Source organism: Equus przewalskii, chromosome 14 (genome assembly GCF_037783145.1).
Source record: "Equus przewalskii isolate Varuska chromosome 14, EquPr2, whole genome shotgun sequence".
Taxonomy (NCBI): Eukaryota; Metazoa; Chordata; class Mammalia; order Perissodactyla; family Equidae; genus Equus; species Equus przewalskii.
In genome coordinates, this window is record NC_091844.1 from 18,152,928 (window position 1) to 18,222,547 (window position 69,620).

At 53.5% G+C, this 69,620-nt stretch overlaps 1 protein-coding gene across 5 annotated transcripts; it reads right to left on the reverse strand.

Annotated features, from left to right (window-relative positions):
- Positions 1-27,517: 27,517 nt before the first annotated feature.
- On the reverse strand, positions 27,518-59,582 carry ATOH8 (atonal bHLH transcription factor 8). 5 transcript variants are annotated; one of them, XR_011526410.1, is made up of 4 exons: positions 58,687-59,582; positions 49,745-49,936; positions 48,244-48,534; positions 27,518-28,587 (listed from the first exon to the last, which is right to left on the reverse strand). XR_011526410.1 is itself a non-coding variant. In XM_070573706.1 (4 exons), the coding sequence occupies exons 1-4, from the start codon at positions 59,440-59,442 to the stop codon at positions 28,582-28,584; spliced, it is 1,065 nt and encodes a 354-aa protein (XP_070429807.1). In that variant the 5' UTR covers positions 59,443-59,582; the 3' UTR covers positions 27,518-28,581. The 5 variants fall into 5 exon arrangements, 3 of the variants coding, with proteins under 3 accessions (XP_070429807.1, XP_070429805.1, XP_008527484.2); XR_011526409.1 differs by having other exon boundaries at positions 48,244-48,571; XM_070573706.1 differs by having other exon boundaries at positions 48,424-48,534.
- Positions 59,583-69,620: the final 10,038 nt, after the last annotated feature.

The window sequence follows — 69,620 nt, forward strand, 5'->3', positions numbered from 1 at the left end:
CTACAGATTCCTACTTGCTGGAAGCAAAAGGGAAAGAGTGTCACAAGAGCCCACACTCCCCAGCTGCCACTGTTGTCACTGCTCCCACCACGGCTACCTTTGGGACTGGGAGAGCTGCTCCAGGTGCCCCACCCCCAAAAAGGCTTCTCCATCTCCCCTTTCCAGTTTCCCACCATTGCCCCTCATTGGCAGAACCTAATGAGCAGAAAGACAAGACAGTCTGGGAATATAGTTTTCAGACTTCCAACGCCTGCAGTAGAGAGGATGGCAGAGATGGGCAAGTGGGAGACAACAGACGCCACCCAACACAGCCCACCCCTTTGGCTCCTCAGCATCCATACAATTCATGTTTAAGCTTCCAAAGGACAACAATCACCAGGCCCCCAGGCTTCTGCCTTGCAGGATGCAACCATTACTCATAGAAAGAAAGACACGCTCACCCTCTCCACAAAATATTAGACACAAAGTCCCACTAGTCGCTGCCTCCATCTCTGGGCAACGCTAACTCCTCTTCTAGTTCAGTTAACAATCCCGCCTGAATTTTCTGTTACCTGGAACTATATTGTAATGTTACACACCATCAACATTTCTTATGCAAATTATTAAAGGAAAGGCAGCAAGGGAAAATGACTAATGTATACAACAAGGAAGAAAATATGCATAGCTCCTGTAGTTCACACCTGTAACTGGTCACACGGTCTTAGCTGATATCAAAATTCCTGTGTTTGTAGGACACAAATATGTGGCAGTTCTACAAACGGTACTTTGGGGGTTCAGAGCTGGGCACTCAGGAGCCCTCCTTCTCTGTTGAGAACCAAAGTGGTTGGGCAGGAGAGGGTGCTAACACAAGAGCATTCACTGGTATAAGTTACAGAAGCCTGAGTCCATTCCCCAGGGACCCCCATGCTGACCCTAGAAACCCAGTCCCCAGGGATCATCCAACACAGGTTAAGAGTGTAGCCGCTGGCATCAGAGAGCCAACTCAAGTCCAACTTGTACTACTACCTAGATTTGTAGCCTTGAACAAGTTCCGACTTTCCAGCGTCTCTCATCTGTGATGGAAGACTAAAAGAGATTATCAGTGTAAAGCACTCCATAAATGTTAGCTATTAGTATTAATAGCTGTCACTGTGAATTATTTTTTTATATCTGAGGCCAGTCCAGAAAGGACTACTTACAGTTACTTAGGTCTTAAATTAATGTTCCTTTCATTAAAATAGAAATAACCTAGTTATCCCTAAGCCGTTATGTTCAGTTTACAAATCTTGTTATTCTGTTTACAAATATGGCGAAATAAAAACAGTGACCTTCAATTTTCTTTGACTAATGATCTATTAACTCAACATAAAGACCCTAAGCTCCCTTTAAAAATCATTTGCAAGTTTAATTAATTAAATTCCCCTAAACACTTTGAACTGAATTTATAAATTTAATATACTGCATTTCCTTTGTAAGGATTTCTGTTGCCTAACAAAGCAAACTTATGACTCTAACAAGCCAAATGTCTCCAAGTAATAAATTCTCATAAGCCTAAGAAATAAAATGTATTAATATAACGAAGCGCCAGTTTGCTTTAACATCCTATTAACATTTGCAAAAATGGAGTCAATTTGTCTTTCCCCTTCCCACTTAAAATCACAAGTCTGAATTCTATTACTCGTTTAAAACTGGAGGCATCAGGCTAAACTGTCGGTCTTCAATATGTTAGATTCTCTTGACTATTACAATATTTTAAAGATATAAATATACACATGTCACTCCTGAACTGAGCATGAAAGTTTGATCCTAAGGGCTTAATTTGTTTTATCATCTTCATGTTTCAACCTCAACTTTCCCAGGTTAGGAAGGGGCCCTTGAAGAAGCAGACGCACCACGTTGAGCAGGCTGAGGGCACCACCCTCAGGGAACTGGTGACACCAGGCTGGCAGTTTATGGCCACAAAGCGGATGTTTTTGGGTTGGAGCTTCAGGACTGAGGATTGCGGCTCTGGGAGCTGCAGAGTCCAGAGGGCCACAGCGGGACCCACCAGGCCCTTTCTGTCCTTGGGATGACAGCAGGGGGCCCCAAGTCCATTCCTTTTAGAGAGGATTGGCTTTGCAACCCAGGCTCCCAGGGTATGGAGCTCCTTGCCCAACTTTCCACAACCTCTTTAATTTTTATTGACTTAGTTGAGGAATCGGCAAGCCCACTCCTCACGACCATCCCCTTCCCCCAGGTTTCTTCAGTTCGATTCACCCAACCCACTCACTGTCTGGGCCACGTCTTATTGGCTTCAGCTGTGGCAAGAAGGTCACTCCAAGGACACGGCATTTTCCCACAGGCGCACGTTGCTGCCCGGCACAGAGTTTAGAGGGTGCAGGAGCTTTTCCGGAGATAATCATTTGCTGTTTGTTCTTGATATATTTTCCTCCCCCTATTCAACCTACCTTTCCTGCTTTTATTTTCAGGATCCTGAGCAATTTAAGGAGATTAGGCTGGGGGTTGGGGAGAGAGAAAGAGGTGGTTTGGGGGGAACTCAGTGGCCAGGAGTAGCAGTGTCCACCAGGGAGGGGACAGACCTCAGGTGGCAGGGCTGGGCTGTGTGGGCTTCAGGGGAGGGGGGGCCTGGGCCCAGGCCCCAGGGCTACAATCCTGGCAAGGAAGCAGCGGGTCCTCCCTGGGGCCGGGACATGGAGCTCTCGCCGTGGCCCTGACACACAGAGAGGGTTTAAACGTCCTCATCCTCCTGCCATTTCTGGCATCACGTTGGAAGTCAGGCCTAGGGAAGCACAGCCCCACTCCCACCTCCTAAAGCAAGTGAGAGTGAATTTTTCTGCAGCCCCGGCAGAGGTGGCGTCAGATCGAATTTGATTTTAACGAAATAAGGAAGAATGCTATTTCCAGGTAAGGACTGAGTTCTGTTATATTCGCATAAAATGATTCTATGTGGTGTAGGAGGAAGAGCATAAGGGGGGTCTGGCTCAGCCATTCAAGAGCTGTGGGACCCTGAGCAACTTACTTCACTTCTCTCGGCCTCAGTTTTCTCATTTGTAAAATGGGAATGAGCCTTCCACCTACCAGAGTCCCTCCTAGTGCACGACTGGGGCGGCCCTGCGGGAGCGTGGTGAGGGTCAGAGTCATCCTCACCTTTAATCAAGGAGCGGCCAGTACTGGCCCAGCCTGGCCAGCAGAGGGCGCTGCCCTGCCATGCAGACGGTTCCTGCCTCCTCCTGAGGGATGGGCCGCTCAAGGAGGCCGCCGTTATCTCAGGGCTGTATGGAGCAGGATGTGGTATCCAGCATCCATCCCCCTTACAGTGGAGTGGTCCAGACGCTGGGACTCTCAGGTCTTACCAGCCTATAGGCATAAGGTGGCATGTGTCCAGGTCCTCTGTCCCCTGAGCCTCCCACTCACAGATCCTCGGCCCCCTTAGCACTGTGCCCTGTTTGGAAACCCCTGGGGTGGCTCACGTGTGGTCACAGACCAGTCTGCACCCACAGGGAAGCACTGCGCTCTGTCAGACATCTGGGGTATCCCACATGGTACCCATGGTACCCCAGACTCACAGCGGCTTCCGCTTGTACACGGACCCCTGCCCCAAGGGTCAAAGCTGAGAAGTGGTCAGGACAGAACACACACACACACACATACACACATGCACACACACTGTCTCCCCCGTGAGAGGAGTGAGGACTCAGCTCTAAGTCCTGCAGGGGCCAGACCATGGGACACTGGCCTCCCCATCATCAATTCCTCCCTTCTCACAGGTGGGGCCCGGTCACTGGGTGATCCCCTCAGCTGAGCTCCCAGACTACCTGGGAGGTCCAGATCACCCCAACTGTGTGGCTCCCCCTTAAACCAACTCTTTAGCTCCCACAGTGTTCCAGGCCCTCTCATACCTCTCATGTCACTTAATCTCGAGGAAATGAGATAGACAGTATCACTCCCATGGGGAAACTGAGGCTCCGGAGAGGTGAAGTGACTTGCCCAAGACTTCACGGAACTGCAGTGCTAGGAGACAAACCCAGACCTCCAGATTGTAAAGGCCACGTGATTTCCGCAACACCATGAAGCCTCTTCGGTGTGGGCAGTGGGAGTTCTGGCTGTTCGGGGGAAGCAATATAGAGGCTCCAGCTGCCCAGCGGGGGGCTGGAAGACCTACTATGCAGTATAGACTGTCACGGCTCAAGCTGAATTTGGCATCACGTGGAGCACAAGCAGGCCTGGTGAACAGATGCCGTTGCAGGCTGCTGGCTTGGGCCAGCCCAGCCAGAAGGAGCTCAGACCCCTGTGAGGTGTGTCTGTCCTCACCTGAGACTGAGCAGGGCTCCTGGGAGGCCCTGATGACAGGACCATTAAGGGGGAGGTGGAGGCAGGGTGGGGTCCCACAAGTACCCATGGGCAGGGGACCTGAGGCCACACTCTCACTGTCCTGGCTGCTTCCTGGGCTGGCAGCAGATATCAGGAACATGGGGCTGATGGCTACCTTGTCCCCCACCTCCTCAAAGCAAGCTGGCTTGGGTCCTTCTTCCGCTTCCCTCACACAGGGATGTCACCCATCACCCTAGATTTGCCATCAGCGAAAACTCATTTCCCACAGGGAGAGACCCTGCTCTGCACAAAAGACTGGGCCAGCCCTGCAGGGGTCTTGATGAGGGACCAGCATGAGGAAGACAAACACATCCACAGACCCGGGTGGCCCAGGCCAAGCACACGGCAGACCTGAAGTTGCAGGGGGCAGTTCTGGGGCAGCTCAGATAGGGAGTCAGCCTCTCGCTAAGGACCTTGTGAGCAGCTAATGTGAGGACAGAACTTAGCGCATAGTCAGCAGACAGACCTTTGTGCCAGGGGAAGGGGCTGAGCCAAGGTGGGAGGGGGTTGGGGGCGGCGGCAGGTTCAGGACCAGGGAGACGCCTGATGGGCTGCAGCAGGATGTGCTCCAGGACACTTGGCAGGAATGACACTCAGAAGGCAGGCTGGGGCCCAGGGGTGGGGAGCTTCATGGCAGGCTGAGGGACACCACGGGCATAGACAGCTGACCAGCAGTTCACAGGGGAAGCCAAGCACCTAAGACTCTGAAACAGACTGCCCGGCTTCCAATCCTGACCCAGCCAATCACTAGCAGTGTGACCTTGGGTAAGTCACTCGTTTCTGCGGTTTTCCAGTTTCTCACCCAGAAAATGTGGTTAAAGTATTACCTCACGGGGCTGCTGTGAGGATTAAATGAATTGAACGGTATGCAGCGCTCTGGTATGCAGCGCTCTGCGTGTGCCTGGCTCATGATACCATCACTGCTACCTCGTGTAAATAATAACAAGGCTACCATTTAGCGAGCACCTACGATGTGCCAGACTCTGAGCTGATTTCCTATTTACATCATCTCTCTAATCTTCCCAGGAAACCTTTGAGGTAGCTTACCATCATCCCTCCCATTTTACAGATGCAGAAAGGCAGGCCCTTGCCCTCAGTCACAGAGCTGCCAAGCGCTGAGCCCGGTTCCCACCCAGGCCTGCCTGACTCCGGAGGCCAGTCTCCTCCCGCTGCATCTTTGGGGGGAGCGGGAGGGGGGGGCGGGGGGGCGGGAGCTGGCGGGGTGGGGGCGGGGAGGAGCGGTCTGGGCCATGCAAAGTGTGGTTTCCGGATCACAGGGATTCTGAGTCCAGCTTTGTGCGCCTGGGAGGTGGGGGTAGGAGAAAAGTTCAGGTCCCCACCCCCCTCCTCAGCTCACCGGCTCTGCAGACCCCTCCCCGCGCCCACACCCCGGGGTCCTGATTTTAGGCGACACAGCGGTGCTGCCTGTTAAAAACTGAGCAGGGGGAAAGGAGGGGAGCGCTCCACCAGCACAAATGTGTCCCTGGCCGCGCCTGATTCTCCGGAGCCCGGCGCGCACAGACAGAAGTTGTGTACACAGGATTTTAGTATTTCCTCTCCGGCTCCAGCCCCAATTTGAGGGCCTGTAAAAGCTTGAATGGCGTCCAGTGCGGCGTGGTTTGCTAAGCTCGGCTCCCGGCGCGGAGTCAAAGCAGCCCACACAGGGACCCGGGCGCCTGCGGGGGGCGCCTGGGGCGCAGGGGGCGCCCACACCCACGGCCGGGCCGCCGCCCGGGCTGGCCACGCCGCCGCGCAGCAGCCCTGGGGACCGGGTGCCCTGATGGGGAGGGAGGCGTGACTGCGTGACCCCTTTCTTCCCCTGCGCCTGTTGGAAAAAACGGTGAGCTGGAAACCTCGAGCGCTTCGTTGAAGGGGGCGCTCCCCGCGGAGGGGGAGCTGGTCCAGGCGTCTCTTCTAAGCTCTGTACCCCATGGCGGGGAGGGCGAGGGGGCGCTTTTCTAGTCCCCACTTTGAAACTTGCCCCTGGCACCTCTCCCTCGCCAGAAATCACCCAGTCAAGCTTCCCTGACTAGCTGTGTGCGACCACACCACTCACTCGCCCTCTCTGGGCCTCAATTCCCTCATCTGTGAAAAGAGGCTGTGGGGCTCCGTCTCAGGTCTCTTCAGCTCCAGCTCCTGCATCCTGGAGTCTGGGGGAGATTAGGAGCAGCCTGGGCTGCAGGTAAGGTGCTCTCTGAGGGAGGGAGGCCGGCGCTCCTCTCTGGGACTGTGACCGCCCCCCCCTCCCCCACCAAGTAGTTAGTAAGGGGAGGAGTGTGTTTCAGGGCCAGGAGGAGACCCGAAGACCCCCACACACTCCAGAGACTGGTCACGGGAGTTCCAGGGGTCACTCGCACCCTGAGCACAGCGGCCTCTGTGGCCAGGTCTCAGTTCACACGGCGCCTGGACCTCCCACGTGGAGTCCCGGTAGCCACAGTCAGCCTGCGCTCCGCAGTCTGTGCTCTGCGATTCCCGAATCCGAGGCTCTGATGGCCAAATGCGAGTGTGTGGTGCCGGCACGCTGTGTAATGTTTGGCGCTAAGTCTGACGGGAACAGAACTCATTTGGTGACTTGAACTGCCACCAGTTTTAGTCTGTTTGTCTCACTTATTGGGAATATTCATACAATGCATTAATGAGTATTAATATTAATGTGTTTGATTACAGGAGGCTGCCGCTGACCCTGCTGGCGGGGACAGAGTTATATAATAAACACCACAGCACCATGTTAACTTTTCTAACCCCTCTCAAAAAAAAGCTTAAAAACTTCCTGGCCCCAACGGTTTCAGATAAAAAGCTGTGGACCAGTAAAAACCATAAAACAAAGAGACAGCACAAGAAAGAAATGGCCATGGCAGTGATTCAGGCGGCTTTGCCATGCATTCCACACAATGACGTGCCAGAAGATGGGGTCTGCTGGCCCCTCAGGCCCTCTGGCTCCTGGGGGCCATGGTGTTGGGAGCATCTTGTAGATGGAAGAGTGACTTTGATGTTTAAATATACAGATACTTATGTATAATATGGCCCCGAAAGCACATTTCTTTATGGGTGGCCAAAGAGATTTTTTTAAAAAGTCTTATTTTGAAGTAATTATAGATTCACAAGAAGGTGTAAAGAAAGGTACAGAGACGTCCCAAGCACCGGTCACCCACCTCCCCCAGTGTTAACGTCTTACATTAATTAATTAATTAATTAATACGACAGTGCAATATCAAAACCAGGAAACCGACCTTGGTACCATCTTTAGAATGTATTCAGATTTTCCTAGATATACATGTGTTTGTTGTGTGTGTAGCTCTTTGCAATTTTATCACACGTGTAGCGTTGTGTAATTTGTCTTTGATACTCTTAACAGGGGCTTTTGCAGAGCAAAATTTTTCATTTTAATGAGGTCCAGTTTGCCAGTTTTTCCTTTTGTGGATCATGCCTAGGTCTAGATCCCAAAGGTTTTCTCCTTTTTTTTCAAGTTTTATAGTTTTGTGTTTGTATCCATTTAAGTCCGTGATCCATTTTGGGTCAATTTTTGTATTAAGTGTGGGGTTAAGTTGAGCCTCATTTTTTTGCCAATGGCTAGCCAATGGCTGAAGGGTTTATAAGAGCCTCTTGACCATCTCCAGTATTTGCCTTAGGAGCACCTCTTTCAGATGAAGTAAAGGCGGCCTGAAGGAATTAGACAACTTCCCCAGAATTACTCTGGTCACCGTGAGTGCTGCTCACCAACCATTTCCTGCGCTCTCTCCTCAGGCACGTGGCAGACTCACACCTCCAGGCCCCTCTGTGGTCGGATGGGGCCACATCCATGACTGGTCCTCGCCAGTGAGTTGTGAGCAGAAATTATATGTGTCTCTCCCAAATCAGAGCATTTAAATGCCATTTCCAGACCCTCCAGATCTTTTCTTTCCCTCCATCCTGGTAGCCAGCAAGTTCAAAATGGTGGTCATTCCATCAGCCTGCATCCCCGAGTGGGGAAAAATGGAACAGAGCCCCTAGTGGACTCATGATGGACAGTTAGAATGAATAAAAGATAAACTTTATGTTTAAGCCATTACCCTGTTAAGGCCATTTGTTACCACAACATGACCCAGCCTATGCTGACTGCTACAGCCACCAAGGTGGACTTTGGAAGAATCCGGGTCCTCTCTCTCCAGAGTAAGAGCACTATGCACTTGCCATGAGAGGAGAGCAGCAAGAGAGTTTAGATGGCTCCGTGTGAGCCCTCTCTGCTACGGGAACGCCAGACTCCAACAGCAGCTGTCCCCAGGCCACCTGCTGTAGCTCAGCTCAGAAAAGGGCCACAGGGAACTTGGCAATAGTGCTTGTGTCCAGTGACCCAGAGAGACCTCCCCTCTGCTTAGCACTGGCCACTCCCCCTGAGCCAGGGCTGGATCTTCTTCTAAGGGTCCCTCTGAAGTGGACAGGGACAAACTGGGACCCACTGAGACAAGGGCCTGGAACAGGCGTGGGGAGACACAGTGGACTTCACAATGTCAAGTTCAGAAGGCAGGATTTCTGAATCCTTACCGTATCACCAGGAGCTCCGTTTCGGAAAAAAAATAAAATGAAACAAAAACATTTCAGGCTATGTCTGCAGGATGTGCGAGTCCCTTTGCCTCTCAGTATCCATTTCCCTTCTTCCTTTTATCAAATCCAATTTGTTTGGGAGGAAAATGTACCTAGGTCCGAGCAGAGGATCAATGGCTGATCTACAGCAAGCATGACAAGCCTGTTCTTCCATTCCAGCCCTCTTGTTTCCAGGTTGGTCTATAGGATAAGGGTGGAAGTCTGCAGAGTGTGTGTGTGTGTGTGTGTGTACATCAAGTAAAGCTTCAGCTTTCCTGATAAAAGGGGACAGATTCAGCTGATATGGCCCCTCTCTTTCCATCTTTCTGTCTGTTTTCTTTTGAATGTGAGTGTGATACATCGAGTTGTACCAACCATCTAAGACCATGAGGAAGAGGCCAAGAGAATCTCAGAGGTGTTGAGTTATGATAGTAGTGTTACAATGCCGCCTCCTGATTTCTTGTTATGAGAAAAAACTCCCCTGTGTGTTTAATCCTCTGTAGCCACGTTTCCTGCTACCTGCAGCCAAATGCCCTCCCCACTGGTACAGTTCCTAGCAGGGGAGTTGGAAGAAAAGACTTTTTTCTGGTTACCAACCCCTGTATTCTCCTCTTTCCTCAGCTGGGGCCATATGGTCCCCAGGGCAATCCTGTCCCCAGAACTTGTCCCCAGATCAATCCTGGCCTGCAGCAGGAGGCATCATTTAGACAGCCCTGCATCCTGGGCTCTGCAGCAGGAGCCTTTTGCATCTTTCACATCAACTCCAGCGTTATCTCCTGGAAACATAGACCTAAACATGGCACACCTCTGCCAAAAAATTCTACCAGCTTCCCTGAGGCCCTAAGAATGGCGTGCAGATTCCTTTCTCTAGCCCTTAAGGCCCTTCCTGTCCTGAATTCAGCTTACCTTTGCAGCTTAAGTCCGCTTCCTCCTCACCAGGCACCACTCCCTTCCGGGACTTAACCCATCCCCCTCTTCCTGCGTCCTCCAGGGACTGATATGGTTGTTCTCTCCTTTACATTCTTTCTGCAAACCTGTACCACTGCAAGTGGCACCACACCTTGTAATTATTGGTTGCTGATCTTTCTGTCCAGAGATTATGAGCTCTGAGGACAGGGGCCAGTCCTTATTCTATTTGTATGTACTTCAGCTTCCAGCATGGCCAGTACTCAAAAAACAGCCTGTTGAATAAACAAAACGCCACTGCTTTGGTCATACTTTGGATATTAACCCTGAGCTTCCTCTTTGGGCTCTATATGGAGCCACTCTTTAGGTAGGCTGTGAAGTTCCCCGCTATAAGGAAAGAGTTTCTCAGTTTCCTATTAAGCAATATTTATTGAGCACCTACTATGTGCTTGTATCCATTAGCTACCACCACATCATGCTGTGTAACAAATATCCACAAAATCCCAGAGGCATATAACTGTGAGCATTTATTTCTCACTTGTCTTTGGGTTGGCTGGGAGTATTACAAGGTGTTATTACAAGCCTCACTTTTCACAGGTATAGAGAGCTAAAGTACTCGTCCAAATTTGCACAGTTGATAAGCAGCAGAGCCAGAATGAAAAGCCAGCGAGCCTGGCTCAAGTCTGGATACTTAACCATTATGTCACACTGCCTCTCTGTTTTAGACTGAACGTTTGTGTCCCCCCCAGATTCGTATGTTGAAACTTAATCCCCAATGTGATGGTGTTTGGAGGTGGGGACTTTGGGAAGCGGTTAGATCATGAGTGGGGAGCCCTCATGAATGGAGTTAGTACCCTGATAAAAGAAGCCCCAGAGAGCTGTCTTATCCCTTCTTCCATGTGAGAAAACAGGGGAAAGACTGTCCTCTGTGAACCAGTAAGCGGGCTCTCACCTGACAGTGAATTTGCCAGCATCTTGGTCTTAAACTTCTCAGCCTCTATAACCATGAGAAACAAATTTTTGTTGTTTATAAACCACCCAGTTTCTGGTATCTTGTGATAGCAGCCCGAATGGACTAAAACCCTCTCCATCTTGGAGAGCATCCCACTTCTGTGCATAAAGAGTTTGCTCATTTTTTAAAATCACAGCCTAATATTCCTATGAATGGACGTTATATACCATCATTATTTAGCCAGTCCCTATGGATGTGCATTTAAATTGTTTCCAAACACTTGCTATTCCAGACAATATGGCATGACTAATTTGTGCCCAAGTCATTCAGCATCCATGAAGTATGTCTGCACGGGAAATGTCTAGAAGTGGAATTGCTGGGTCAAAGTTACGAGCCGTTATAATTTTGATAGATGCTGCTAAATTGCTTGCCAACAACCTATGGAGTATCAGATTCCCCACACCCTTTCCCACACAGTGTGTTAGCAAGCTTTCTCATCTTTAGCAGTACGATAGATAAAAAATAGTATCTTGTTGTGTTAATTTGCAAGGTTCTTATTACAAATAGGGTTGAAAAAAATCATAATGTTACCTTACGGGGTTATTGTGAGGATTAAATGAATTAAGACAATTAATACATGTCAAGTTCCTAAAACAGTACCCAGTACATAGTAAGCCCTGAATAAATGTTGATTGTCGTTACCATTGTATATTAAGTGGGAATAAGGAGAAGAGCAAGGCCTGGAGCAGTATGTATAATATGCTACTATTTGCAGAAAAAAACAGGAAGCAAGGACATAGGAAATATCCTATATATAGGATATCCTATATAAATATATATATATATATCTCCTATATATGCACACACACATATATATGTGTGTATATATGTACTTGCATGTATATATAACATCTCTCAGAAAAGATATGCAAAAGTAGAAAACACCGGTGCCTCTAAGGAAGGAACTGGATGCTGGTGGCAGGAGCGAGAGGAGATGTTTCGCGGCATTCCCTTTGTATCCCATAGTTTCTGAACCATGTGTGGGAATCACTTGTTCTTACATAGGCAGTAGTTACTGGATCTTCCTGTAGAAAGGCTACACAGGCAAGGCGAAGGCTTCATCCCCACGACTTTAGCCTCTACTCCCCGGGAGGCGGCAGAGCCGGGTATGCCACTTTCCCACCCTTGCCTCCGGAGGGCGCCAGACTCAGCCCTAACAGTAGCTCAGAAGAAGGCTGGGTTTGCACCAAGCCGAGGAATGGAAAGGGCTGGTGTTCATTCTTGCCCATTTCTCCATACTTTCCAAACCCCATCACTCCATCCAGCTCCCTCAAGGCAAAAGGCGGCAGGACGATGCAATAAAAAGGGCACCTTTGCTACCGTCGAGACGCCCCATGAGGTAATAGAAAGAATTCCTGGACTTGGCCGCCCTCATGCAGTCTCAACAGTGCGGCTGACCTCCTGAAGAGGCAAGACCCATACCCTCCCTGAACCTTAGTTTCCTCCAAGTGGAAAGGGGTTACTGACAGCCAGCGTACGTTCATGGGCTTGGATTACATCAAATAAGAAACGTGAAACCACACTGAAAAAATCAAAGCATGATGTTAACCAGCTTACAGAACATGAGAGTGGAGAGTAACAGCCAGTGCTCCTGAGCCGTCACCAAAGAGAGACTTCTCACGTGCTCTTGGTGCCCCTCCAAGGGGCATCTGTTTCCAGCATGGACCTCCAACCCGGGAGCACCTTTTCTCATCCAAGAGAACGGAATGAAACACCTTGGCCAGGTGCCACCAGATGTCAGACGCCAGGCAGAAGATAAAGAGAACAAAGGTGTAGGAAAGAGAGAGGCCAATTCCAGGTTTAATAAGTGTCCGCGGGAATTTTGCGGAATGTATTCGAAACATCAACGTTTGGTGAAAATCCGTTGATTAAAAACTTAATCCTCAGCCGTAAGAAGGAATGAAACTCTGACACGTGCTACAACATGGATGAACCTTGAAGATGTTATGTTCAGTGAAACAAGCCAGACACAAGAGGACAAATATTGTATGATTCCACTGATGTGAGGTACCTAGAATAGGCAAAGTTACAGAGATAGAAAGTAGAATAGAGTTACCAGGGGCCGAGGGAGGGGGAAATGGGGAGTTGGTGTTTAATGAGCTCTGAGTCTCAATTTGGGGTGATAAAGTTCTGGAGATGGATAGTGGTAATGGTTGCACGACACTGTGAATACACTTAATGCCACTGAATTGTAATTAAAAATGGTAAATTTTTATATTATGTATATTTTGCTACAATAAAAATCCCCCATGAAAGGAAGGGGGAAAAACCCCTTTAATGCTCAAAGCAAACTTTGTGCAATCACCTTAGCAGATACTGAAACTAATTTGAAAATAAGGGCCCTGCAACAAGAAAATACCCAACCCCAAGTGTGGGGATAGGAAGGTGTGGAGGGTGGAGGGGAGCAGCAGAGTTGGCAGGAGAGGGGCCCACCAGGTCCAAGCCGGCACCATCTCTTGGCCACATTGCTTGGGATTCCCTCTAGTTATTAGTAAGGAACCCCTGGGCAGTGAGACTAGAATGCCACTGTAGGGTATTAATGGTCATGTAGATTTGAGTCTGTGTTTGTGTAAGCAGTATCATAAAATGTACATGGTTCTCTTGTCATAATGTAAGGTCATTCATGCTAAAATAAGTCTTTCTGTTGACTTCATATAGTCCCGAGTTTAAACAAAGGGGAGGATCTCTTCGCCTGGTTACCTGGGTCAGGTAGACCTTACCACACTATTAAAATTGAGATTCTTCTGTTTCAAGGGGAGGAAATCAGGAAAGCCCCATCCCATCCCTCTTATTAGAATTCTTATTAGAATTAGAATTAGAAGCCCAGTGAGGCTTGCTTCTGTCTGGATGTGTGACCCATGACCGTCATCAGGGAGAAAGGACATTATTAAACAGCGCATGAGAAGATGAAGTTCATCCACCTCCGCTCTGTTGCCACCCTCTGTTCCTGAGGTGGGCAGACCCTGAGGAGAGAAGGGAGGTTGGGGTATGGACACAGCTCAGGAGGAGGAGAGAGGGAGCCGAAGGCGGACAGAAAGCAGTTCTGGTTCTCTGAGGCTGAGCAGGAGAGGTTGTCCCTGTCGTTGGCAGAGTCGGCCCCTTAGCACAGGCAGAGTGAGTGACAACCAACACAGTGGGGCCTCTTGGACCTGGGGAAAGCCTGACCACCTGTAACACCTGCTAGCCTCACCTCCCAGGATCTGACAAACCCCTTCAGCACATGACTACCAAGGGATCTTTTTAAGGAGAGTAGCACATGTTAAATGTACTAAACAACAACTCATTTTGCAGAGTGTATTGTTAGGACAAAATTTGGCTATTGTGACAGAGATCAAAAGCTTACCAAACTTTATTCCTATGGCACACAGAGAAAATTATAACAATTATATAGCTCATGAGATAAAAGAATAAGGCCACTTGTGTGCAGAGGCCACTGGCCCAGGGATGGAGCTGATCAATAGCTCCACACAATTGTAACCCATTTACAGCATGCCAGGGAGGCCCAACATTGATTGGGAAGCTCTGGCTCAATTAATATAGATTCCCACAATTCCCCTCATATAGCAGAGTGAGTTGTTATGCTGCTCTGCTCTATGAAGCCATCGAGGGCCCAGACCCCGTCTATGTTGTTGCTCCTCCATCCCTAGCACGTTGCCATCATCTGCCAGATCCAAGATGGCACATCCAGAGAGAGGGGAAAGGGGAAATGAAGGCCTGCCCATCCTCTTAAGGGCATGTATTCTTTGTCTGTTGCTGCATAACAAATTACCCCAAAACTTAGTTGCTTAAAACAATGAACATCTATTATCTCAGTTTCTGTGAGTCAGGAATCAGAGGTTGCAGTCAAGATGTCAGTCAGGACTGCAGTCATGTAAGGCTAGACTGGGGCTTAAGGATTTGCTTCCAAAATGGCTCACTCACATGGTTGTTGGCATGAAGTCTCACTTCCATGTCACATGGGCCTCTCCAGATGGCTTCATTTTTTTTAAAGGTTTTATTTTTTTCCTTTTTCTCCCGAAAGCCCCCCAGTACATAGTTGTATATTCTTCGTTGTGGGTCCTTCTAGTTGTGGCATGTGGGACGCTGCCTCAGCGTGGTTTGACGAGCAGTGCCATGTCCGCACCCAGGATTCGAACCAACGAAACACTGGGCCGCCTGCAGTGGAGCACGCAAACTTAACCACTCGGCCACGGGGCCAGCCCCCTCTAGAGGGCTTCTTGATTGTCCTCATGGACATGGCAGCTGGCTTCCCCCAGAGTGGGTGATGCAAGAGAGAGAGCAAGGAGGAAGTAAATTGCTTCTTCTGTCCTAATCTTGGATGTCACACACAATGACTCCTGCCACATTCTATCCATTAGAAGCAAGTTATTAACATGGTGTACACTTAAGGGTCAAGGGGGAATTAGGCTCCACCTCAGTGAAAGAAGGAGTATCAAAGAATTCGCGACATGTATACAACCACCACAGGTCATATCCAGGAAGTTGTACACATACTTCTTCTGCTTGCACCTCACTGGCTAGAACTCAGTCACATGACCACACATAGGTACACGGCGGGCTGGGATAGCCTGTCCTTGTTGTAGTGGCTGTACAACCAACTGAAAATTGTTGGTCTATTACTACGGGAGAGAAATGGGGAATGAATAAAGTTTCTCCCTCAGAAGCAGCAAAAATGCAAATATACTAGGAGAAAAAAAAAGAGTCCTATGGAATATAATTTACATTCTAGGAGAGGTAAAACGTGAGTTTTTGTTTGTCTATTATTATTATTTTATTGAGGTCATTATAGCTTATAATATTGTGAAATTTCAGTTGTACGTTATTGTCAGTCACCATATATATATGCCCCTTCACCCCTTATGCCCACCCTTTAACCCCTTCCCTCTGGTAACCACTAACCTGTTCTCTTTGTCCATAAAAGATGTTTTAGATCGCTGGCATCCTTTAAGATGTTCGCGACATATGGATGAGTGAAAAACGCACGTTGAGTAGCAGCATGATCCCATTTAAGACAATTTATATACTCATATCTCAATGGGCATGGAGGCAGAGAGGTGACCAGAACGATATCTCCAGGTGGTTGGATTACTGGCAATTTTTTCCGTATATTTCTGTGTCATTTTTCTGTATCACTTACTGTTTTTCCAAAAGCAGAAAAATCTATGCAAAAATGTCTTCCCATCCTTTCTTATCAAGCCACCTCCCCAGGGTGCTCTAGAGGAGGAAGGCTACTGAGGAATTCTTGGGCATCCTGCAGCGAGTCTTGCTGGTGAATCTGTCAGCTCTGAGGCAAGCCAAGCACAGGGCAGGCAGGAGCGGCAGGGCCGGGGGCCTGCTTAGGCAGTCAGGCTAAACAGTGGACACAGCATCATGGCACCAAATCACAGCTGGGACCAGGGGTGGGGGCCATGCCAGGAACCTTGAGAATAGAAGTCAGAGGCTGGAGAGTCAGGCCAAAAGCCAGAGCAGCCAAGGTATGATGCCCAGTGGAAAATGCCGGGGTCTGGGCAAAATCACAGTCCAAGCATCCAGGCTGAGGACAGCATTCCCAGTTCCAACAAGCCTCAAGTTCTGGGAGGAAAAGAGATTCCACAAAGTGCTGCTTGGTACGAGTGATGGGAGCCAGGACAGGTTGAAAAGTCCTCTGGTGCCCCAGCCAGGGCACTGCTGGGCAGGAGCAGCCAACTGGATTGCAGCCATGAGCATCCAATGCAACCACGAGGCCATGGGGGAGCATGTCACTGCCCAGCAAGAGAGGCCTCTGTAGGCTGGTGCTGACTGCACTGCCTTCTGCCTGCAGAGGTGGGTGAATGAGTTTCATCTCGCCTGCCAGCTCTGATCTGCGACTAGTAGCTCCCCAGACCACTGGTTTGAGAAAGATTCTAAGGTCGAGTCTGGCTCTCTTAAGAGGAACTACTGGTGTGATTGATTAGTGATGACCGCCAAGGCACAGAAGCGAGTGTTGGTCACAGCCCCGGTGCCGTCACTCCAACAGCTCCTCTTTTCCCACTACGGGTTCATCCTCACCTTCCTCGCCTGCCTTCCCTCGTGAGGGAAAATTACCCACAATCCCGCCCTTTTCATTCTGGCTGATTCACTGCTGGAGTTTCTATACACAGAGAGCCTCTGTTTAGCTGTCATTAAAAAGTACATCCTAATTTTAAATGCTTTTTCCACTTGGCATTACAGCACAAGGATTTTCCTATGATTGTTTTTTAATATCTTTTTTTTTTTTTTTGGTAACCCCAGTTCATCGTAGAAAATACAGAGAACCAACAGGAAAAAACTTTAAAACATCTTTAGTTCTAAAACCCCTGGGGGACCCCAGAGCGTGTCAGGCAGAGGCAAACCAGGAGGTGCTCGCTCCAGAGCAATAACCCCAGAACCTCCAGAAATATCAGAACTATCTGGGATATTTTTTTAAGAAGTGAAGATTGCCTCTACAAAGTCATAAAAAAAGGTCAGCCCTCCTTCCCCAAAAAGGACCAAAAACAAACAAAGGCTACGAACAAGACAATTCACAGAAATAGAAATTCAAGTGGTCCATAAACAAGAAAGATGTTCTTCTCTAATTAGTCAGGAAAATGAAAATTAAAACAATGAGATGCCTTCCTCCTCCCCCAGCCCACTGGCAAGAACTCAAGTGTGATAACATCCAGCACAGGCAGGGAAACGGGCATGGATTGTACAACCTCTTGGAAAAATAATCTAAAGTTGTTTATTAAAATTAAAAATAATCTGCATGTACATTTGACAGAACAACTCGCTGCCAGGATCTACTCTACAAAAGTAAAAACGCCAGAACATGAAAATACATGTACAAGGCCCTCTATTGAAGCACCTGCTCATTTGTTCAACAAATATTTATTGATCAACTACTATGTGCCAGGCACTGTTCTAGACACTGGGGAGAAAATGGACAAAACAAACAAAAATCCCTGATCCCATGGAGTTCACCTTTCACAAGGAGGAGATAATTGGTAAACAAATAGATTTTTTTAAAAGACATGGCATGAATGATGAGTACTATGGAGAAAAATAAAGCAAGGAAAAAAGAGAGAGAGAACGCCTGGGGGAAGTGGGGTGGGGGTGGGGGTTTGCAATTTAAAACAGAGCAATAAGGGAAGGCCTCTCTGAGAAAGTGGCACTTGATCAAAGAACTGAAGAAGGTGAGGGAACAAGTCGTGGGGATGTGCATGGTTGGAGCATTCCAGGTGGGGGCAACAGCCAATGCCAAGGCCTAGAGCCAGGCTGGGTCTGTTGTGTCAAAGAGCCACACAGAGGACAGTAGGAGGCAGTGAGGTCAGGGAGTAACAGGGCAGGGGGTGCAGGCCTTGGAGGTCAATGTAAGGACTTGGCTTTACTCTGAGTGGGAACTAGCCATCTCTGGGATGCAGATATGCATTTGGAAATCAACAGCCTATAAGGGGTGTGACGCCTGAGTGAGGGAGGAGACAGAGGAACAGAGACTGGAGGACTGGGCCCCAGGGCATGCCAACAAGCAAAGGAGGCTGAGAAGGAGCAGCCAGAGGTAGGAGGCGGCCCAGAAAGGCTGAGCTCTATGTCAGGGGAGGAGAATGGAATGTATCCAGTGTACTGACAGGTCAAGTCTGATGAGGACTAAGGATCCACCATGGACTTAGCATCATGGACAAACTGAAGGGGAATGGCTGGGAGATGCCAGCCCTGGGGAAAGACTTCAATCACTGAGGCTGGGCATTTGTACAAGCCCCCAGGGGAGAGAAGTAGAAAGAACCACTCAGAGCAAAGAGGAGCAAGAAGGCAGCAGCTGACAGACCCTGACAGCAGTTGCAGAGGGCAGCTGGGGTTCTCCAGAGAACAATGGAGTACCCTGTGTCCTTGAGCTCCCAGACGGGTGCCTCTTGCCAGGGCCCGGAGGAAGGCGGATCCTTGCGTTAATTAAGTCTCATCAACAGCAAGTCAGTGCTGGCCAAGCTGCTGGGCGGGGCCTGATCCAGACCCCACCTCTGAGGAAGCCTGCAAGCAGCAGGGACAGGCGCTGGCTCCTTGGGAAAGTGCTCAGGCCTGGAGGAGGAAATGAGCCCTTGATCAAGGGCCCGGCCAGAGGAAGGCCACAGCCCTGGGAGGGGCCCAGAGGGCCTGGGGAGAGGACAGGCCAGCTGAGGCCAGTCCTGAGTGAGAAAAGCAGATGGAATGAAATGCCTTTTCCTTCCCACTGTGAATGATGCTCGGTGGGGCAGGACAGGCTTAAAATGGTGCATTTAGAGTAGAAATTAAGCAGATTGTTAACTCAGCCTGGTGTTGAGTGATATTTTCCAGAGAGAGAGAGAATTCTGTAGCTGGAAGATGCTTTAGTCATTGTGTCCTCCTACCTTGTATTTTACAAATGGAGAAACTGAGGCTCAGAGAGGAGAGTGAGTCATCCTGGGTCACACAGCCAGGGAAGGGCAGGGCTGAGAACCAGCATCAGGACCCCTGGCACCTGTGACAACCTGCGTGCCAGGGCATGCCTTGGAAATGTTGCTGCCACCTGAATCCATACACTGAGGAAAGCAGGCCGGGGAGGGGAAAGCAGGAGCCTAGACAGGCAAAATGGGCTCCGACAGAGAAGGGAGGAGAACAGAGAGAGGCCTGGCTCCGAGCAGGGGTGGGCTCTGTGAGCAGCAAAGAAGAGGTCCTGAGGACAGACGGGCCCAGTGCGAGAGGGAGGTGGGGCTCTGTGAGAAGGCAGGTCTCAAGTGGGCTCAGGACCTGGAGGGAGGTGCACACAGGTGCTGGGAGGGACAAACTCCCTCCACCTGTCCTGCAGGTGAGGCAAATCCATTTCAATCCTCTGAACATCTTCGGGCTGGAGGAGCTCCATACTCACAGGGTCCCCTCTCTGTGTGTTCCATCTGGCTCCCACTCCTGATTCATTTCATGCTGAGGACACTCATCCTACTCAGTACTTTTCTCCCTCACCCGAACCTCTGCCGGGCTCTGCAGGACAACCTGCAGGCTGCAGAGAGATGGGCAGGACCCTCTGGGCTCACCTGCAGCCCCTCACCAGGGCAGAGAATCCCAAGGGCTCCTCCTGGCCCAAGCCAGCAGCACTGAGCATTGATGCCGCAGGTCCTGAGGGCTGTCCCTGCACTGGAGAGAGAGCCAGACACGCTCTGGAAGTGCACAACTGAGCCAGGGAGGCGGATGAGAGGCAATAGCAGTGCCAGGAGGGGGAAAGTGTCCTGGGAGGCCCAAGGCAAATGGAGTTTGGACAAAGGTTAAAGGACCTTTAGTTGAGGGGGCAGGTCTGGGGTCTGCAGAGGTGACCTGTACCCAGATTAGAAGGATGAACACTCATTTATTTGTAATTTCTCTAAAGATGCTCTGTTGTTTTTTGTTTGGTTTAACAACTCCGGAAGGTCTTTGCTCCTTCAAATAATTCTCTGGCTCCAAAGATAATCCCTCAGGAGAAGAAATATAGCTGTTCTAGCAAGAACAAGGCAGGACCTCGGGCTCCAAGTGGTGGTAGAGCCGAGTGGGGAGTTGTAATCTGAGCCCTGAACTCCGGCAGGCAGGCAGGACAAGACAGTTTGGGGCCCAGGTTGGAAATCTCTGTGAGGGACCTTAGAGGTCACAGAGCCACCGTCTGCTTGTACTCAAGAGGGATCACACACAGAGTTGAAGGTCGGGTCAAGCTGAACCCCAGGCCTCCAGATTCCCAGAGGGGCCTCTGATCTACCCCAGTCACGGGAGGCTCACTCTGGGCGTTTCCTCACTGGTCTTTCCCAGATCCCTCCATTTGGGAGAAGAGCTGCTGCAGAAGGCCCTCTGAAAAGGAGATGGAGCCCAGAGAGCACTCATCTTTGCCCATCTTTCCCGGCAACTCTGCCTGCTAGAAAGGGGTCTCTGTGGGAGGAGCTGGCACAGAAGGGCAGGGAGGGTCAGTGGTTCGGAACAGCCTGTCCAGCTCCCTGGAGGACCAGGACAGGGTGCACCTGTGAGGCTGCCAAAAGGGGGCCGGGGCCTCTCAGCAACTGCTCCCCTCCAGCTTGGCTCCTGTCCAGTCCCGTCATCAAAGCCAGGAAAGGCAGCCCTGACAGATGTCACCAACGCTGAGCTGTCAGTCATCACAGCAGGTCCCCACGGCACAGCAGGGCCACATGTCCTGTGAGGGTTAGAGGACAAGGCTGTCCCTCGCTTTCCCCCAGTGCTGACCACTCATCACCCCAATCGGGGACTTTCTGGATGACTTCGCATCTTGGGACTTTAGCCTCTGCCTTGAATCGGGGAAACTGAGCCGACCAGAGCCCTCTGGCAGTGCCCGGGGCAACGGTGCCAGTAAGAAAATCCCAGCCTTCCCAAAATCCAAACATTCTAGTGGCTCCGTACACCAGCAGTCCCCAAACTGTCTTCCAGGGACCACCCCCCCGACTTGGTGTCCCATGAGAGATGGGGGCATGAAATAAAGAATAAGTGCCCTCCATCAACAGATAGATGAACAGACCAAAGGCAGCGTATACGTACAAGGGAACATTATCTGGCCATAAAACGGAATGAAGCTCTGATGCGTGCGACAACATGGATAGACCTCGAAAACATTATGTTTGGTAAAATAAGCCCATCAGAGAAGAACAAACATGTATGACTCCACTTATCTGAGGTCCCTAGAATAGGCAAATTCATATGGACAGAAGGTAGAAGAGAGGTGACCAGGGGCTGGGGGCAGACGGGAAGGGAGGAGTCATTGTGTAATGGGTATAGAATTTTTGCTGGGGATGATGAAAAAGTTTGGGGTCTAGATAGTGGTGATTGTTACACAACATTGTGAATGTATTTAATGCCACTGAGTTACGCACTTGAAAACGGTTAAAATGATAACTATTATGTACCGTATATTTTACTACAATAAAACAATTTTTTTAAAGAATAAGCACACAAATAAGTTTGGGACACACACAGTTCTCAAACTTAAGTGAGTTTTCTTACTGCGGGACTTTTCAGAGCCTTTGAGCAGGGGCTATGTTGTGCTGTGATCCCCAGAGGAGAGGATCACTGAAGCCTTGGTTCTTCGAAGGCCTAGTCCTGTTCATCTTAGGCCTGTTCCCCAAATTACAATATTTGGCTGCCTAGGATGCCTCTCACACCCAGAAGAGGCACTAAAATCTTTGTCAAACCCTTTGCTCTGATTTTTGTTTAGAATATAAGGTCAGCATAGCTATCCCAAAGTGTACCCAAAATCTTGGGGGGTTTTTTGTTCTATTTTCTTCTCCAAAAATGGAGATTTGTTTCCTGGGACTTGGAAGCATTTTGAGTTCTTTGTTAAAAAAAAAAAAAAGTGTTTGTTGCATGCATGTGTGTGCGTGCAAGAGGGGAATTCTCTAGAAACTTCTGGTCGCAGAGCTGGAAATGAAATTCCAGAGGGTGAATGCATGTTGTCTGCGGGCCAGATGGCTTTGAAGATGGTTTGAGGTATGGGCTGGGCAGAGGACGGGGCTAAGTTCAGGGCTCTGCCTGCCTCTAGGGGGAGGGGGCAGGTTCTGTCCCGTCCTCTGTTCCCGCGCTGTTGCTATTCCATTGCGTGACCCTGGATACCCGCTCAGCTGAGGCTGGGTGAGCGCCCCTGGCCAGCTGCCATATTTGCTCGTGACCTTTCCATTGGGCACCATATTTTATAGTCTCATGTTTTCAGGCGTGGGTTTGGTGGTGACCTGGGGTCAGGTGGGGGAAGTTAGATTGAAGAGAAAAGACTGGATTCAAGCCCCAGCTGTGGGACCATGTCGAGTGAGTCACAGCCCAGAAATGTGGTGTCAGGGAGTGAAGCCAGAGGGGAAAATATTTATAACTGCCGGAAACATGATGAACCTGTCAAAAATACATGAAATCAGCTAAATAAATTGAGAAGGAAAAGGCAAGGTCTTGTTTGTTTTTTTTGCGAGTGTCGACGTTAAAAGAAAATCGTCAAGAATGAGAAACGTGATTTCTCTACATACCACTGCCTTGTGTGAGTGATGTTTTGGGGAAACTGAGGAAAGGAGGCTGTGTTCCCTTAGCTGAAGCAGGGCAGGGAGAAGGGATCAGCCCTAGGAAGCAACTAAGCGAGATCACGACTTCAGTGGACCCAAGAGATCAAAGCCAGAGATACCCATGAGACATAAGCCCCCGGGAATTCTCAGAGACCTGGGGCGGTGCTGGCCTTCCCACTGAAGATGGGGAGGAGGGGAGCTGTCTTCTCTCCAATATGTACAGGAGAGCTGAGTCCTAGGAGGGCAGGAGATGCCCCTGAGCTGCTGGGCGAAGCAGGGCCTCTGTCTGCCCCGGGTTCTGGGACGGAGCCCCAGAGAAGCAGGGAGCCTGAGTGGATGCTGTACAGAGGAAAGTTAGGTGAAAAAGGAGCTGTTTCCACCGCAGCAAACACGAGGGCCAGAAAGAATCCTGTTTCGTGGGCAGCCAGAGAAAAGGAAACTGGGACAAAATTGAGAAAGAGGGGTCGTGAACATCTTGGAACCGGATTCAGCCAGTACCCCCGGCCGGTCAACCTGGGGGTCACAGAGACTGGGGAGAGTTGGAGACAGCGGAGGAGAGGATGGGACCGTCCCTGACAGGTCCAATGGGCAGTTAAGGAGCCTGAACTTTGACCCAGAGGAGGGACTTCAGAAATAAACCTGTATCTATCAGCCAAAGGGGAGGAAGGGGACCAGATCAGAGACAGGGAGGCCAGCCAGGAGGCGGCCACACAGCCCCATGAGCTACAATATAGGTGACCTCCTAACATATATTCAGTCACATCATCCTGCTGGTGCCCAGGAGGCTGGCCTGAGAGTGTTCCCGCCTGTAACTTACTCCAGGGAGGCCAGGGGACCAGAATGCAAAGAGAGCGCATCTCTTCAATTGATTAATAGTGACTGCCTAGAGCACTATCATGAACTCAGGCAACTTCGGGGCCCAGGACAAAGGGAGCCAGCATTGATTAGTGATGTCTGAGCGGGGCATAAGGGGATGTGGCAGTGTTCATTCACTTATGCAAACACACATACTCAAACAAATGTTTATTCAGCATTTACTACAGTTAGGCACATGCATACGAAGCTATCCTCTTTGCAGGAGCTCAGTTCTCGAAGGTTCAGCCACAGAAAGAGGGAAAAGCCCCGAGCCCAGGCTCCATTCTGCTCTGGACCGGCTCCCTTGGAGCCTCTTCAAGGCCTTGGAAAGGCCTGTGTCCTCTTCTCTTGGGGTCTTGAACAAATTAGCTGCTTGGTAGTTATTTGTGGAAGAAGGAAAATAAGTAGATTACCATATTTTCCAATTTTTATTCATTTACTCAACAAAGAAACCCACATAAACATTTTGAAGGCCTTTTCAAGGTTTTGGAGATGAATTAGACCCAAGCTTTGCCTTCTAGGAATTCATAGCTCCACCTGGAGATTAGATAGGTGCCAGAAATCTGTAAAACAAAGTTGTTATTTATAAATCCAAGTTCCTTGGGGTGCCTGGCTTCAGGAGGCAGACGTAGCTTGTCTGGCGTCCAGGGGACCAGAGGGGAAGTAGATGGGAAGGTGAAAACCCGTGGGGCAAAGGGTGAGGCATGCGCCCCTCCTGCACCCCACCCCCGTGCCCCACAGGCAGGGCCCCATCCGCACCTCCCTGTCCTCCTGGAGCCTAGAAACAAAGCAGCTGTTCAGGTGAGGTGGCCGCAAAGGTCGGAGTGAGACAGGCAATACGAATCCACTTGAAGGAAACACTTGGAGATGTCGGAATCTTGCTCTGAAAAGGCCAGCCCTTTGTCACCTGGGCTGCTGGCAACGACCCCTTTGTAGTTCAGGAGGCCCCATGGAAGGAAGGAGGCAAGTGCAGCCCCTGCTCAGGGCCCCGCAGGCCTCCCGTGCTGCCCACAGCATGGCGCCTGTCTCAGCTAATCAGCTGCACCCTCGCCTCTGCCCTGGGTTGCAGGCATACAGGGACTCTGTCTGCACCTCCAGCTCCCTACAGCGTCCCTGCTCCTGGCTGTGCTGCCTAGCTCCCCACCCCTGGGACCTGCCCACTCCTGCTCCCCACTGGCTTGTGAGAAAGGTGAGATGGGGGTGGAGAGGGATAATTGGGAAAAGAAATAGGACAGCACAGGGCCTTGGAGGACATGGTGAGGTGGAGAGAGCAAAGGAGGAGGTCCCAGAGACAGGAGAGACTATGCTGTGGGGAGACAGAATCCAACGGGGCCCGGGCCGAGCTGTGAGCCCAGAAAGGGGCCCAGGGACTTGTGGAAGCCCCTCCCAGAACTTAAGCCTCTCTTCTGGGAGGGTCCGATGCCAGGAGCAGGAGGCAGTGCAGCCCGTGTGCAGTGTTGGGAGAGTCTTAGGCTGGGCCTGCACGCTGAGAGAGCTCCGGCTCCTGGGGCCCTCCGTTGTCCTTCTGTCCTGTGGAAAGCAGGAAGCGTGCATGCTGCAGGAACCAGACGCACATGGAGGGACACACACCGACAGAGTGTACACACTCACACAGGTCCCCTGCATCTCTAGAGAGGGGTCCCTCATACCTCTGTGTCTGGTGGCTGATGAGCCATCACCGACACACGGGGCCAAGACCCAGAGCAAACAGCGAAGTAAAGAGGGTGTGCCACAGACAAGTCTGCCGGCAGCTCTGGACCACAGACTCTCGAGGGACGGGGACGTCCTCCCAAGGCCCCCAAAGGGGGGCTCCTCAGCAGGGTGACATTGGTGAGGGTCTTCCTGCTTACATAAAACTGTCTGGAAGACTGCCGATGAAATGTGAATCTATCTGAAATGGAGTTCCCTTACCTGGGAATGTACGCGAGTGTGAATCTGGGTGTGCATGTGCACACAAGAAGGAGTGTATGTGTGTATGTGTGTGTGCACAAGAACACAAGCTGCTGTACTGGGAAAGAAGCTGGAAAAGGAAAGAAAAGCATGGACTTTTAATCATTCACACACCCACACACACGCATCCATCCACATTTTTGGCACAGACTGCACCCCCTATCAGTGAGTGTAAATCACTTTTTTGGTCAGAGAGCTGAGCCCACTTAAACCAGTGGCTCTCAAACTTGCTGCACGTTAGAATCATTTGGGGAGCTTTCAAAAGTCCCAATGCCCAGGCTACACTCCAGACCAGCACATCAGAATTTCTGGAGATGGGACTCCGGCATTAATACTTGATATCAATATTTAATAATCTCCTCAGAGATTCCAACGTCCTTGCCAGGGCTAAGTGTCCGTGTGCGTAGAAAGCTGTTCTTCCATTCCTCTGCACAGAAAGCTTCTATTCATCCCTCAAGACCCAAGTCACACGGCTTCTTTCTAGGAAAACCCTGATACCTCTTCAGGTGAGCTAGTTGTCTCTTTCCTGAAGCTTTCAACAACATGTTAGTCATCTGACTGTATAACAATTATTTGCTTGTCTGTTGGTCTGTCCCACCTACTGTTCAGAACTATGAGCTCTGTGAAGACAGCTGCTCCGTGGGCTCCATCTCTCTAGTCCCAATACCCAGCCGGTGTCTGACATGCAGCTGATGATCAATAGATGCTTCAGAATGAAAGGGAATCTGTAGTGAAGGCCATGAGCAGAAAGGGGCGGGAAGTGAGGGCCTGCATTGTTTCTGGGTGGTGAGGGCATTGGTCTGGTCCCCTGGCAGCAGGATGGGGGTACTCCCCCGACCCTTTAGTGACAGAAAGGGTCCTCTTATGTCAACAAGTTTGATTGATGCGGGTTGGTCCACATTTCCTGCTTCCTCAGGAAGTGCCACCAAAGTCACTCAAAAGTCCAGAGGGACAACTGAGTGGGGCTGTGACCTGTGCCCGGACTCCCTGGGTGACTGACCCTTCCTACCTGTCCCCTCTCAGCCCCCATTCCAAGCCCACTCGGTCCGTCCTGCTTCCAGACAGCTTTGCTCTGAGGAGCGCTCGGAGCAGTCTGGGTCCCCTGCCTTTCTGCTGATCCAGGACCAGCCCACACACCTTGGTCCTTGGCAAGGGCCATGCCTGGGAAGCCCCAGTGCAGGAGGAGGAGGCTCCTACAGCCAGCTCAGCCTTCAGACACTCCAGCCTCCGCCCAGGAGCCAGAGCAGCAGACAACAAGGCGACCAGGGGCAGAACCAAGGGATGGATGTCCATCCTGCACGGGTGCAGCCTTCTTTCCTCATCACCTCCTCTCTCCGTGGGCAGCCCTGCCTCTCCTACGCAGCCCTTCCCCACTGACATTCCTTTCCTAGTTCTTATTGCCCCTCCCCATCCCCAACGGGCCTCTACTGTCCCCATCTTAGGCCCCCCGAGGTGAAGTGATGTGAAAAGGCCACACAAACGTCCGGCTGGGACTGGACTACGGGGTTAGAAAGGGGTTAAGAGCAGAGGATTTAAAGTGAGGCCGTGTGATTTGAGAACTGGCTCTGTCACTGACTGGCTCTGTCTTCTTGGGGCCTCAGTTTCCTCATCTGTAAACTGGGATCACAAATATAGCCCCTCACCTCATAAACTCGTGGTGCAGATTAAGTGAGGTACCAAGTGGAAGAGCTCCTCACAGGCCTCCTGGTCACTAGTCCAGCCTGAGGCCATGGTGGGGCCCCCTCACCCACCCCACACAGACACACGCACTCCCACAGCCCACTTCTTGGAGGGCTCTCAGCCTCCAGGCAGAGCCCAACCTCTCCCCTCCCCCACAACCCCCTCAGTGACCGGCCCAAGTCCTGGTCACCCACAGAGTCCACTCAACACAGGCAAGTGATTTCTTTACACGTTGGGGCTTTTACTTCAATTTGAAGCAGATGGTTGAGCACAGATGTGAACAGCTTTGGCCTTTTGAGCACAAGGAAGGAGCAGGCCTTGGCTTTGAACATGTCCCCCTTCCCCACAGACTGGCCCATTCCCCTGGTCCCTTCCCCACCTCTGTCCCCATGCACAACCTGTAACAGACCACTGGTCCCCAGGCCGGGCACCATCTCGTTTGCCCAGCCAGGAGGGCAGGCCCCCGGCAAGGAGTGGCTGGTTGGGCTGGCTAAGCGAGCAAAGACCCTTAGGCAGGTCACCCTGGGGCAAGTCCTGGGGGTGGGGTACAGGTGGTCAATATTGCTTCTTTCCCTCCTTACTCCCTTCCCATGATGCTCAGGGCCCAAGAAGGAGCCTGGGCCCAGGGGACACTGAGAATCAGGGTCAGAGGCCTGGGCAGCCAGTGGGAGGGACAGAATGGGCTGGGATCTCAGATCCACTCCCTCCAGGCACCCCCACCCTGCCCCTCACAGCCTCCAGAAGGCTTATCTTGCACCCAGCGGGCTCAGGGCCCAGTGTAGAAAGAGAGTTTCGGGTCAGAGGGTCAAGCGCTTCCAATGGTCGCCAAGTGTCCATCCCTTCCATGAGTCCCTAGTGGAACCGCTGACTCGTCTTTGGCTTGAGATGGGACTCGGGCAACAGGAGAAGCAAAAGTCACAGAGCAACCGTGTGGCTTTTCACTGTGGGGTTTTCTCACCACATTTTGTTCAGTGTCTGTCGAATCTTTGGCAATGAATCTCTGCAGCCAGACGGTGGGCCTCAGGCCCCGGGCGGGGGGAAGGCTGAGCTCTCCCCTCCCCACCAGGTAGAGGGCAAAGTGCGAGGTCACCGCAGAGAGGCCGGGGGAGGGCAGAGGGTGAGAGGGAGGCGGGCGTGCTCCTGTTCGACCCTGAGAGGCGGCGGTCTGAGCGTCTCATGGCATCTTGGAGAGGAAGGTGAGGCTGGACTGGTGAGCTCACCTCCTCAGGCTTGACTGGAAAGAGGGCCCACAGCAGTGTCCTTGGTCTAGCCCAGGGCCAGTCACTCCTGAAAGAAATAATCAACCATCAGAATCAGCCCCTCCTCATCCTAGCTCCTGTTTCTGGAAGGCCCGAACTGTACAAGTGCTTGCATCCCCAGCACCTCCTCTCATGTAATGCTCGCAGCTGCCCTGGGAGGGACTTGCATGGCCCAGGCAGGGAACAGCATCTTGAGGGGTTCAGTAAGTGGCAGAGCCAGCATTTGGACCCAAGACTGACTGCCTCCTGAGCTCACATCATCTGGTTCCTCTCCCCTCTGCATTTCAGAGCTACTGCTGATTTTGTTGGTTTGGGGGATGGGCTGGACCACAGGGGGTGGGGGGAGGGGCACTCAGGGACAGCCAGTGCTGATACCACAATCCCCTGTCACCCCTCTGAGGGATGTCAGAGTTAGTCCTGCGCTCTACGGGAACAGCCAACCACAGCTCCCTTTCCCCTACACTGTTTAGACAAGAGTACTACACCAGGAGTCAGGAGACCAACTCTAGTTGCAGCCCATCCACCCGCCAGCTGGGTGACCTGAGACAAGTCATTTAACTTCCTGTCCTCCATGTCCTCATCTGTAAAATGACACAGCTGGAGTGGGTTAATAATTTTAAAACTTTCCTTTGAGCAGTAGAAATGAAGTCTGACCTGTGGAATCCTAAAACAGAAAACAGATAAACATAGGATCTTTTTGGACACCATGTCTTCGCGGACAAGGGAAACAATAGAAAGAATAAACAAGTGGGATTTTATCAGACTAAAGAGCTTCTACACGGCAAGGAAAAACAGGATTGAAATGAAAAGACAACCCACCAACTGGGAAAAAACATTTGCAAATCATATATCCAACAAAGGGTTAATCTCCATAATATATAAAGAACTCACACAACTCAACAACAAAAAATCAAACAACCCGATCAAAAACTGGGCAGGGGATATAAACAGACACTCCTCCAAAGAAGATATACAGATGGCCAACAGGCACATGAAAAGATGCTCATCATCACTAATTATCAGGGAAATGCAAATCAAAACTACACTAACATATCACCTTATACCTGTTAGAATGGCTAAAATAACCAAGACAAAAAATTACAAATGTTGGAGAGGTTGTGGAGAAAAAGGAACCCTCATACACTGCTGGTGGGAATGCAGACTGGTGCAGCCACTATAGAAAACAATATGGAGGTTTCTCAAAAAATTAAAAATAGAAATACCATATGACCCCACTATTGCACTACTGGGTATCTATCTAAAGAACTTGAAATTAGCAATTCAAAGAGACCCATGCACCCCTATGTTCATTACAGCAGCATTATTTACAATAGCCAAGACTTGGAAGCAATCCAAGTGCCCATAGATTGATGAATGGATAAAGAAGATGTGGTATATATATACAATGGAATACTACTCAGCCATAAAAAAGACAAAATTGTCCCATTCACAACCACATGGATGGACCTGGAGGGTATTATGTTAAGTGAAATAAGCCAGACAGAGAAACATAAACTCTGTATGATTCCACTCACATGTGGAAGATAAACAAACACACAGACAAAGAGAACAGATTAGTGGTTACTGGGGGAAGGGGGTCGGGGTGGGCACAAAGGTGAAGGGGCGTCCCTATAAGATGACTGACAAATAATAACGTGCAACTGAAATTTCACAATGCTGTAAACTACCATAACCTCAATTAAAAAAAAACAGATAAACATAGTTCTGGTCTATGTGGAGCAGCGGGGCAGGGGGGACATGGTGGGGGAGACCCCGAGTCCTATTGCATCCCCTCCAGCACGGAGCCTGGGGCACCTCTGAGAACCCAGGGTGCCAAGGAGCACAGTGTGAAAACCACTAGGTTAGACCATCTTTACGCTCCTCACAGTCCTGACCTTCAGATCGTCCTCTGGCAGCTGAACTTGGTGTTGCTCGAGAGAGAAACTGACCGGAGCGGGTGACTTGCTACCGGGAAGGGACAGGAGAGGGGAGCGGTCATGGGGGCTGCTGGGACTTTAGCTTTAGGGGGAGGTCAGGGCTGGTGGGGAGGCTCTGAGAAGGTTCCCAGTCTACCCAGAAACACGCAAAAGAATAACAGCGATCCCTTAACCCCGCACAGCACTCTCCTAAAAATGCAGCTCTGCATACTTCTCTTTCTCTTCTTACAACAACCTGAACAAACAGCTAAGTACTTATTTTTGAGGCAAAACATCTGTCAGGCATCTCCACATGCCAGGCAGCTTTCTCACAGCCCTGTCTCAGAGGTGAGCGATCCCCTGCCCAGAGAAGGAAGCGCCACAAGTTGGCAGCACCAGGATTTGAATCCAGACCGGCAATGTTGCTTCTACCACACAGAGGCTGCTCCTGCTGAAATGGAGGCTCAGGGAGCTGGGACGGAGCCAAACCACGAGGCTGGAGGGCCCGCTAACCACAGGCCCTGGTGAGCTTCTAGGCCTTGGGGCGGCAGCTGGGCAGGCAGCCAAGGTGAGAGGCTGGGGCAAGGCTGGAGGTGGGGTCCAAGGAGGGCGAGGGAGCCGGGCCAGGAGAAGGGAGCATCCTCCAGCTAATAGAGGCTAAGAAGGGAGAAACGAAAAGTGGGAGGAGGGAGCATCTTGATGTGGTGAGTCCGGGCGCACATTCTCCGAGCCCACGGTGCAGTGCGTGGCTGGCCCCAGCAGGAATCTGCTTTTTGTTACCAAGTCTGAGGAGGAGGATTAAGAAGCGGAAAGGAAGCCCGTGGGGATGGCACTGGGTCTGTGGTCCATGGGGTGATTTACAGCCCACGTCATCCCGGCGCTGGCTGCCTGGGCGGGCCCTGCGGAGGAGTGGGCCTGGAGTCCTTGTGCAGTCTGCCTGTGGTCTGGGGGAAGGCGTGGAAGGCTGGGTCGGCTGGAGCCGTCCCACTGGCTACCCCGTAAAGGCAGCCAGCCTAGCCCCCAACCTTCTATTAGCTCTCAGACTCTGCTGAACATGGCTGCCACCCACGAGAAAGGAGACGAGGTTTCTCTCACCAAGGCCTGACCTTTCACTCTTGAACCCACGTTTTCCCTGGTGTCTACACAAGATCTGCATTCCCACCACCCACCTCGACCTAGGAATCCTAGCACATACAACACCGTCCAAGGAAGCCTTATGTCCATTGAGCGTGGTGGGAAGAACACTGGGAGGCCTTAGGTGCCAAGACCTTCTCTGTGATTAAGCAGCTGTGTGACCTTGGGGAACTCATTCTCCCTCTCTGTGCTTTAATTCCTTTACTTGCACAGCAAGGGGATTAGCACTCTCCAAAGGGTATTCTGCCGAATACTAGCCAGGTGAGGTATATCCAGTGAGTCTGGGAAACACCACAGACTTTGGCCCCATCTTAGAAAGTCACTATGTATATTAGCATATCAAAGGCTCTGAAAAGTCCTGCAGGAAAGAAATTCGTGTGGCTTTATTTACCCAGTGTTTTCCCAACTCATTTGATCATGTGATTGCGACTGCATTCTGAGGAATAGAAACTCACTCCAGCTTCCAGTAAAGGGAAGCTCATTTAAGGCTACAAAAGAGCATTTCACAGAGGCCGGGGAAAGTGTCAGGAAAGGCAGCAAAGGTCCTGAAAACCTCAGTAGGGGCAATCTGCGGCCCTGCCCTCCAGATGCGCCCCCCAAAAACAGCACTCGGCCACTTTCAGGTCTCTGCTGCTTTCCTGCCTGCCTACCAGCAGCCGGGTCTCAGCATCCCAACCCCACGCGCCCAGCGGAGGTAGCCAATTGGTCCAGCTTCAGTCAGATTTCTTTCCCTGGACCAATATTAGCCGTGGCTGAGGGACAGGAGACAAACCTGTCGATGCTACCACTTCAGAAGGCACTGTGTGCGTGCGGTGTGTGTGTGTGTGTGTGTGTGTGTGTGTGTGCGCGCGCATGTGCATAACTGCAAATACAGGGGAGGAGGCTGGCAAGTACCTCCCCTGTGACAACCACACCACAAACCCCTTGTCATCCTTGTCATGTAAACTGGCAATATCCTGCATCGCTCCCTGTGAGAAGCCCAGTCAAGAGGCCCTCTCGCAACAGCCCCACCCCCCAGCCTTTTGTGGGTGGCGTTTCCGCTGTGGGCCAAGGCTCTGGGTACACCTGGGTGAGGCTCTTGGTTCACTGTCCTAAGAAGCCCCCCGTGTCCCAGCCCCTCACCACAGAAGATGCCCTTTAACACTGTCCCGCTGCTAACATAAACTTTGAAAACAACTGGACAAGAAGGCCTCTCCCGTCCCTTCCCTGTCATCCGACGCGCTGAGTCTGATCGAGGGGACTTGGTCAGTGTGGCAAAGTGGTTGAGCTGATCACGTTCAGAAATCACCTTTTTATCGGTTCCCTTGTTTGTGGTCAGAAGCTCAGCCCCACGAGGACAGGGACGTGGTCTGCTTTGGTCCCTGCTGTAGCCCCAGTGCCCAGAACAGAGCCCGGCACATGGGAGCATCTCCATAAGGACTTGTTGAGCGAGTGAATAAATATTTCCATTTTCTTTTCTGTAGCTTCCATCTACCATGGGATCCGTTTCCTATTTCAAATGGACCACTGAGCACTTCTGTCAACGTGCCTCCGCATTAGGGGACTTTTTGGTAATTGTTGTGAACCCTGGAACAAGTCTGGATCTTTTCTGCTCTCGTTCACTTCCAGTTATTTTATTCCTAATTATCCTCCTCTGCTTACGAGGCCCGTCTCTGGCTTTAAGTGCACTGGTCTCCTCTCTCCATCACTTCTGTGTGCTGCAGGGTAATTTTAACACTTTGGGGGCATTTAAAAAATGATGATATCTGCCTGCTAAGTTATTTTACTTTTTAAATTCATTTTCAGTCTCTGACGTCCACATGACCTATCTAATCATTTTTCACTATCTTCAAATTATACATTTTTCTATATTTAAGCAATTTGGATACAGGCTTCTACCTGCAAAAAAAAAGATGTGCAAAGGGATTGAAATCCTGACAGTTGTTTTTGTTTTTGTTTTTTACTGGTTTGTCCTAAAAAGAACAGTCAAATTTCAAAAGTTACTTTAACATGAAAACATGAAAGACCAGTAGGGAGGACACGGGAGAAGTATTTTTCAAGATCCACACGATTTGGCATGATTTTACCTTTCACTTTTAAGCACACTGCTGTGTGGGGTCGAAAGGGGGTTCCTGTTCAGGTCTGAATGCTGAACACTGAGGATCATCGTGGCCTCAAAGTTAGCAGGCCGTGGCGCTCTGGGCTGGCTGGTTAACCTTTCTGAGCCTCAGTTTCCTCCCCTTTAAAATGAGCATAGTGATAGTACCCACCTTCTAGGTCAGCTGCAAAGAATCAATGAGACAACAGAGCTGCGCCCCTGGTAGGGCCTGGCGCACAGCGGAAGCGCTAGAAGGCGCTGGTTCCCGCTCCCGCAAAGAGCTGGGTCCTCAGTTTCCCCGACTGGTGTTTGAAAACATAAAATGGCATCACAGGCTGAAATGTCTCAAACAAGTAACCAGAAATAGTCACTTTGAGCCAATTGTCATCTTGAGCAATTTGCTTTCAACAGATTCTCTTTAAAAAATATACACGATTTTTAAAATTATATAAGTCAAGTCTATCATCTGATAAGTGGATAACTAAAGTGTGGTAGATCCATACAACGGAACAGCATTCAGCCATAAAAAGGCAAGAAGTACTGCTACATGCCGGAACACGGATGAACCCTGAAAATGCTATGCTAAGTGAAAACAGCCAGACCCAAAAGACCACATTTCATATGATTCCATTCACCTGAAATATCCAGAACAGAGAAATCTATAGATGAGAGGTTCCCTAATGCTGGCGGAAGGGGATATCTGAGGGGTAGGAGGTGATTGCTAAAGGGTTTCTTTTGGGGCTGATGAAAATGTTTTAAAATTGACTGTGGTCATAGTTGCACATATCTGTGAAAATACTAAAAACCATTGAATGGTACACTTTAAATGGACGGACTATAATCTCAATAAAAACCTCAATAATTTTCTTAATTGCATAGGTACTTCATGTTAACTACAGAAAAATTAGAGAATACAGAAGAGGGAACAGAAGAAAAAAAATTTAAATTACCTCCATCTCCCCACAAGGGAAAACCACGGGTACATTTGGTGGCTATTGCTCCATATCCTTTCCCCAGGCTTAGGCACACCCACAAAGTACTATATGAAAGAGGAGTCACGTTGTGCAAATTGCACTGCAAGCTGGTGTTTGTGTTTTCTCTAACACTCTAGCCATACATCTAGGCATTTGGGAGACCTGTTCTCACATCTTCTCCAAGGGCCAGGCTCTGCCGTGGTTATTCTGGGCACAAGCACAGGCCTGGGCTTCTGGCCCCCAAACTTCCCAGGGAACTGGAAGCAGGTACGGACCAGCCCACCCCCAGCACCTCCGCCCGCCTGGCCTGGGCGCCATGGGTGACAGGCAGGAAATTTATGAGCAGTTGGAGTTGGCTGCTATTTGCCAAGGGCGGGACAATGGCGTGAATCAGGGATCACACTGTGTCAGGGCTGGGAGGGCCCTCTGAGGTCGCAGGCATCGAAGAGATGCAAAGTTACGGCCAGAGCCCCTTGTGAGTCAGGAGAATCCGCCTGGGTACCACGATTTGGGAGAAAAGTTCATTTACTCAACGAAGATTTATGGCTGTCCTCCCGGGTGCCAGGTCTGTGGCAGGCTCTGGGGTTAGAGTCGCTGCCCTGGGGCAGCTTACAGTTCTCCCCAGGGAAAGCCAGGAACCACCGTTGCTGGAAAATGCTGTGGCCCCCGCCCATTCTCTGCTCTGTTCCTCAAGACCGCTCAGCAGAGAGTGACAGGCTGCAGGCGCTCCCAGCTCCAGCCTGCAGACAGCTGCGTGCTGCTAAGAGGTCGCCCTGCCCCGCAGCCCCCAGGTCCCAGGGACGGGGCCATGAGCGGTCCGGCAGTCTAAACCCCTCATTAACGGAGGCCAGTGGATAAGTTCAAACCTCAGAGCCAGTCAATGACATACAGAAGAACTTTCCTACCAGAAAGAAACAATCACCACAGCAGACAATGCCGAGGATGAGAGCAGGTCACCTGGGGCCCCCTCCTGTGCTAAGATGCTAGACAGGAGCCAGGTCCCAGGCATCCCAGGCAAGCAGAGAGTGAGCGCTCTCACGGACCCCCCTGTCCTGAAGCCTTGCTTGGAGTTACTCTCGTCCACTGGAACCTAAGCTCTGGGAGGGCAGTGTTCTGTTGGCTGTGTCCCTGCCGTCCCCCCACTCCAGGACAAGGGCCAGCTCAAGTCCAGCCTCTTAACCCCCTAGCCCCCACCTCCACTGCAGGCTGGAGAAAGGGTGTTTCTCCCCTGAACTCCGGAAGCTCGTCATACCCACTCCTCCTCCATCCCCGTGCGCCACGGGGTATTGTCCGTGCGACTGCCATCATCCCCTCACTCACCCCACACACCTCCACCACGAGCTCCCGAGGGAAGGCACCACGTCGTCCTTCTGCCTGGGGACAGAAGTGAGTGAACTGGTGCTCAGAGCTACCATTTATTGAGGGTGGCCTCGCGCCAGGCACCACACTATGCTCCTCTGCCTGTGCTGTCTTACGCCACCCCTGGGAGGAGCCATCTCTGCTTCCATTCTGCAGACGAGGAAATGGAGGCCGGAGCAGCTTCCTCACTCACCCGAGGTCATCCTGCTAGGATGCGCAGAGCAGACAGACCCCTTGACCCTGAGAGAGGTCAGCTTCTTCACTGGCAAAGGGACTGGCAAGTCCCCAAGCCACCCACCCAGCTGCCACCTTCCTTGGTTCTAAGAAAATCTCAGTCTTTATCCCCTGGAACCTAAGGGAAGGTGGCCGGCCGTGGGAGGCCTGGCACTCCCAGAGCCAGAGCTCACGAGGAGCCCATGGGCCTGCAGGGGACGGCCAGGGAGACCCGAGGGCCCCGCCATGCTGACGCCTTCTTGGGCTGTAGGCCATTCTCTCTGGCTGCCAGGCTCTGTTTCCCTCTCCACACTCTGCCTGTGTGTCTCTGTGCCAACTCTCTCTTGGCCTCGCCTCTGTTTATCTCTCCACATCCATCAGCCTTTCTGTCTTTTTTGGCCCCCACCCCACCCCACCCACAGTACAGGGCACCGTGAGGGTCGAGCTGGCCCCGGTGAGGCCTGAGGCCCAGCTGCTGCATCTTCCCATCTGCTTCCCATCCTGTGAAGTTGTCCAGCCAATTCCACTTGGCGACACGCTGCTCTTCCAGGCCCCAGAAGCTTAAGGAGCCCATGACCTTGCCCCACAGCCAGAGGAGGCAGGCAGGCTGCAGGGGAGCAGACAGCTGGGTAGACAGGTGGCCCAGCCAGGTGAGGAAGGCCCCGCTCCCCCACAGCTTCCCAGCGGGCCCTGACTCATGACCCTCACACAAACACCTCCCCACACTAAACACACACACACACTCCCAACCACAGTGTCAACGGATCCCCATCAGGCCTGCCTCCTCCCCGGCTGGGGACCGCTCCCCATCACTCTTCTGCATCTCGCAGTGCCTCCCCTCCCTAGCCCTGACCACAAAGTGACAGCAGGGGCGATGGGGCACCAACAAGACAAGCCAATTCATGCCAAAGTGCTGGCTGGCAAGCCTATGCAAAGACCATCGTGTGTCTCCAGGACACCCCAGAAGAGTCTAGCTGTGGATATTTCAGGACTGGGGGGGCAATAATGGCTGGCTGGGAGAGGCGATGAGGGCCCTGGACAGTCCAAATAATCAAACAATTTCCACAAAAGCAGTGTGCAAATACAGTTTTAAGTTGAGAAAAACACCTCCCTGTGCCCCTCCCTTCATCCCTAAGCCCCTCATAGCTAGACTCTGGGGCCACTATGGGATCCAGGCAGGGGTGGGACATCTTTGATTGGGGCTCTTTACTCACTGCCACCCTGTCCATCAGTGACACCACAGAAGTAGCTTCCAGCTGCACAGGGAGAGGCCAAGACCGGGAAGAAAAACAATTCTTTCGCCTACATACACACGCACATAGTGCACACACATATACTCCCACACGCACACATGCATGTGCAAATGCATACCCGCTGACAGGCAATACAGCATGGTGGTTAAATGCGTAAGTTACAGCATTAGCTGGCCTCTGTCTGAATCCTGACTTCTCCATTTTACCAGCTGTGTGACGTTGAGCAAGTTACTTAACCTCTCTGTGCTTCAGTTTTCACCCATAAAAAGGTAATAATAGCAATGTACTGCATGAAGTTGTAGAGAGGATTAAAGAACACAATGGCTGCAAGGACAAGCACTCAGCATTAGGCAGCCACATGTCAGAGCACACATGTGTGTGGGTCTCCCCCGCTCCCCATTTGCCCATCAGCAACTTCAGGCAGGAACTGTGTCTCCAATTTAGATTGCTAGGGCCCCACTTAGTCCTGGGCACAGAGGAGCCACCCATTAGATATGGTGGAAGACAACTGAAAACCCCTCAATTCCTCATGCTTCCATTCATTCAGCAAATATTTACCGATCGTGTAGACCCTGCCAGACTCCACTGAAGCACTGGAGATCCCACAGGGAGCAAGACCGACAAGGACCCCACCCTCCCCACGCTGACCCCAGGAGCACAAGCCGCTCTGCAGAAGCGAATTTCTCTAGAGAAAGGAAGCCTCCTGTTTTCTGTGCCAAAACAGCCTGGGCACGTTCTTCCCCGGTGATTGATGCACTTCCCTGCATTCTCGGTCAGACGTTACTGCGTGTCCTTCAGCTTCCTCTTGACAACTCAAGGTCGAGCCCAGGTACATCCGTCTGGGCACTGGGCACAGAAGATGCCCCAGGTCCTTGAGGCTCTGGGGCCCTTCACCCCGACACTAAATGGCCTCCAGCCTCCTGGCTCCTCTGAGCCTCTGGCGCTGCCCCTTTTGTTCTCCGTTTCTTCCCACACCGTCAGGCCACGGGCTGTGATTCCGGGGGCCGTCCCTGCACCTGCTCCGGGAGCTGGCCTCACGCTTCTGTAGGTCGTCTCTGTTCAGCTGCTCTGATCTGAGAGACCAGGGAGTCAGGCGTGTAAGAACTGTGTGCAGACTAAGACAGGGGGACTCCAAAGACGTCCCCACGGGGCCCTCCTAGGAGCTTCTGCGCACAGCCTTTGTGTCATTAAGCTCTGTTCCAAAGGGCGGGGCGTTTGTTTTGTTCTCCAAAGTGACCCAGCACCTAGAATAATGCCTGGCGTATCGTAAACACTCCAAACCGGTGCATGTATGTGCTCACACACAAGGCAGACAGCAAAGGACAGACCCGGTGGACTCTGCCTGGCAATGGAATCAAGTCCTTGGTGGGCAGCCCAGTCTGGTATCCATTCCCTAAGTCACTGGATGGGGAGGGGACACTCGGGGTCCCTCTGCCCACCTTTCTGATGGACCAGCAACGTCCTCCAGGAATGCCCTCTGACTGTGCAGTGCTTCCAGTCCAGAAAGCCCTTCCACAGCCATCATCCCTTGTCACCTCCTCACCACGGATATTTTTATCCACGTTTTATAAGGAAAGCAAAGCCTGGAGAAGGCAAGTGTCTGAGGTTACAGAGCTCAAGAGCAGCTGGGCTGGGACTCAGACCCACGTCTCCCAGTGCCGGGTCCTGCGCAGCCAGACACCCCCTGCGGCTCTCCCTTCACCTTGGGGAGAGCAGAGGACAGCGATGGTCTGATGCAGAAGCACTTGTTTCCTGGGGTTGGACCAGCCTGCCTCGGCCCCGCCTGCCTGGCCCAGCTGTGCGCCCTGGGTGATGCCCTTCTCCGGGCCCCAGCCTCCCATCTAGCTCCCAAGGTTAACAATGTGGACCTCAGGAGGTCGGGCCCCTGGAGGCTGCTGTAGGATTCAGGAGAAAAACGGGCACAAGAGGGCTCTGCAACTCGGAAAACACTACGCAGAGGTACAAGGTCGCCGGGTGGCCTGACCTGGTCATCTAGGCTCTCTGGATCTCAGGGCCATCAACGTAAAATAGGGCTATTGGCACCCACTTTGTAGAGCTGAGGTGAGGAGCGGGCAAGCTCGTGGAAGTGGGGTTCTGGCATTGTGGTTAAGGTTATGACATTGGTTAGCCCCACTGGGAAGAAAATCACCCTGTCACCATCAGGGCCGATCCTCCAAGGATGAGCCAGGTGGCTGTTTGCCCTGCTGCTCCCCCCAGCTGAGGGACCCTGATGTCTTTCTCAGTTTCAGAGGGAGAAATCCTTCTTTCAGGGCAGGTGGGGGATGCCTGGGCAGGACTGACCGAACTGGTGAGGAGACATGCTCTTTGCCATGAGGCCCCCACTCTGTCTTTGGATGTCATGTGAGGATAAAGGGCTTGGTGCTGTGGCAGCCACTATGTAGCCATGAGGTGAAGACCAAAAGAAGCCTGGAACCCAGGGAGCAGCTGCCTCCCTTCAGCTTTCCTATGAGAAACAGGAGCCCCTCTTTGTTTAAACTGCTACTTGAGGGGTTTCTGTGATCTGAAATGCAGAGCTTTCCACTGACTCGAGAGAACAACAGTGCAAGCTCCCCACACAGGAGCCTAGGGGAACCCAGGGGCATTTCCCTAGCTGTGTCCTGAAGCCCCTAGTTCACCCTTCCAAGTCTTTGCCTTCAGTACAGGAACATTCCTCCCCAGCTGCAAGGGTTTTAGCTGAAGGAACGGTGTGTTATTATTTGGGGGCCTACTATGTGCCAGGAGCTGGGTCACAAAGATGAAAGGGCTCACAGTCTAGCTGGAGAGGCAGCACTCAACAGACACGATGTAACGTAACATAATGTGGTATAGGGGTTCTAATATCACATAATATATGTCACATATCACCTGAAAATATAACGTAATGACATAAAATGAGCCCCAATATAGCACACAGTAGAGTATCACACAATATTTTATATCATTACATCACAGTATATCATAGGATGCTCTCCTTCAGGAGACCATCACAGCCCTGTGGTGAGGGCAGTGAGGGGACCGTGCAGTGGGGCCCTGAGGAGGAGGCTGGGGTAGGGGTCAGGGAGGGCCTCCAGGAGGAGTTGAGCTTTCCAGAATGAGCAGGAGTTAGCCAGCCAGACAGGGGAGAAGGGCACTGCAGGCAGAAGGGACGGCATGAGCACAGAGGCCAAAAATAGCCCCTTTGGGCGAGGAGTTCCGTGTTGCTGGAGTGTAAACTGGGACACAGGCAGTGACCGGCTGGAGCCAGGTCACTGGGAGGGGGGCAGGGTCAGGTGCCATATAAGGGAGTCTGGCCTCTACCCTTGGCCTGAGGGGAGCCCCTGAAGGGGTGCTGAGCAGGGGAGGGAGGTGGTCAGACCTGGCTCCCGGCAGAGGTGCTGGGAGGGGCTCAGGTGCAGACGGACTGAGCTGGGGAGCAGCTGGGCAGCCGAGCCAGGCCCCAGGTGGCCATGAATTCCGGGCAGAGAGCAGGAGTGCCGTGAAGGGGGGAACAACTCCCTACTTCGCCCTCTAGAAACATTTACACTAGGAGCTTGAGGAAGGCAGTAATTATAATTTCCCCGCGAACCAGCTTTCTGGTCCACTGGGGCAGGGAGAAAGGGGACGACATGCTCAGGGCCCGATGGGGAACCAGGGCCTGCTAGTGCCCTTGTTCCAGACCTTCCACTGTGCTGGGTACAGGGGCTCAAGGCTGGGCAGCAGACATGGCAGGTCTGGTCACACCAGTGGGAGGGCAGCCCTGTCCTCTGGAAGCCTCGTCCTGAAGAGCAATTTCAGGTCACTGGGCCGACTCCACACTGTCACTAGGGACCTGGGCCGAGTGGCCACTCCTCCTCCCCCCGTATCCTCCTCACCTTTGGCCCCATGAAGACCAACCTCTCACATAGGAGACACGGGAGGGAGGGCAGAGTTTACAAAACAATGTCACATCCTTTGTGTCACTGATCCCTGGAGAGATCCGGGAGGCAGGCTGGGCATCTTCCAGATAAGACACTTGAGCAAGGCCACCCGGCGACACAGCCCCGAGGCCAGAGCTGAGGCTACGCAGAGTCCAGCCCCAGACACCTGCCCACAGAGGCCACAGCGGGAGGGTGGGTCTCGGCCCACGCTGAGCCCTCCAGACGGTGAGATTTATTACCCAGAAATTGCGATAAACATAAATATTTGGTCCTGTGGGAGCTGCTGTCTCTCCAACTGAAACTGGGAGGAGAGGAGAGAGGAGGGAGGAAGGCAAGAGGAACGAATATGGGGCCTGAGTAAAGTGCAGATGAAACACACAAACACCCTCCAAAGCCCAGAATCCTCGGCTTGTAAAAAGCTGGCCACGCGCCGTGGTGTGGACGACAGGCTTTTCCCACTGCCTGGGTGAGGGGCTGCTGGAGCTTCTGGCTCTCACAGGACAGTGGGAGGCAGGCTGTGGTAAAGAGGTGCAGGGAATCGAGAAAGGAAAGGAGAAACCCCCAGTTCCCTGCCCCTGACCTGTGCCCCCCATAACATCACCACCATCTGACACTCAGGAGGCGTCCCTCTCCCCACCTCCACTTGGCAGCCCCAGGCCTGACTCTCAGCTCCTCTTCGGGGGTCCCAGGGGTTGTGAGGAAGGCGGCCAGGCCTTGCCCCCTTCTCTCCCCGCCAGAGCTAGCCTCCCAGCTCCCAGCCCTGCCCCAGCACCCCATGGGCCCCGGACAGGCCACCCGGGGACTGCTCCCAGGAGGCGCCCAGATTCCAGGCAGACATCTCCCAGAAGCTTCTGGCGGGGGAAGCAGCCAGTTCTTAAAAAAGGCTTCGTGTCATACCGCAATCAGCTGAGGCGCCCAGGCACGGGGGTGATATTAATGCCCCTGTTCTCCCACAGGCTCTGACGGGCTGATGGGGGTCTCCGGTTATCTCCGGCTCCCGGCCCTCCCTCTGTGTGGACACTGTTCGCACCTTTATGCTCTGGTTTATGACTTTCTGCTGCCCGTCCAAGACCTGAACACCAATGGGCCGGACCCTGTCCACACTGCATCCTCCCAGGGACCTTCCGCCTCCAGCTGAGGTTTTATAAAAACAGCCACTTCCAACCATCCCCAACTTGAACAGCTTTGAGAAGCAAAAAAAAAAAAAACTTCGGCAGCATCCAGGAGAGCTAATTAGGTGGCCTTTGGGCACCTTAGAGGAGGAAGAAAAGTCACAACGGGTGTTAGAAGAGGAAGAAACAACATTAAAAGAAAACGAGGGGAAACAAAATAAAAACCAGAGATAAAAAGTCAAGAGAAAACAGCGGCGCCTGAGAAACACGAATTCCAGCCGCCAACTTTTACGGCATCAGCCCTGTTATTCATAAGCGAGTTTCCTCTCTCACAAAGGACCTTTTGCACGGTTTTCCCTGCCGCCTCCAAACCAGCTGCTCACGCTGTTGTATCCTGAGTGATGATGAGGCTCTGAAAGGGTTTTTTGGGAACAGATGGCCAGGGGAGAGCTGGGGAATGTGCCAGCAGAGGGCTGGGCGGGCTGCCAAGGCCTGCGGTGACTGAGTGCTTGGGCTTCCAGCTCGCGTGCTTTCCCTGCCCTCTGCCCTCCGTGGCGCCAGCAGGCCTTCCCAGCGAGCGCTCCGAACATCTGGAGTCTGGGGCTGCCAGGAGGGGGGGCCGCGGCGGCCGGGCGGGGGACCCTCTGTTCCAGCGGAGCTCCCATGGACTCACCACCAGGCCCGCCTTGCAGAACAGCTAATCAAAACCACAGCGCCCGAATGGGAACCAGGCATGCTCCCAGCTGCAGCCAGAAGCCGCCAGGCGACTTAACCCGGTGTCAGGCCCCGCTGGCAGTGCAGCGCTGGGGGCGCTCGGGCCGGTGACACCCCCCAGCCCACCCCACCCCGCGCCACCCCCAGCGGGCTATTGGCTCCCCACAGCTAAATGGAGCCTCCACGTGTGGCAGCCCTGTCGCTTACATAAGAGCTGCTGCTCCTGGCAAAGCGCTGCACCGGGCACCCGCTGAGATCTCCCGGGCGCAGGCCACCCTGCCAGGCAGGGGGCGAACTTCAGGGCCAGTGGGCCTTGGACTGAAGAGCTCGGAGCTTGGAACCAAAGAGCCATAGGCTCGAAAGAGCTCCACCACTTCCCAGCCACCTGGCCTTGGGCATGTTACTACCCTTGTCTTGGCCTCAGTTTCCCCTCGGTGCAATGGGGGAAGAGGTCTTCACTGGTTGGGGCAGTGTATAAGGGGTAGAGACAATGTGTGTGAGGTACCTGGCAGCCATGGGCACTCACAACACAGTGAGTGTGATTGTTGGTGATAGTCTGTTTATCAGCATTATTACTGTGTACAGCCAACACTCTGCATGATCTGGGGTATGAATCTATGAATTTTAAAAGCGCAGGGATTTCTGGGTTGGCTGCATGCTTGCCTCCTGGTAAAGGCACAGGACCAGGGGTTTGCCCTTGAGTGCTGGAGAGACAGGTGTCCCCAGCTCAGAACTATTCCTCCTCATCTGCCTTTCAGCTGGCCAGTCATTCATCCCCCCAGGATCTGCCCTCTTCTGGGATGTTCCTTTCTGGGGCTCCCCATGAAGCTGTTACCCTGTAGCTATCGTCATGAGATCTCCTTTCTGGTTCTCATGAAGAAAATGCCAGCCCTTTCTCATCCGGGATCCTGTTTAGTCCTTCCAGCAAGGCGGCAAGGAAGGTATGTGGGCTCTCACCTTACTGATGACAGAATCAGGGATCAGAGAGGGTAGGTAACGTGCCCAAGCTTACACAGCTAGGAAGTGCCAGTGCCACAACTCAAACCCAGGTCTCAGCCCCAAAGCTCTCCCCTCTACCTACCTCACAGTCTCGCAGAGAGGCTCTCTGTTGCACTTTCGCGTGCGTTAAAGTTAAATGACAGCACCATAGGGAACTGAAAAGAACTGTGGAGTTCTCTAGACTTAACCCCCTCCCACACAGACACCTTTCTCCAGCATCCTGGATCGAGGGCCACCGAGCCTCTGCAGAGAGGCACCCTGGCTCAAAGCGGGGTTCTCTGAAGGGTCTCTGCATTCCCAAGGGTGGTCAGTTAGAGCTTCCTGCATCTCTTTCCCACGTGACTTTCTTAGCATCTCGTTACGCCTGAGACCCCAAGTCTTCATTCACACACAGCGTGCTGGGAGAAGGGTGAGAGCTGTGAGTGCGCATCAGAAGGGGAGCAATTCGAAAAAGAGAGCAGAGGAGGAGGGGGTGGAGAGAGTGTGAAAGGAGAGAGGGCAGGAGCGCCCCAGCCTCTACCCGCCTCGGGACCACCCAGGGAACATCAGAGCACCGCGGTCAGCGTGCCGGGGAAAGCCAGCTCTGAGCTCACCTGTGGGACTCCCCAGCCACTGATCCCTCCAGCCCAGGCCCCGCCAGACGTGTGGACTAACAGTGTCAAGTGGGAGAGGAGAAACGGCAGCTGAGAGAACACTCCGTGTTAGAACCAACAGCTGGCGACAAACGTCTATGTAATTGGAATGCCAGAGAAAATAAATTGCATCCACTTTTATGACTAGACGGGAATTTGATGGTGGTTTCCCACCCACCCTCCTTTTTTCCCCAGCATAGATGGACTCCGTGGGCTTTGAAAGCAAATGGTATTTAACTCGGTAACCTGGCCCGGAGGGTTTGGAATGGAACCCCCTCTGCCCATCTACTTCCACATGGGAGCCACGACGGGGAGGTGGCCGGAGCCCAGCACACCTTGTTACTGCCTAAGTGACCTTGGGCAAGTTCCCCTGGCCTCTGAGCCTCGGTTTCATTATGCGTGCAGCGGGATGACACCGGTACCCACCTTGCAAGGTTGTCTGGCATGTAACCCAGGCTCTAAGAACGTGGGGTATTATCAGCATTCTCAGGGTGCTTCGCACTGGGGTCCCAACAGTTTCTGTGAGCGACTCTAAATCTGTGTGAAATGCCCATGATGGGCAGAGGGGAAGTGAGAGCGACCTTCAGTCATTTAGACAGAAAAGGGGCTGAGATGAGGTGAGACCTCAGCTCGGAAAGTCCGCCTGGAAAGGGCCTTAGGAATCACTTCTGGCAACAACTCATCTTCCAGCAGTGGAGCCAGAGGTCCCAGAGGGGGTGACTACAGACAGGGCAGGTGGCCACAGAACCAGGACAGTGCCCCTCGGTAAGCACTCTGAGGGCACAGGAGGCCCTGCACACGGGTGCTGGATCCAGCCAGAGCAGGAGCTCTCAAGACTGCCTCACATGCTCCAGAGCTTTGGAACAGTCCACAGAAAGAGCAGGTGCCACTGGGTCCTGTCAGAGCCCCGGGCACCCAGACAGTCAGGGGCCCCTCAGAACATCCTGAGCTCCCACTGACATACCTCCCCGACCCAAACCAATGTGCCCCTTCAGCTTGTCCCCAGCACTGAAGCTACAGAAGCCTGCACCCAAGATGTTTTTGCAAAGAGAAGTCACGCCACCCTTGGACCTGCCATCACCAAGAAAAGCCTCTCCTGTCCACAAAGCAGCAGGGAGAAGAGGAAAGACACGGGTCTGATGGAGCTGCACCAGCATCAGTGCCTCCTCTGGCTCCGGACCACCCACAGGGTGAGGAGCCACCTCCCGGCCATGCAGAGCCAGCCTTCCCCAGCTGGCACAGCGCCTACAGTCTCACGCCCCAGGGTCCCTAATCGCTGCCCAGGACCTGGTACAGCCCTTAACTCAGTGCATCATGATTCGTCTTAACTCTCCCCACCCCAAGCCTGGGGCCTGTGAGCACCCTGACGGTGGGAACTTACTGGCCATTTATCACCAGGGTTTAAACTATGCCATCGATGTTAGTAGCTGTTGTTGTTGTTGTTATTATTACTCAATGACTTAAAATCGCTGGAAGGAGGTGCCCCAGACTGTGGGGAGATCGGTCCTTTCCTATTCTGCAGGTCTGGCAAGACCAGCCGAGTCCAGGTGTGGAAGAACGGTTCTGCCGCTTCTTCCTCTTCCTCCTTTTCCTCATCCTCTTCCTCCCCACCTCCTCAGAAGCTCCCAGGAGTTGCTGCTTTAAAAACAGGAGCTGTGGAAACGTGGCCCAGAGCCAGGTGCTTAACGTGCATTATCTCTGGCTGCAGCCAGAGTCAGAACTGAGCTCTCCAGAGCCCTTCACTCCGCCCGCCTGTCTCTCTGCTGAGCGGCCTCCGACGTGGGCCTCTCTGCGTGACGGGGGCGTCCAAACAGGGCTCTGAGTCCAAAGTCACGTCCTGTAAGGCCCAGAGATGGACGACTCACCGTTCCAGGGATGCGGGTCCCCACCCCAAGCAGGGAAGAGCTGAGATGGGCAAAAGGATGCACCTGGGGCATGGGGCGTGAGCTGAGTTCACTTTAAATCCCATTCATAACACAGGTCTGGAGGGACAGGGCAGCTCATCAGAGCTGCTGGGGATCTCACAGTCTCTCAAGGAAGCATCCTGAAGGAGGGTTGCCCAGCTTCTCAGGGACACGAGAACTAGGAGGGAGCCATGCTCTAGCAGGACAGCCCAAATCGCCATCAATCACATTGGCAATGGTCATCATCATCACAGCCGCCATTCATCAGCCACTTCCTTTGAGCCAATCACTTACATCGGCACACGTTTTCTAGTTCTTTCCTTTCTTCCCTCTCTCCCTCATTAGAATGTAAGCCTGGCTCATTCCCATCCCCAAACCCTCAGGGTGGGAGGCTGCAGGGGAAGGAGAAGGGGCTTGATCTGAGCCCCAAATCCACAGGATCTGTCTACAGGGACTACGGAGGGTCAAGACCAACCCACCACAAACACCCATGACAGTGCCCATATGCTCAGCACAGGATTGCCCAGTGTGGAACTCACCACAAGTGCTCAACAAACACGGCATGAATGAATGAACAAATGAAGGAGGGAATATCCAGGGACACCAGGCCCTTTGGTTCCGGTTAACAAAATGGGAGCCTAACACCAGACACTCGGGGCCCCTGGGAAGGTCACTGGAGACCAACCCTGAGGACACCTTGAAACACACCTATCTGCATGGTGACAGAGATGCAGGAAGGCACAAGCAGCAGGTGTGGGGTGGGTCTGTGAACCCCCAACCTGCCAGGGCAGGTGCAGAGCCTGGTGAAGGCCTCAGATGTCCCAGCAGCAACAGGACCCTGTTCTCTTGGCAATGGTGACGGCCAGGCACAGCGCTGGGGGGATGGCGGCCCCAAGATAGCTCGCCCGGCGGGAGGGTGATGGGCATGCAAGGCCCTTCTGAGGTGAGGCAAGACCTCTGCTTGGAAAGTCAGTCTAGAAAGGAGCTTAGAAATCACTGATGATGTTTCCGCCATCCCCATTTATCAAGGAGAAACTGAAGCTCGACAAGGGTCAGAAATGGGTCCAAGATGACAGCTGGCAGGTGGTGAGCCTGCACTTGGACTCAGGGCTGTTTGATCCTCTTAACCACAACCAGCCACCTCAGTCTCCCAATCTGGACACTGGGGAGGTTGGACCAGGCGGCCTCCTAGGTGCCTTAGATTTGAGGCGATTTCAGGGGAGGCAAAAAGCTCATCTCTGCTGGGCATCTTCACCCCACTCTCCCTTCTTTCCTCACTTCCCAGGCTTCAAGCCTCCTTCCCAGCCCAGGGCACCGTGTTCCAACCAGAGAACAGGGAAGGGAGGGGGCCTCAGCTCTCCTGCCTTGGTGGGTGAGGGGAGGACTCAGGGAGAGGGGGGAATGAGGGGCGGAGATGGAGAAAACGGCTCCTGCCCACTCTGCCCATCTACACCTCCGGAGCGCCCGAATGCCAGGGGAAGTTCACCGAGAGTTTACAAACCTCCTTTGTCACAGAGCGCTGCATGGAGCCATCAATCACGCCCTTAATTTACCCGTGTCACTTTCCAGAGGAAAGCCGCCCTGCGAGCAGCCAGTGGTGCTTCCTCTCTCACCCACTTGATGAGGATTTCATCTAATTGGTCCACATTAAATCACTCCCAGGAATGCAACATGCAATTACCGCAGCGGAGACAGTGGCTGGTGGTGAGGACGTGCCGTGGCCCTCCCTGGTGTAGGCAGGACAGTCCATGGAGGGCCTCCCTGGCTTGGGGCCCAGGGGCCTCTGGGAAACCTGGAGAACCCAGAGAGGGGCCTGCTGGAAACAGGGGCTGGGGGAGGAATGTCAGGGATAAGGGGGAGGGGCAGGCCAGGAAGAAGGAAGGAGGCAGAAGGAAGGAACGGATGGAGGATGCCAGTCACTCAGCTCCCCCACCCTCCCCATCCCTGGATGCCCAGGGGAGCTGGGTGTTTCTGACTGCCTCCACCCTCCTCATGGATTTAGACTGGGTCCCACCCTCCATCTCTCTCCCTCCAGCCTCATGGTACAGAGATCCAGAGGGTTGCCACAAGCCTTGCTCTGCATTGCCTGGCACTGATGCCCACCTGGAAATGCTGGAAGCATACGCCATCCAGGAACATAGCTGTGCCCAACACCTTTCCTCCTGCACATATTTCTCCAAACACATCAGGCTTTGTACAAGCTCTTCCTTCTGCCTCAGATGCTGTTCCCAGCTTCATCTGCCTAATAACCTCTTGGTTGCCTTGCTGGTCCCACCTCAAAGATCACTTACACTAAGAAGTCCTGTCAAACACCCTTGGGCAGGAGAGGTAACCTGTCCCTCCTCTGACCTTCTGCTGTCCTTAGCACAGACCTCCGGGATCTCCTCACCATACTGTCCCACCCTTATCTACTGACCATACTGTGAGCTAAGTGGGGACTGGAAACCTATGTCTGTCATCTTTATGTCCCTGCCCAGTGTGTTCAGCACATGGTTGGGGCTCAGCAAATCTCTCCAGAATGAATGAATGAATGAATGCATGAATGAATGACTATCACGTGCCCTAATGTAAGCCTCAGGGAACCCATAGGCCAAATCACATTCCCAACACATGCCCACGGGCTCTCCTGGGCTGTCAGCCTGCTCAGGAGGTCTCACCCTGATATGACAGCTATCAGGGGCCACACTGGCAATTCAGCACCAGAGCACACAAGGCCAGAAAGAGCTTCAGAGAGAAACTGCCCTCCTCCTCACTTAAGTGACCAGCAGACCCAGGCCCAGGGCCCTTGGGTGACTGTCCAAGGTACCCAGCAGTAGAGTCACCCCCTTAATCCCAGGGATGTGAGGAGCTCTGAAGCTCTGGGGGCAACCTCGAGCAAACCCTCAAGAGGCTGATGTCGCTGGCCCCTTTGGAAGACTGGGTGCATGTGGGGTGCCCCAAGTTTCCGCTCCCACCTCCCTGTCTCCCCCCCAGAGGCTGCTGCCTGAGTGGCTGGCGCATACCTTGCGCTTCTTGGCGCGTCCCTCGGCCTGCAGGGTGCGGGTGCAGCGCTGCACACACTCGGAGAAGCTGAGGTTGCTGTGGTCGGCGCTGTAATCGAGGTCAGCCAGCCGCGCCAGGGACAGGATGTAGTTACAGGCGATCCTCAGGATAGCCAGTTTGGACAGCTTCTGCCCATAGGAGTAACACGGCACCTGGGGAGTGAGAAGGCGTCAGAAGGGGCTGCATGGGTCTCTGTGCCGAGTATGGCCTCGTGGGGCACCTGACCAGGCAGGTGTGGGGCCACTCACAATGACGTCCACAACCTCTGAGAGGGGACTGCTAGGCATCGGAGGTGGCTTGGATTTTATTGTCTGTTCTTTTTCTTTTTGAAGAAGATTAGCCCTGAGCTAATATCTGCCACCAATCCTCCTCTTTTTTTTTTTTTTTTTTTGCTGAGGAAGATTGGCCCTGGGCTAACATCTGTGCCCATCTTTCTCTACTTTATCTGTGGGACACCCACCACAGCATGGCTTCATAAGCCATGCGTAGGTCTGCACCCAGGATCTGAACCGGCAAACCGGGGGCCACCAAAGCAGAAACTGCAAACTTAACCACCTCGCCATGGGGCCAGCCCCTATTCTCTGCTCAAAGCTCCCACTGTTTACACACACACATCTCAGCTCATCCACTCACAAACTCCGGGAGGCATCCACATTCCCACTTTGCAGGGGAAGAAACTGAGGCTCAGCTCACACCCATTAGTCAGTCTGAATGAAGCATGGTGAGCTCCGCCTGTGACAGAGCTCTGTGCCCCACGCTCCCCAGGAAGGAGTCTCTCTGAGGTAACACAGTCTTTTTAGCGCTGGCATTCCAGCCACTCACTCACACAGGGACACTTGTTTTGCTGGGCACTTGGGAGTCTGACAATGAGTAAGAACTTGATTTGCCTTCAGAGAGCTCACATTCAAGAGTGACGTTATAAAGTCACGACAGAATTAGGCACCTGGGACTCTGGGAACATACCAGGAGGAAAGTGCCTGTGCTCAGCTGGGAGGGCACACACACGGCCATCCTTCTCTTTTGCTCTATGCCCTCTGGACCTGGGGTGCTGCTGGGTATACAACCAGTGCATAATAAATACATACAGCCCCGACCAAACTTGACATGCTTGTCAGTGACCCAGCACCAACTAGATACTTGCTAAGTGCACAGGGATTGGTACAGGGTGAAGAGATGGAGGCTTTGATTTTGTAACACTGTCCACCAATGTCTGTGCTGTGTGAGCAAAAAGCTCAGAAGATTGCAGCCGAGTCCTGTGTTGTAACGTGGAGACCTCACCACCAAGACCAGCAGACAGGTGCTAACTGATAGAGCCGACTGCTGCGATGGCGCGTCACCCACCTGGATGGCCGAACTGCACTCACCCAGCAGCCAAGGCTCTGGTTTCCTCCTGAGGCTCTCCAGGATCCTACCACCAATATCTGGTATGGATTAACCCTCATCCCACACAGCGGGACCCCCACGGTGCGTCCACTTAACAAGTATTTAGGGAGCACCCCCCCCCATGCCAGGCACTGTTCTAGGCAGCCCTTCTCAGCCCAGGATGATTTTGTCCCTCAGGGGACAGCTGGCAATGTCTGCAGACATTCTCGATTGTCAGTACCGGGGAGCAGAGGTGAGGAGGTGCTACTGGCCTCTGGCAGGTAGAAGCCAGGGATGCTGCCAAACATCCTACAATCGATGCACAGGATCCTACAATGCCTGCCACAAAGAATGCCCCAGCCCAAGATGTCAGTAGTGCTGAGGTTGAGAAACTCTACTCTAGGCCCTGGAGACAAAGCGTGAACGAGACAGCCCCCTCAGATGGGGACCCTCAGTGCATCATCCACTTTGATCTCACTCTAAACCTCACTTTGTCCAGGAGCTTTCTCTGACCCCACAGGACCCCACCCTAAACCAGGCAGCTGGCTGGGGGGTGCACCTGCCCCTCATAGTGCTCTAATAGCACCCCACCTGTCCTTAACCCCCAATTATTGTGGCTCATCTAACGGTCAGTCACCTGTGAGCCTTGCGGGGGCAGGCCCCCGTATGCAGCGCCCAGCACAGGTCCCACCTGTAACAGGCCTCCAGAAGGGCTTGTCGAATGAGGGAGTGAATGGACAAATGAATGAGTTCCCCTCAGTATTCGCCAGGTGACCCCAGAATGTTTGGAACTGGGTTCCAAACCTCTCCTCTCTCTGTGGATGAAGATTCAGCTATTTGGCGTGGAGCTCAAGCACGTTCTGGTCACCTGGTTCACCTCCTGCCTCCAGCTCCTCCTAGCTGTAAGACCAGGGCAAGGGACAGAACCTTCTGAGCCTCGGTTTCCTTGCCATATTGCTAACAGGACTGACCTCACAGTGGGAAGAGATTACAGGAGATGACATATGTATTGCACAGAGGAAGGCCTGACACAAGTCAGCAAAATGTTTACAGTCAGCGTCGCAGAAGGTCTCTGTAGAGGGGCTCCAGAGTGGGTGAGAAGCGAGAGACCTGGAGCCAGCACACAGTGCCTGCCCATCCCCCATCCCCTCGGGTCCCGAGAAGGCAGCCCATGCCAGACGCAAGGTTTGCCATCACCTTTTAAAATCCTCCAGCAGTGAAGGAGTCCCCCCTCACCAGGCTGGGGAACCCAGGGAAGGGCAGGAACAGGACAGAGAGGAGGCCAATTCCTGTGCATTCCCCTTTCCCACCTCCCACTCCCAGCCTGGCCACAGCTCCAAACACATCCAAGAAAAGCCACAGAACAATGCACTTTGCCTGTTCCTAACCAGAGTCCAGAGAATCCTGCTTTATCAGCCTGGACAAATAAACAAGTCTGTGGGACAGAATGGTTCCCGGGAGTCCGGGGGCAGGGAAGAGGTCTCGGGGCCAGCCCGGCATCTCTGCCTCCTCTGCACGCCGGGGAGGGAGTGCCTGCCTGGTGAAGGCCCTGGACATGACACAGACCCAGAGGCCACACTCGGAGGTACCCAGCTCTTTGAGCCCTTGGTCCTTGGGCAGCTGGACTTCGCTGCCAGCAGGGAGCAGGAACCTTGGGAGGGACCTGCACATGGGGATGCAGGGTCATTTCAGGACTACAGAGCAACCGATGAGGGCAAGGCCAACCTAGGGGCTCTCATGCCAGGTACTGGGCCAGTTTTGTCCCATACTTGTTACTTTGTCCCATCACTTCTGTCAAAGTCTAGATCTAACAAGAAACCATCTGTCAAGGTCTGGTTGTATATCTGGCTCTGTGGTAGCTACTTACAGGCAGTTTTATCCCGTTTAAAACCTTCCCCAAAATAAAGATTATTAGACCATCTGCACATGAGGAAACAGAGAGATGACATGCTGGGCTCCAAGTCGCTCAGCTAAGACTTAGTTGGAGTCAGAAGCTTGTCGGTCTGCCGCCCAAGGAGGCACATGGCCACAGGGCTCTTCCAGCTCCCACCACCAAAGGTGGCCATATATGGGCCACCAAGGACATCTTTTGGGCAGTAACTCCCCCCCACCCCAGGAGGGGTGCTCCTCAGCAACCCTGGCCAATTCCAGATCCTCTTGGCGCCCACACCCCAGGATGCAACCCCTCAGCCCCCAGCAGCCCAGCTCGGAGGCACCCTGGCCTGGGCTGCTGCCACAAAATAAGAGTCTAGCAGCTGGTTCTGGTTCTGGGAGGTCGAGGTAGGGTGGAAACAGCTGGTCTGAATCCTAGGCACTTACCAGCAGTGGGCAAGTGCCTTCAGCTCTCTGAGCCTCAGTTTCCCCATCTGGAGAGTGGGTGCCTGTGTTCTCCATGACTACCGGGCCCAGGCCCCTCTTGCTGTTTACTGTGATCTACTGAGGCCAGGCAGGGCTGGGCATTTTGAATACAGTGCCTCTATTCATCTTTGAACGGCCCAAGAAGGTAGAAATCACCACTCCCACTTTACAGAGAAGCCTTTGATGCCCAGGGGGTGTAAGAACTTCCCATGTCTCTCAGCTGGTGAGATATGAACTGGGTTTTGAACTCACACCTTAGCTGGGCTCTTTCCAATTAGCCAGAAGCAACTGCTCAGGGATGTGGATGAGCATCTATGCCTAAGGTGGGCAGGTGGGCAGCCCACCCTTCTGAGCTGGGGATGGAGAGTTCTGGACTGATGGTCCCATGCGACCCTGGCCTTGTGCATGACCTCTCTGAGCATCCACAGCGAGGCCCAGAGCCCAACCACCTGCAGAGGACCCCATAGCAGTCATGTCACCATGGTCAGAGAACACAGGCCAAAGGAGGCCGCAGGGTCACTTGGCTCCAACTCCCATCAGACTGCCCAACTTCCAGGAAATAAAAGGACCTGCCTCATGCTCACCCCACAAACATTTTTAAGCTTCAGAGGAGCAGATTTGGGGATTTTCACAAGGTCCCATATGCTCCCAAAGCATTCCATCCCACCTACCCCAAGCCGGACCCTCTCCTGGCTCCAGCAAGCAGGAAAAAGCAGGAAGGGCACTGGCCAGGGAGCCTGAGGACCCAGCTCTACTCCCGGCCTAACATGTGACTTGAGGCAGGTCCATAACCTTAGGGAATCTCACTTTCCTCACCCATAAAACGGGCATCAGAATACCTGCTAGCTCAGAATGGGGTCGCAGTGGGCAAGTGTAGGGAGGTGCCACGGAGAAACAAGGCCAAGAACCTACCAATCAAAGCAGGACAAGCCTGGAAGTCCTCCACCCTCTTGCCTCTGTGCCTACTCCTATCCATCCTTCACACCCTGCCCAAGATGCCCTCCTGGAAGCCCACCAAGACTCCGGGACCAAGAGCTCCAACATCACCGTGTCCACAATACACAGCTGGGCACTTGATTCTATCTGAAATTATTCTCGAATCTTCTCCTGTCAGAGGCTGATGGCTTCCTGGGGCAAAGCCAGTCTATGCAGAGCTGTTCAAGATTCTTGTCAGATTCTATTTAAACAGGTTCTTTAAAACCCCAACTTTCTACACAGCCATGAAGCTGGACCCTGAAAATCTGGGTTCTAGTAGTTAAGAGCCATGGCTCCAGGGCCAAATAGGCCTGGGTACAAGTTCTGGCCACTTGCTTACCCTCTTTGTAAGTGTCCCCACCTATAAAATATGTAGATTTGCAACTACAGGCCCAGGCAAGGCGCTTCTCCCAGTGCAACAAGGCTCCACAAGCAGGTGCCCTGCGGACTGCACATGACAGGGTAGGACAGAGGCCTCTGTCACCCCTCATCCATCTGGATGGAGTCCCCAGAGGAAGCAGGCCTTCCTCCCATTCCCTGAGGTGTGCACAGGCTGCTGCGGGACCATGGCCTCCTGCCTCCTATGGGGTGTGAGATTGAAGGAGGTGCTGGGCCGGGGGTACCATCCCCATACCCTCTCCTGGGCCGCCCTGAGTTCGGTTGGTGAGGATCCCGTGGAAGAATCCAGGGGCAGTAGAGAAGGGAGCTGGGCCCCACTTGCTTGGCACCCCCTTCATGAAGGGGCACCCCAGCAGTTCCTGAGAGTTCTTCACTGCCCCTCAGGTGTCTGCCCAGAAGGCTGCCATTTCTCCATCAACACTGAGGGGCTTTGCTCCTCGAGGGGAGAGAGGGAATCTGCATGCACACCAGACGTCCCAAGAGTGAGCACAGCCTGTGAGCCAGAAGGTTCTGCCACAAGGCCAAGGCCCACAGCTCTGGCCCCTCCCCTCACCCATCCAGCAAAGCCAGGCATTCCCTTCGACCTCCTCCCACCTGGCCTGGGAGCAGCCTCGTACATGGGCCAGGCCCAGCTGTGCACACATGGCCTTCACATGAGGCGGCAGGGAGGGCCCCATGCAGCTGGGCTGGTGGCATGTGCTGTGGCCTGACCATCTGCCCCGCACGCCCACCCTCCCCCGGCCCTGCTGCCGCACACCATCCCCCCCCAGACCAGAGGGTCTCTGCCCCACCTGCACCTCCTCGGCTAAGCAGCCCCCAACCCCAGTTCCCTTCCCCGTCGAGAGGATACTGGACTGGACAACGCAGGAGGCCGTCTGGCTTCCCTATGCTGAGAGTGGACAGCTCCGAGGTACTCAAGGGACTGAGGAGCACAGCTGTGACAAATGGTGGTTTCTACGATTGTTATAAAATGATTAAAGAATTCTTATTTCTACATGTGTCAAGGCCTTGCCCAGCAGCGAGGATCTTGTAGACGCTCAAGAGATGTTCCTTCCTGCTCCAGCCCCATTCCTTTCTTCATTTGCTCTTTGCACCATTTTCCAGCTTTAGCAACTGAGGCCCAGAGAGGGAAAGCAACTACTCCATGGTCACAGAGAAAGCATGCAGCAGAGGTAGGACTCAAACCCCAGCCTCCAGATTCGCAGGCCGGGGCTCTTTTCACCGGACCAGGAAGCTGCTCAGGGAAACGAGGCCCCTGACTAGAGCCACCATCCCAGAACTGACCTCGGTGCTGCATCGGCCAAGACCTCATTTCAGGCAGAACCACTCTCCTTCCTTCCCTCCTTTCCTAAGGGCCCATTTCAAACGGAGAGCCAGAGCTTAGAGCCAGAGCCACAGCCTGTGTGCACTGGGGTGCATGTGTGTGTGCCTGTGTGTGAGTGTATTTTACATGTGGGACACTGAGGCCCAGAAGAGGAAGGAACTCCTCCGGGACACAGGACTTTCTCCATGGGATGGGTGCTGTGGTGGTTGGGATATGGTGGGTGTGGCCCCAGCCCCTGGCTCTGTGACCACAAGCGCCCTGGCTCTATTTCTTTCCCTCCCAGACAACAGGCAGATGCCCGCACGGCCTTTCTGGGGAAGGGGCAGAATGGTTCGGGCAAGGAGCAGGCGCTTCCGCGGCCGGGCATTTGTGTGTGCTCCCGGCACGTGTAAGGATCCTGTGTGTGTGCATGGGTCTCCCTGCACGTGTGTGCACACTCTCTCCCTGAATCTGTCCCTGTCACATAGGACCTCCGCATGGGAAGAGCAGAAGTGAAAGGAGACCAGGATTAACCATCTCATCTCAGAGAGCCATCCGTGTGCACACCCAGCCTCCGCCTGCTCACCAACACTGCAAGCGGGGCTGCGGGAGCCCACGACGCTGACTCGGACCGACAGCGCTGTGGGAAGCATTTGGCGAAAACCTGCTCTCATCCTCCCTCACCCACTAGGTGATCTGGGACAAGTCTTCCTTCTCCAGGCCTGTTTGCCATTCCACTAAACGGACTAATCCAAACTGACAGGGATGTTAAGATCAAATAAGATGGAATTTATTATTGAAAGAAGTTAAAGCCACTGGACAAATGAAATGTCGTAGAGCGCTCAGAGGCCATGAACATCTTCTCGGAACTGAAGCAGGCAGCCAGAGGGGTAGAAAAGGCCCTGAACTGTCAGTCAAAGGACCGAGGGGCCAGCCCTGTCCTGCTACTCACCAGCTGTGATGCTCCGGGCACGTGGCCTCCCTAAGGTGAGCAGGTGGACAGGCATCTCTCTGCCCTTCTGTCATCCTTCCATCCTGGAGGGTGGGTTGCAGGACGCCCTTCAGGCCGCCGCCCTCCCCAAGCATTCAGACACACAGAGCCGGCTGCCTGAGGGTGAGACTGACTGCTCCACTGGGCCCACTGCCCAGGGTCCCAACTGGTGCGGCTGTGAGCAGTGGCCCAGCCTGGTGTGTAACAGCTACCTGATCCCTCCACCCCACCTCACTGACCAAACATCTTACAAACCCAAGCAAAACACTTTGGCTCAAAAGTCATAGGGCCTCTTTTCCTAGGAGTTCAATTCCCTTCCCGTGGATGGATACTGGCACCATAGCCCACCCCACTGAGAGGAGGGAGAGGAGAGCGTGATCCAAAATGATCATGTTTTCTTAAATCCTCTGTTGTTGGCTAAAGCCCAGAGAGGTTGAGTAACTTTCCTAGAGTCACACAGGAAGTCAGCTGTACAGCAAGAAAAAAACCTGACTGCTCAAACCAGTCACAATCTACCCCCAACCCCTTCCCCCCATACCCTGTGTAGGGTGGGAGCAAGGGGAACTTACCACCCTCTTCTTAGATCTCCCTTCTCTCTAAAAAAAATGAGAATCCTAGAACCTCGGAGCAGTCCCAATCTTGTCTAAAGTAGAATTGTAAAACTGCCCCTCCCCACTACGGATAATTCTTGAGCAAATATTCTTCCTCATGCCCCCAGAGGACACTGTCTGGTGAGGGCAGCCCCCACCAACCCCAAACTGAGAAGCCCCTGACCCACCCTAGAACGAGGCTCTAAAGATCCCCCAACTAACCAATCCCCTCAACAGGCCAGCCTGCTTCACCGGGGAGTGAAGGGCAGTGGTGGGGGGACCTCCCGGGAAGGCGATGACCGGCCAGTTCCTGAGGCCGCCCCTGGCGAGGGGCGCAGGCTCAGAGCCTGGGTCCTTAAGGACGCCAGGGGAGGGGTGTAGAGCTCAGGAGCAAGCTGAGAGTAGGGACATCCCTGTTGGGAACTAGGGGCTGACAGGCTCCCCCGGAATGCGGGACCCTTATATTGTGGCAACAGCAGGCCCGCCGGTCCGCAGCACTGCAGGCCTCCCAAAACCCCACCACGCCAAACGCCTGAAGGGAAGGGTCTTCCCCGGTCCCCGCCCGAGACCGATTCCCACATTCCCCTCCGCGCCCGAGGGACTCCAGGAGACAAACGCTCATTGCCATAAAAGTGAACTACGAGGGCTGAAGTCAGACGCGCAGACAGGATCACCCCAGGGGTGGGGTGGGAACCAGGGCTGGCCGGGCCAGAAATCTCGAACCGTCACCCGCACGTTGCAAACTAAGATCCATTAACAACGCTGTGGCAAGGGTCGCTGTCCCAGGAGGGCCCAAGCTGTCTGGGCCCTGGGGCCGACCGGGAAGGGACAGTTGGCCCCTCTCACACACTCTCATCTTCCTCACCCACCCACTCCGGCAATCGTCCCAGGGCGCAGCGAGGGTGTGCGGCCGGGAGCCGGTACCTGCTTCCTGAGCGCCTCGAAGGCTGCGCTGATGGTGTGCACCCGCGTCCGCTCCCTGGCGTTCGCCAGGAGCCTCCGGGTCTGCTGCAGGGCTTTGATCTCGGAGGAGGCGGCGGTCGCTTCACCCGGCCGTTTCCTAGGCGACGCGGAGGAATCCGGGTGGTTATTGTAAATTACGTGTGAAATTGACGAGTAGGAACTTTCCCCCGGGCGCGTGAGGGGCGCGGGGCGCGCCGGGGACTCCAGGGGCGCAGGGGGCGCGGACGGCGTGGGGCGCGCAGGCGGTGCGCACAGCAAGATGCGGGGACGCAGGCCGGGCTCCCGGAAAGGCTGTGCCTCGGGACCCCCGGGTACCTGGCCCTGGGGCGCAGGAGGCGGCGGCAGTGGCGGCGGCGTGGGCAGTCCCGGCCCCACTGCGCCCAGGGCGAAGCCGCGTTTCCGCGCGTCCAAGACCTCCGGCGCCCGGGCGCCCCCGCGCTCCCCGGCCGTGTCCGCGCCCCCACCTGAGGGCACGGCGGGCGCCACCGGGGCCAGCACCGGGGCCGGGACGGGCTGCAGCCGCTGGGTCCTGTCCCGCAGCCCGTTGGTGGCGGCGGCGCCGTGCTCGGGCGCTTCCAAGTCCAATCGGAAAGTTTTATAGCCGTTCGCGCGCCGCGCCGGCTCCTTGCCTTTCCGCTTGAGCTTCTTGAGGCCGTTCAGCTCCTTCACGCACACGGTCTTCCACGGCCCGTCCTCGAGCACCGGGATGTGCTTCATGGCTCGGGCGGCGCGCGAGGCAGGGGCGTGGGGCTGCCCGGGACGCGCGCCCGCCGCGCTCGCTCTGCACGCCGCGCGCCGGCTCTGCCCGGCCGCCGCCGCGCTCAGCGCCTCGGCGTCTCCAGCTCTCCCCCTGCTCCTCCCGCCCTCCGCCCGCCCTCTCTCCCTTGCTCCCCCTCGCCCGCCCGGGGCAGCTGCGCCGCCGGCTCCGCGAAGCCGCCGGGCAGTCCGTTCCCGGAGCGCTCAGAGTGTCATCTGAAGTCGCTGCCGCCCTGCCAGCATTTCTGGAGAACGCCCGCTGCGCTCCATCTGTGTTTGTTTAGCCTCAGTTTACACAGAAGCCCGGTTCGCGAGATCAGTCAGCGCCGCCGCCCGGAGAGGAGGCAGCCCTCGCCGCCGCCGCCTCCCCAGCCCGGGCCGCCCGGGCCGCGAGCGCCTTTAAAGAAACAGGAAGCATTTTTCAAAACAGCTGGGCTGCCGGCCGCCTCCTTTGTCCGCGTCCTCTCTGCCTCCCCCCACCCCCATCCCTTCTGCCCAGAACCTGCCTCCTCGGGCTCTCGCTCCCCGCCCCCGACCCAAGTTGGGGGCGCCTCTCTTTTCCCAGAGGACAGTCTGCTCCCTGTGGAACTGCCACGAGCACGTGGCTTCTGGGCCCTTCGGCCCTTCCCCAAATCAGAGCTGGGCCTTCTCTACCCGGCCTCGCTGACCTCTCGTGGACGCAGCGTCGACCTTCCGCCCCCAGCACGTCTCCGTCCATCCCTCCACCCCAAATCGCCAATGGAGGATAAAACCAGCGGCCACTACTGGGGTAGGGCTGGGGGGCGGGGGGGGGGGTCGATGGGGGAAGGGAAAGGCTCCAGAGTTCCCCGACACCCTCGCTCCCACCGCGCAGCAATCTCATCCAGTCTGTCACTTGCTGCAGCGGGGAGGCCAGGAGTAGGGGAAGGCTTGAGCAATAGGGAAACTGAGGCTTTGAGAAGGAATGTGCTTTCCCGTAGTCCGTCACACGGCGAGTCAAAGAGGCCGGGGAGGGTGACAGCTTCGGATTTAGACAGACTGAGCATCTGTGAGATTCTGAAGTCGCCTCACCCCAGGCGGCCCACTAAGCCCGGATTTTCTCCTCTAGGGAATGAGAAATGCGGAGAACACCAACGCCTGGGTCACAGTGTTGCTGTGAGGAATTAAGCAGCAGGCACGTAGGAGGTGCTAGTCAATGGCAGCTCTGGTTATTATTATTATTAATATCAGAGGCAGAATAGCTCCTAGAGGCAGATTTCCTGGGTTCAAACCCCAGCTCTGCCACTTACAAACTGAGTGACCTTGGGCAAGTCACTGAGCCTCTCTGTGCCTCCCTTTCCTCATCCGTACAATGGAGGTGATAATTTGAACCCTCCTCCGAGGTGGTTGTGAAGATTAATTGAGCACATAAGTGCAGAGCACTCAGAGCAGTGCCTGGCATGAAGTGAGAGCCTTGCAAGTGCCCACTGTTATTGGCAAGGGGCAGACCCCCAGACCCTCTGTCCTCGGTGCCGTTCCAGTGGAGATTCTGGAAAGAAGAGGTCAAACGAGGGGGCCCTCAGCCGAGGCCCATCTCCCAGAGGCTGCCCTGAAGGACCAGCACAGGACTCCACTCCTTGAGGTCCTTTCTCTGCGGCAGTCCCTCCTTAAGGCAGTGGTGGGCGCTCAAAGCTGTGGGAGAGGAGAAGATGAACCCTCCACCCTGGCCTTGGGTTCTGGCCTCTGCAGCCACTGGAATCGTCAGCTTTCTGATTTTGGTCCTCCACTCCCGCCCCCAGGCCCACCAGACCCTGTGGCGGTTTTCCTGTGAAAATGCAGGGCTCACACTCCATCTGGAGTGCCCTGTCTCCCCCAGGGGAGGAGGTCATGGGGGTGCAAGGAGGTAGATGGTGTGGTGGGCTGTGGCAGGCAGGGTCCCGGGAGGTCGGATGGGAGTCTGGGCAGAAGGTTCAGGGGCAGGAGCCTAGAGCTGGAGCCAGGAATGGGCCTTGGCTTTTCAATTATGGAGCCCCATGACCATGGGCAAGACTTTCCATGCCCCTGGTTCTGTTTTCTGTCTGTCCTTGAGGATAGTTCTGTCCAGCCAACGTCTTAGGGTAGCTGGGAAACTAAAAGAGATCGTGAAAGGACTTTGACATAAAGCTTCAAACACACGCTGACACATCCACATTCGCACAGGGACACACACAGATGGAGGCGTGCAGTTTTCTGACCATAGTAAATGCGAAACCTCATTTTTTCCACTGAGATGGGTCCCAGCATCATAATGCAGGTGCTCCCTGAGACACGCTGTTCCCTGGACACCCAGCATCTTCCCACTCCTTATCTCCCTCCTGAAGACCAAGGGCGTGCCCCAGAGAGGAGCCCTCCTTCTCCTCCTGTTTCCGCACCCAGCCCGGGACCCTAATGCCCACAGTCTCCTACACCTCCCCTCACTCTTTGATGACGAGCTCCAGTCTGCCCTCCTCCTGGAAGCCGTGGCTGATCCCCACAGCCCGCTGTCGCTCTGGCTGGCCTCTGCGCATGCTTACTCACGAGCATTACTGCAACTTACCCTTGGCTGCAGACCTGTCCGACGCCCTGGGTTTGCGAGCTCCCGAAAGGCTGCTGTTTCCTTCCTCCCTGTCTCCAACAGTAGGTGCCTAAACATTTGCTCAAGGACGACCAGCCCTTATGCCGTTTACATTCTCCAGATCCCAAGCAGAGGCTTGGAACCCAGCTTGCCCACTCCTGGTGAACCTAACCAGCCAGTGGCAGAGATGGGGGGAAAGCCAAGCCCCACTCTCCAGAGCTGCTAAAGTACTCTCTGAACCTCAGTTTCCTCCTCTGTAAAACGGAGGTCATAATAGTGTGCTTCACAGGGCTGGCATGAGTGTCAATGAGGCCGCGTGTACAGAGTTGAGCCTGGTGCATAAAGTAGAATGAATGGTGGCCTTAGGCAGCCTGGGCGAGCACCACTGCCCAGGCTCCTTGCACTCCAACATCTGCCCCCAGACTCAGGGTGCAGTTGAAGGCTCGGGAGTCCACAGCTGGTTGGGAAGGGTGGAAGTCTCTGGCAGGACTGAAAATTGTCCCTAAAGAGGCCAGGCTGTGTTCCAGGAAAATCACATGTCTTGGTTGAGTATGAAGGGCTCCACTTATGCTGATTCTGAGCTCCTCACCAACTCTCCCGAAAGAGAGGAGAAGCTCACTGAGATCCCATGGGGTGGGAGGAGGGGAAGGGAGTGGACGGGAGTGGTCAGCTGCGCTGGGCGGAGGTAGGGCAGCATTCAAACCTGGCTCCACTCGCCCAGGGCACGCTCCTTCCCCCTTACCAAGCTGCCTCTCCCGCTGGTCAAATGCCAGGGCCCCTGGGTTGGCATCAGGCAAGCCTAGGAGGGATCTTTGCCACTTACCAGCTGTGTGGCCTTGGGTAGCCGCTTCACCTCTCTGAGACTTGGTTTGTTATCTGGGCATTATCTCCTTAATTATAAGATAGACTTGGCACGCACAGGAACATCAGGCAAGCTGTAAAGAGCCCAAGTGGTGTTTAAGGTCCCTGTTATTGCCATCCCCAGCCCAACAGGTGGCAGACCTTCAAAGCCCAGGCCAGCTGCCCCGGCCCCCCTATACTAAGGACAAACCTGCCTCCCAGGGCTAGCGATTCTGCCTTCCCTCAGCCTCCTTGAGAAGTGGGGAGAGAGACCAGCTGGGCGGCGCCCCCTGGTGGTGTGACACTGCCTGGCCTACACACGACATAGCGTCTCCCCACAAGGAACTTCTTGCTCATTTTGGAGCCAGGAGTGGTGGCCCTGCAATGACAGTAACATGGATTTCGTGAATTCATAGAGTTGCCGGGATGAAAAGACTCTCAAGGCTCCAGGTGGTCTGCCCCCTCTGCTTGAGATGGGACAATGCAGACACTTCAAGAAAACCTAGGCCCTACATTAGAAACATCCCCCCTGGACTACCTGTTTGAGGGCTAGCATCACGTGCACTGAGAGCTTCCACATGCGCTGGACGGCTGGTCCAGGGAACAGGAATGAAGGTAGAAAGGGAAAGGAAGGCAAGAGCTCAGTGCATAGGCCACGGGAGCAAATGCAACCCAGCCAGACAGTGCTCATGACTACCACGTGGGGCGCGGTTACAGGCTCTATTTCATAAATCCTTATAAGGGCCCCAGAGGGTAAACTCATTCTACAGATAAGGAATTGGAGGCCCCTAGAGGGAAAAACTGGCCAACAGAAAGGAAATAATGGAAGTGGGGTTGGAACCCAGACCAACTGACCCCCAAACCCAAGCTTTAAACCACCGTGCTTCGCTGCCTCCTAGAGCTCAGTGACTACGTGTGGGGAGTGAGTAGCTGGGCCACGTATAGGGCTGGCCTCTTTGGCTGCCTGGCTGTCCCTGCATGTGCTGCCAGCCTGGATGGGCTTCTTGCTGTCCACCTCTCAGCTGAAGCCACTGGCCTCCCGTGGACCAGCCCAGTGCCCCTTCAGCTCCTTCCAGGTCGGGGTCAGATGGGCACTGTCCCAGCATAAAGACCCTGGATCTTGGTGTCCAGGCACTGGTGCCATCCCGGCACTGCTGGGCGGAAGCTGCCCAGCAGTTCCTGGGTGCGAGGGCATCCCCCGCGGGTGAGGACAGGACAGCTCTGCAGGGTGGCATCCAGTGACTGCCGTCTTCTTGGCCGGATGGGATGGAAGCTTGGACACTTGCTACATGAAGCTCTACATGCCTGAATCTGGAGTCCCTATTTCTGGCTGTTCAGATTGTTCCAAAGTGGGTGTGTCGCCCATTAGAGAAAGGGAGGAAGAGTGGAAATAGACCGCCAGGAGGAAACGCAAGGCATGTGATTGGTGCACCCTGGAGTTGTCCTCACCGCAGCCCTGGATCGGACCACCCACGGGAGTGAGCAGAAACTGGAATACGGTCAGCCTGGTGGTCCCCAAAGCCGCTCCCTCCCTCCCAGTCACAGTGCTCACACTGCCACTGTTAACTGGCAGGACACTGGATCCAGAGGACAGCAATGAGACATCCAGGTAGGAAGCTCTCCCAACTTACTCTCCAGTCTTCCTTCTACCTTCCTCTATCCCCGTGACCATCCCAATTATGGAAAATTGGGACAGGGCACCAATAAGGGCACGGCAGGAGGGAGGGAGGAGGCCTTTAGCACTCCCTCTCTGCGACATTCTCGGCCATGAGAACACGCTCTGCTGTTAACGTAGCAGATTCCCCTGCAGCGGGCAAGGCCCATGGGGCGTGATGGGCATGATGGGCAGGCAGGTGCCAGGTTTCCACGCAGCTGGCCAGGTGCCCTGTTAAAACATAGGACATATCGGGGGCTGGCCCCGTGGCCGAGTGGTTAAGTTAGCGCGCTCCGCTGCAGGCGGCCCAGTGTTTCGTTGGTTCGAATCCTGGGCGCGGACATGGCACTGCTCATCAGACCACGCTGAGGCAGCATCCCACATGCCACAACTAGAAGAACCCACAACGAAGAATATACAACTATGTACTGGGGGGCTTTGGGGAGAAAAAGGGGAAAAAAATAAAAATCTAAAAAAAAAAAAACATAGGACATATCGTGTCATTTCTCTGCTCAGAACCTCCCAGTGACTTCCTGCTTCTCTCAGATGTGTTAGGGGCTGCCATCAGTTCCTTCTCTCCCTGCATGCCTGCAGAGGCGGCATCTGTTCCTCCACCCCATGAACCTGGGCTAACCTGCAACTGCTTGGGCTACTGGAGCCCTGCAGATGTGGAAGTGATGCTGTGCTTTAAGGGGACTGGCTGTTTCAGCTTCCTGCCAGGTGGAACCCTTAGTCACTGTGCGAGAAGTCCAGGTTATTCTGCCAGAGAGCGAGACCATGTGGAGAGCACCATGGTGCCAGACCTGGGAGTGAAGAAGGCACGAGGTCAAGTGGAACCTTCATGTGCCTCCAGCCCCAGCCTCTCTCTGGCTGCAACCATGTGGAGGAGCCTGAGCAAGAACCACCCAGCTGAGCCCAGTCAACCCGTCAAACCACAAGAACAAATATGAAATTGCTGGTTTAAGCCAGTACATTTTGGGGTGGTTTGTCAAACACCAGTGGCAAACTAGAACATTCCAGTAAGAGCCAGGTTGACATCTGGTCCCCATTTCCTCTCTGACCTCATCCCCTCTTCTCTCCCCAACTTCATCACTCTGCTCCCACCACCCTGGGCTCCTTGCTACCCCTCGAATATACCCAGTCAGTTCCCTCCTGCCTCGGGGCCTTTGCACTGGCTATTCCCTTTGCCTGGAATGCTCTCCCTCAGGTAGCCTTGTGGCTCACTCTCTCACCTCCTTCTGGTGTTTCTATGTCGCCTCAGTGAGGCTGTCCCTGAGCACCCTATCTAAAGTTTGCACCCCTCCCCTTCAGAACTTTCTGCCTCTTCGCTGCTTTATTTTGTCAATAGCACTTAGCATCACCTGACACAATATATATATTATTGGTTTGATTGCTTATTTCTGTCTCCTCCCACCAGAATGTCAGCTCCATGAGGGCGGGGATCTTTGCCTGACTTGTTCGCTGCTGTATCCCAGCCCCTAGAACAATTCCTGGTACATAGTAGGTACTCCATAAGTACTTCCTGAATGAGCGAAGGCCCAGTGCTCAGTTTGGACCAGGGCTTGCTCCGCTCTTCAATCAGCTGCTTTGATGGCAGAAACCAGCGGATCCAGAGACAGAGCTAGTCACATCACAGGAATAGCTGCTCTGACCGCCGAGAAGTGGCGGTCATGTCGAATTTACTCTTTTCTCTGACTTTGGGTCTCCTAGCCTGATCAGTTGCCTCGGGGACAATGGATACAAATCAACACTCATTCACTCATTTGATAAATCTTGGGCGAGCCAGGCCTTGGGCAGAAAGATGAGGTGTCCACCGGCAGGAGCTCAGATGCAGAGGACTTCCTTTGTCCCCTGTGACAATTCGATATGCGTTTGTAGAGTGCTTACGGAGGCTGGAGATACAGCCGTGAACAGAGCAAAAACCTCTGCCCTAAGCAAGCTGACCTTCTGGTGGAAGGAGACATAGTGTCCATCCCAAGGAGGTCCGGGTCCAGAAGAAAGATAATACAAGCCTGATAAGATCTTAAGACATGGTACAAAGTGACACATGCTACAGGAAAAGCTATGGGAGCCCCAAGGGTGGCGGAACTGCTCTGGGAGTCTTCCTGGAAGAAGGGGCGTTTGAACCAGGCTGGAAGGACAGTGGGATTTGGCCAGGCAGGCCACCTCCCTGAGAAATGCCCACGGCTTGTTCCCTCGCCTTCTCCAAGCCTTCGCTGGTGTGTCGCTTCCTCCCTCAGGCGTCCCCTCACCACCCATTTACAACTGGAACAACCCTTTTCTCTGTGTAACACACGATATGATCTACTTATGCACCATGTTTATGGTTGTGTTCTCACCCGGAGGACAGAGGGAGTGGCAGGGAGGAGCAGCGCCTGCACCCTGGCAAAGCCCAGCGAGGGTTCTTCCCATTGGCGGGTAAGATGGCAGAGGAGAGAGGGGATGCTCACGTGACACTCCGCTGACTGTTGAGGATTTGCTAAGAAGTGAGGTGGCAATCTGAGCCTCAAGGAGACCTACCCAAGGAAGAAACACTACCAGCCGGGCTGTGCTGGACAAATACACCCCCAAGAGGACATGAACCATGCCCCAAAGCAGCTTAGTTTCCAGGCTGTTGGCTTCCTCTGACAGCATTTGACTTGGCCCTGCCCTCTCCTGGTCCCCTTCCCTCCCTCTGACATCATCATATAACTTTATGTTGTTAATGTGAACTTTATCATCTTTGTAGTTTTGTTTATTAATTTATTAATATTTTGGTTCATAGTCATATAAGAATTAAAAGCATAAAAGTATAATTGTGTCCTAGGGCTCTGTGACAATGTGCTGCCTTTCGAGACAGGGGCATCCTTTACTCAGGTTCGAGAAGCTCTGGGCTAGAGGCTGTCGGAGTTGTCCTGCACCTTTGACAAGCTGGGCTGGGAGTCAAGAGATGCGTTCTCGTCCCAGGACCAGCTATGTGCCCTTCCCTTTGGAACCTACCCGCCCTGTCCCCCACCCTCTGCAAGCCTCAGTTTCTTCATCTGTGAAATGGGAAGAGTGAGGAGGAGGTGGAGCCTACATACCCCAAGATCCTTCCACCCCTAGCATCTTAGCATTTGTCTTAAGCCTCTTCAAGACCCAGAGCACCAGCGGAGAAAGTGAAGCATTCACTGCTTAGAAAGAAAGCCCTCCTGCATCGCAGGCAAGGGCTCTCTCGTGGAGCCATCCAGCTCGCTGGAACATAGAAGCCAGAGCAGCCAGGGGGTTGGGTGGTGAGAGAGGCTCGCTACGGTTTTGCTCATGAGGACCTAGTTGTCAACAGCCTAACGAGACCTGGCTTAAGCCGGTGATCTCCCGGGAGCTGTTACCAGTCCTCACAGACATGCTCTGTGGCTAGGGAAACCAGAGGGCGATACCTCCTTTTTCTTTTTTTAAGGGAAAACAACTTTAAATTCCCCGAGGAGCACATTCCATCACTGTGAAGTATTCCCTACCCATCTCCCTCAGAAGAGAAAGGAAACAAAAAAAGGCCGGCTGCTTCTTCTGTGTAGGCTCCTCAAAAAACTATTTTTACAGCTCTCTGAAAAAGTCCCCGCGATGGCGGCAGCCGGAGAACATGAGGGGGCAGAATGGAGCTGACGCAATGCACATTTATTAGCAGTGAGGAAAATTAATAAGGCACCAGCTCAGCCGTGGCCCAGCTCAAGGGCAGCTCCAAAGACCTGGGAAGCCCCAGGGACGGCTGTCGATCTGGTGGTCTCCAGGCTGAGTCCGCAGACGCCTAATGGGTTGCAATTCTAGATCAGCACAGCTGGAGGGCGGCTTGGAGATCATCTAGGGCCACTGGAGGACAAATGCTTTTTATCATGCATGGCAAATCTGGTTGATTGGTAGGGGCTGCCTGAAGCCCTGTGTTGAAAAGGATTCTGAGGCTGCATCTGGGTCCCCTGGGAATGAGGGCTGTAATTGATTAGCAATGTCTGCCATGGATGAAAGAGGAAGAGTAACAGTATTCCTGTCATGTATTTGCCACTGCTGGTCTAGTCCAACCTTCCAATTTTGTTGATGGGGGAGACCGAGTCCCAAAGCCCATTGTTTGTAGGGTTTTTCCCAGCCTTCTCAGGGGCCTGGCTGCTGTGGCAGGTGGCTTCAGTGTCTCTGAGGACCAAAGATGACTGATCCAAAGACTGTCTCTGAAAAGCCAAAACAATTACTGGGTTTGGTTAATTCAGTCAATTGCCTGTTTCCTGGAAATAATTGGTAAAATCAGTTGTCTTGTGGAATCGATGAGTCAGTTCAACCAATGTAGATGATCTGGCAGGCCCAGGTGACCCCCAAGCCAGTGTTTACCTAACACTAGTAGTCAGGTCAAAAAGAATCAATGGGTGAGACTAATCAGCTATTTGGCCTCAGGATAATACAATCCCCAAGTGGCCAATAGAGCCATTCTAATCAGATAGATTACTGCCCCTCTGATCTCCACAGGACAAGCTTGGGTCTGACCATCCTGACCATGACTCTGCCACCCTCGCCATCTTCTCCTGCCCCACCAAGCCTGGCTTGTTTCCTTCTCTCCCGAGCCTGTGACAGCCCCTGCTGCCTCTGGCAGAGAATCGTTCTGCAGTGGGCTGGACACCTTAGATGAGCTCCTCTCACCCCCCACACAACCCCTACATATCAGTTCCACCATCTTACCTTCTTTTCTTCCATCTGTAACAGCTCAAAGACCATCCAGGCCGCTCCTCATTTTAGAACTGAGGAAACTGAGACCTGAGCAGGCAACGGACTCGCGTGACATCACTGTGAGGTAGTGGTGGCTCTGGGTCTCCTGACTCCATCTCTAGGGTCATGCTAGTTGCCCCAGATAAATCTGTTCTGTCTGGTTCACCTCAGTTTCATGCGCTCCTCAGAGTGGCATAGATAACTTCTGAGGAACCCCAAAGGAGGCAGTCCCAGAGTGAACATCCGAGGTGGGAAAAAACTTGGTGTGTGAAAGGGCAGGCTGGGGAGTGCGGGAGGGCATGTGGGTCCTTGGTAAGGCAGGCCAGGCGGTAGGGGAGGCCTGACTCGGTGAAACCTGGCAGCACCGCCAAGGGGCCCAGCCACTGCCTCCTG

What these genes read in the sequence shown, in the direction of transcription:
- ATOH8 (XM_070573704.1), bottom strand. Translation starts at nt 59,442, where the DNA reads ATGAAGCACATCCCGGTGCTCGAGGACGGGCCGTGGAAGACCGTGTGC. An exon ending in TCGAGGCGCTCAGGAAGCAG is followed by an intron (nt 49,937 to 58,686) that starts GTACCGGCTCCC and finishes CTCACTCCCCAG; the next exon opens with GTGCCGTGTTACTCCTATGG. An exon ending in GACGCGCCAAGAAGCGCAAG is followed by an intron (nt 48,572 to 49,744) that starts GTATGCGCCAGC and finishes TTCCTCCCCCAG; the next exon opens with CCCCTGTTTCCAGCAGGCCC.